General features: G+C 36.7%; 2 protein-coding genes across 2 annotated transcripts; both read right to left on the minus strand.

The window, feature by feature from the left end:
- Window positions 1-5,809: 5,809 nt before the first annotated feature.
- On the minus strand, window positions 5,810-27,482 carry LOC123540333 (ficolin-1-like). Its single transcript, XM_045325274.2, has 6 exons — window positions 27,401-27,482; window positions 26,339-26,509; window positions 24,713-24,843; window positions 13,799-13,895; window positions 9,935-10,093; window positions 5,810-8,196 (listed from the first exon to the last, which is right to left on the minus strand). The coding sequence occupies exons 1-6, from the start codon at window positions 27,480-27,482 to the stop codon at window positions 8,039-8,041; spliced, it is 798 nt and encodes a 265-aa protein (XP_045181209.2). The 3' UTR covers window positions 5,810-8,038.
- Window positions 27,483-36,673: 9,191 nt separating this feature from the next.
- On the minus strand, window positions 36,674-40,517 carry LOC123540336 (carboxylesterase 5A-like). The gene is made up of 2 exons (XM_045325286.2): window positions 38,945-40,517; window positions 36,674-37,656 (listed from the first exon to the last, which is right to left on the minus strand). Exons 1-2 carry the CDS (start codon window positions 40,249-40,251, stop codon window positions 37,395-37,397), a joined length of 1,569 nt encoding a protein of 522 aa, XP_045181221.2. The 5' UTR covers window positions 40,252-40,517; the 3' UTR covers window positions 36,674-37,394.
- Between the last annotated feature and the right edge of the window lie 18,816 nt (window positions 40,518-59,333).

Here is a 59,333-nt window from a genome sequence, read left to right on the forward strand (position 1 = left end):
AAAAAATCTCTAATATTAGAGATACACTAAAAATTATTACAAAAATGTGTGTCTTACCGACACATGTCATCACAAAAATATATTTACTTTTTACCTAGGACTAATAATAAAAAAGTTAGAAAAATACCTAAAATATTGAAAATCTAAAAATAGAATTTTTAAAAATAGACTAATTCTTGGAATTTAAGAGGAAGTAACTCTGTACAAAATTTAAGAAGAGAGACAACACCATTAATGAGTAATCTGCATTTTTTTCTTAATACGGAAACAGAGAATGCACATATAATTACTTATTTTATAAGTAATAATTAAACCCAAACCCTAAATAAGAGAGATGACATCATTAATGAGTTATATGCAATTTTTTTTCTTATTATGGAAACAAAGAATGCACATATAATTACTTACATTATAACTAAAAATTAAACCCAGAATTTGAGTACTAAACAAATTTATCACCAATCTACTACGGTAGTCTTTTCACTGCTGAGGTGTAATAGAAAAATAATAAATAATATTATATACCCTAATCAAATGCGCTCATTTGATTGGTCGAAAGGGGTGCACGCGCCGGTCCGCAAAAAGCGATATTGACCCGCAAAAGTGATAATGACTCTTGTGATATCACTTTTCTTATGTGTGTGACATATGGCCAGTCAAATAAGTGCATTTGAGAAGGGGATATAATGTAACAATTATTAAGTTATGTTTTGGTCAATATGTGTTTTTACGGACCTGTAAAACACATATTGACCGAAACATAACTCAATAACTGTACAATATAATTGTAATCAGATTCTAATTTATTACACTGTAGCACTTTAAGAATATCATTACTACAATGTAACATTATACATTTTGTACTTGTTAACTATATTCTAACAGCTTAATTTTTTATCATTAATAAGATCTTAATAGACACTGCTCAATTTCGATCACCTGAAAGGATGTAATGGAATTAAGATTGTGAGTATATGTCTTTAGTATTTTATAGATACGAAACCAAAGATCCTGTATCTAAACAACATATTCACATATTTACACGATAGGCGGCACATGATTGTTTTTACATGCCACTTTAACAGAAAAAAAGGTCACGTAAAGAAAGGAAAAAATGAAACGAAACTTGCAAACATGAATGAATATCAAATATTTACACGTATTAAGGTACGACCACAGCTTAAGTGAAGAAATTCTTTATACATTTTGTGTACCTTTCTTGAATTTGTAATTCATGATCACTTGGTTGATATCGTCAAATATAACAAATTTGATTCTATCACCATCTTTTGTTTGTCCATACACTGACTCGTTAAAAAGCTAAGCACTGCTTATTTCATCATGCCCTGCAAGTCTATTGATCAAACCAGTATTCATTCTAGTGACACCATTTACCAGCTTATGCCCAGCTGTTTCATCTTCCTTCTTTTTATCATTCTTCTAGTTTTCACATTATTGTTTATTTGCTTTTATGATCACTGGCTTTACACCTCCGTTTCTTGATGGCAATCTATGTATTGCTAATATTTTCTGTTCAGCTATAGTTACCCTAGCTTCCTTTTTCAACAGGTATGGCATGGTTGTACTCAGACTATCTATTGTCACATTTTCTTCCTCAGGCTTTGTCATTATGATCTCCACCTTTGTTATAATGATCTCAGACTTTGTCATTGTGATCTCTGGCTTTACCCTTGTGATCTCACGCTTTATTATTGTGATCCAAGACTTTGCTTGTGATCCAAGGCTTTGTCATTATAATCTTAGGCTTTACCATTGTGATGTTGGGTTTTGTCATTGTGATCCCAGGCTTTGTCAATGTGCTCTCTGGCTCAGCAATTGTGGTCTTAGGCTTTGTCATTGTGATCTCGGCTATAGTATTGTGATATCGGGCTTTGTCAATGTGATCTGTTTTGCCATCATGTTTTTATCTCACGCTGTGCATACTGCCAGAATGAGATGAGGTAGTGGCCCTTTCGAAATAATCTATAAAATAGCACTTTGTTTCCGAAACTTTCTAATATTACAGAAGCGTAAGCCACCGCAAACTGCAGTGTATGTCGAGTAAGACATAAAGCCGTACTGAAAAAAATGATTAAGTAGTTAAAAATGTGCGTGAGTGTTCGAGTTTAACGTCTTTTTAAACAATTTTAGCCATATTAACGACGGTGTCTACTTGTAGCAGTGAGCACAATGCCTAAGTTTATAGTGCTGCCTCACTGGAATATCACGCCGTAGACACGCGGCATGATACCCCAACCAGTCACATTATACTGACCAGTCTAGCAGTATCCTCTTAATGCTGAGCGCCAAGCGAGGATGCTACTAGTACTATTATTACGTCTTTGGTATGACGCGGCAAGGGATACAACCCACGACCTCCCGCACTCGAAGCGGACGCTCTACCACTAGGCTACCGAGGCGGTTAAAATGAAGTTAAAGCTGTCAAGATTAATAAGATAATATTCTTAAAATTGTAAAACATGCATAATTTATGTTGTAGATAAGACAAACAACTACTTCTATCAGAGCAGGCAGCGGCATCTTTAAGCGAATAGTTGCTTGAGCGTGTGTTGATAAATCTTAAGTTTAGTCTAATTGAAATGATTATTTAGTGGTGATGCTGATTTGTAATGAATATACATGCTGGAAACTGATTGGAATTAAGCAAATACAGACAGACATGACTTAAATGACTGATAAATACAATAAAATGATAAAAATAGAAATGAAAACAAAACATCTGTGTCAAAGTTATGCCACAAATACCAGGTTCTACAACATAGAAACAATGTAAGACTCATGAAACTGCAGAAATGCAGTATTTGCCGGTGTAACATTAAATATTGACCCCGTTGAAAATTGACCCCATTGATCAAAGTTTAATATTGAAATGTTGGCTGGGTCAAGTCTCAACGTTGAAAAAAGGACCTTTTGATCAAAATTTGATGTTGAAATGTTGGCAGGGTCAATTCTCAACGTTGGAAAAGGACCTTTGGATCAAAATTTAATGTTGAAATGTTGACGGTGTCAATTCTCAACGTTGAAAAAGGACCTGTGGGGTATATTTTCAACAGGGTCAATAATTAATGTTACAGGTATGTTACACCGGCATAACGTACATTGTCTCCCATTAAAAATAGTTCCTTGCAAGCATTTATAAAATAAAAGATTATTACAAATTGTTTACAGTTACTGACAGTTATTCCTTAGATAATGATAATCGAGCAGTAAGTCAGACAAAAATGCAGACTTCAGATCCGAAGTATTCTATGCATATACCATTCAGAAATGTTAACAACAACAACAAGATGAGAAGCAAAACTGAAGCGATTATTGAATATTTTAAAAAGACACATTATAAAATATACATGTATTCTTGCTATAAAGTAATCAGGAATGTCAATAATTAAGTTAAACACCATTTATCAGTAACAGCATGAAAAAAATAGCTACTCGCTAATTGCCTAATTGTTAGATTAACAGAAAATAGTACATCCAATCAAGCAAAATACATGACCATTAATTTCATAACAGTAAACAAAGCTAATTCTAATCCATGTTATCCAGTTATTATTCTTCTATCAATTTAAACAGGAAGTTGGCTTTTTTTTTAAAAAAAAAAATCAATTATATAAACAATGACACATTTTCTGGTGTTTTATTGTATTGTGTATTTGTTTCAAAACTGGATACCGGGTAAAACAAGGCAATTGGTAACACCGATGGATGCTCCCCGAAGCAAATATCAGAAATGGAGTGGGGGGGGGGGGGGGGGGTGCAAATCAAAAACACGGTCATATAGAGTTATGGTTCTTATTTTCTGCACTTTCTCTCAAAGGCCTTAATAAATGTGTTAAATATAAAGTCAATCCTTTATATAGTTTTCAAGTTATTCTCCGGATAATCTTTTATACATGAGGGAGATAATAAAAATAGGGTGATCTAGAGTTATTGTTTATACGTACTGCACTCCACCTTAATGTGCTAATGTGTTCTATAAGAATTTAAATGTCTTACAATTAAAGAGAGATGCCCCGAACAAACATTTTAACACAAAGGGAGATCATCAAAAATGATGCCAGCTAGAGTTATGGTTCTTGGTTACTGCACTTTCTGGCACAGACCTCTATGAATGTATGAGTCAATCATTTTAGTACTTTTCAAGTAATACACTTGAAAAGTTTTCATACATAAAGGAAAATGAGTCCAAAACAGGTTCAGCTAGACTTATTGTTCTTTGACATTGCACTCCTTCTCACTGATTTCTATGAATACTTAAAGTATTAAGTTAATATCTCATATAGATTTAAAGTAACGGTTTAGACAATCTATTTCACATTAGGGGGGTAATTCAAAAATTGGGTCATTATTAATACTAAATACTGTTGCCTGACTCAAGATTTAAACGATTGTCTGATATTGTCAACCAAACTGTAATCATTAAACACTCCGTGATAGCTCCAGCTTCCGCAATTGTGCCCTTTTTCACTATACAGCATTGAAATAGTCGAGAGCGCTGTCTCCTGTGACAGCTCATGATTGTCCTACTTTTTTTACAACGGAAATAGTAATAAATGAGTGAATTAGTTTCAATGGCGATTGTCAACGTAACATGTGTTCTATTTTGAGATTTATTCACAAGAAGAAGGGTTCTACTTGAATTAGAAAGTGTCTTCTGTATGTGGTTCGGTACATGTGCACAGATCTGTCTAGCCAAGCCCCAGCCCCAGCCCCAATCCCAGCCCCAGCCAAGACCTCTTTTGATTTATGAGCTTTTGATTTTAATGGAAAATGTGCAGAATCGTTATATTTAACCCTTATCATGCTGGACACTACTGATTCTGCCTTTGTGTCCAGTGTATTTCATGACCGGCCTGCATATCCGTGTAGTCTGATGAAGATCTGTACTGCTCGCCATTCACTCAGTATCGTTTTGGTAAACACTCCCTTTTTACAGTTAGTGGTAATGTCAAAATTCAAAGATGGACACGTTCATTATAGAAAATTAGCAGGGTAAGGGTTAAGGTCAGTAGTTAATTGGCATTAAACTTTCCATATCTATAGCTAAAATGTAGAGACATGTAGAACACAAGTTACATAACTCTACTTTAATTTCTTTTTCTTTTTACAAAATAATGCCCCCTTTTCCAACTCAGCAAATTTTTCATTGAATTGTTTTATGTAGCCTGGGATCTAAAGTACCAATTTATGAGAATGGACTGAAATTTCAAGCACTTGTTCACTGATGATCTGACAGATAATGCACATGATACCTGACTATTCTTTACAATTTTACAAAATTATGCCCCTTTTTCAACTCAGAAATTTTGGGTTAAGTTTTGGTTTGAAGCTGGTGTCTTAATATCCACGTAAACTTCACACACTTGTTTACTGTAATGATCTGACATGTATTGTTCAGGTTCCATAACTCCATTTTGATTTTATATGCCCATGTCTAACTGTTGTAACTTCGCACAATGGTATAGCTCATTGAGAGGAAGTGCGGGGATTATGAATCATAGCTTTAGGAGGTTCCATTTTTGTATTATCTCCATTTTTGTAAAAAAAACTTGTCCGGAGCCTTAATAGTCCAAAATTATGATTTGGTCAGTCAGAGAAAGAGCTGTGTCAAAGAACCATAACTATAGCTGACCCCATTTTTAAACTATCATCCCTATGTGAAAAAAGTTATTTTTCTCCATATCTCTGTTAATACTAAACTGATTTGTTTCAAACTGAAAATAGTTGTTCCAAATCACCATCCACATCATATGACAAAGGCTAAAATATTTCATAAATAAAGTGAAAATGTGTTTAAACATCTAAGTATAAAAGTAAGTATAAAAGGGATGTAATTCATGAACTATTACTGTAAGAGTAATGCACCATCTGTCATATCATGCAGCAACTAGTTACGTTAAAATCAAACCAGTTTAGTAATAACTGAAATAGAGCAAATCTGCATCAAAAAATCATCCTGAAATTCTTAGTAAAATATGGCATAATTTATGAAATATTTTAGCCTTTGTCATATGATGTGGATGGTGATTTGGAACAACTATTTTCAGTTTGAAACAAATCAGTTTAGTATTAACAGAGATATGGAGAAAAATAATCAAAATAAAACTGAAATTCTAAGTAAAAGGGGAATTATTCATGAAATATTTGTGCTACAGTTTTGAACATAGCATAAAATTAAATTTTTAATAACACTAACTTCTATGTAAAAAGGGGGAATAATTCTAGAAAAAATGGTTCCTGAATTATGGACCTTGTGTCATTTGATGTGGGTGATGATATTGAACAAATATTTTAATCTTGAATAAAATCTTTTCAGACATAACAGAGACACAGTGAAAGTGTACCAAAATTTGTACCTAAATTTTCAAATAAAAAGGGGGATAATTCATGACACATTTGTGCGAGAGTTAGTGCCCTTGTGTCATATGATATAGGTAATGATGAGATATAATTATTTAAAGTTTGAAGCAAATCCAACGAGTAACAACAGAGGTAAAGTGAAAGTGCATCAAAACTTTAACCAAATTTTTGATGCGTAAAGGACACCGTGTTGAGTAGGATAGCTCTTCATATTTTTCGTACGGTCCAACTTAAAAAAAATAGGAGCACTTTCAAGGAAGCGGGAAAACGTAGGAAAGCTGGAAAACTTCTTTAAGGTATGACCCGTGTAATAGTGTACCTCCTTTTGAAGAGTGTTCAATTAATATAGTAAACCTACTTTGACTTAAATTTTTCAGGGGGGGGGGGCATAGGTTCAAGCCCCACTGTGACCAATTTCTTCTCCTTTTTTTCTGGTATGTTTTTTTGTAAGACTATTGTTGATTTATTGTACAAAAGTGAAACATTTCCAATTGATAAGTAATTTCTTGCTGTTCAAAGTGAATTTACCTGTGAAACAGAACGGGACAGAGACAGACATCTTTAAAATATTGAGTTACATGCGGTAAAAGTTCTCTATTTTGCCTTTAGTCTTTAGAGTACATATAGTGGAAGAAATGTAGGTAGGTTTTACTTCTGCCCAAAGGTTATTTTTGAATGAAGTGAGTCAAATTTAAAACAGTCCCACAGGACTCGACCTTATTTTTCAATGTTGGAGTTAGAATTCTGTCTCATTAAATCCTTTTACTTGAGGTACCCTAGAAAAAAAGACATTCATAGTTTTATTTTGTGTTTTATAATTGTTAACCAATAGTTTGAAGTTTCTTTTATCAAAATTGATGGTATAATAAATTCTCTGCAAACGTTTTGGACATCGGCCATCACTTTGAAAGTCTTTATTTGTGTTTGAGGAAATATCATGAATTATACAATTTATAAAAAAAAACGGCATGGTAAAAGCTGTATAAATTTTGCAAACAAGTCTCTCACTGGATACATTATATTGCTGTAACATTGTTTTGAACAACATTGTAACATTGAAATATCCACCATTAGATGAGCCGTGCCATGAGAAAACCAACATAGAAAACCAGCATCCGCGCAGTCTGGTCAGGATCCATGCTGTTCGCTTTCAAATCCTATTGCTATTAGAGAAACTGTTAGCGAACAGCATGGATCCTGACCAGACTGCACGGATGCGCAGGCTGATCTGGATCCATGCTGGTCGCAAAGCAAAGCCACTATGTTGGTTTTCCCATGGCACGGCTCAGGTGGGTCATATCTTAAAGCAGACACCTCTTTTAAACAGTCAGTTGGCTTAAGCATTCACTTTATCTACTTTTCTATGCTTTGGAGATAGGTTTGACCATACATGTAATCTGCAGCAGCATACATAATACTAGTAAACTAGTTATCAACAAACCATCATTACTTGGGTCCTAATGGACTACAGTAGTAGGCTATTGGTTTGAATATTTTGAATAGTTTTAATTAAGTTCGTAGGAAAAGTTCATTCTTGGTCGGGATCTCAAACCCGCCGAAACATCATGTTTGTGGTTTTAAGTGATTCTCTACCCTTGAATAGATAGTAGATCATTCCAACCCAATAATCGCTTGGATGTTCTGTCCCAGGTGTTACTTAGTCTCCATTCAGATTGACATCACCGCAGTCATTGTACCACCAACCACCACGTTCAACGTTGGCGCAGTTAACAGTAAGATGCGAATCTCGGTCAACATCGTGAGTTGTAAAACGTTGGCCATTGTGATTCAAAAGACCATACAGGTCATTATCACCTGTAAAAAGGAAGAACAAAAGTGTTTAATAAAGAATAACCCATATACTAAATGGTATAGTCTAACTTGTATATAAAGGTTACCGAATTTCGAAGTTATCACAATAGACAGGTGACCACTATAGACAGGCGACCATTGTATCCATGTGACCACTATAGACATGCGACCATTATATCCATGTGACCAATATAGACAGGCGACCATTATATCCATGTGACCACTATATCCATGTGACCACTATAGACAGGCGACCATTATATCCATGCGACCACTATAGACAGATGACCACTATAGACAGGTAACCACTATAGACAGGCGACCATTATATCCATGTGACAACTATAGACAGATGACCATTATATCCATGTGATCACTATAGACAGGCGACCATTATATCCATGCGACCACTATAGACAGGTGACAACTATAGACAGATGACCACTATAGACAGGCGACCATTATATCCATGTGACCACTAGAGACAGGCGACCATTATATCCATGTGACCACACCACTATAGACAGGTGACCATTATATCCATGTGACCACTATAGACAGGTGACCATTATATCTATACGACCACTATAGACATGTAACCACTATAGACAGGCGATCATTATATCCATGTGACCACTATAGACAGGCGACAATCATATCCATGTGACCACTATAGACAGGCGACCATTATATGCATGTGACCACTATAGACAGGCGACCATTATATCCATGTGACCACTATAGACAGGCGACCATTATATCCATGTGACCACTTTAGACAGGTGACCATTATATCTATGCGACCACTATAGACAGTTGACCACTATAGAAAGGCGATCATTATATCCATGTGACCACTATAGAAAGGCGACCATTATATCCATGTGACCACTATAGACAGGCGACCATTATATCCATGTGACCACTATAGACAGGCGACCATTATATCCATGCGACCACTTTAGACAGGTGACCACTATAGACAGGCGACCATTATATCCATGTGACCACTATAGACAGGCGACCATTATATCCAAGTGGCCACTATAGACAGGTGACCACTGTAGACAGGCGACCATTATATCCATGCGCAGTATAGACAGGCGACCATTATATCCATGCGACCACTATAGACAGGCGACCATTATATCCATGCGACCACTATAAACAGGTGACCACTATAGTCAGGCGGCCATTATATCCATGTGACCATTATAGACAGGCGACTATTATATCCATGTGACCACTATAGACGGGTGACCAATATTGTCATATTGTTTTGCTAAGACTCTTATAACATCGGTGAGAGAGATGGAGTCTGTAGAATTCGCAAGGTATTTCTAAAATTTATGGTAGTGACCTAGAGTTTTACCAAAGAGTACCCAGTTACAATTGGGCCTCTGAAGTGTTAAGAAAAACGGCAATTTCTAACTAATTCTATAACTCTGTAAATGTTTGGTTAATTAAAAAATTGAAAGTGACTGGACTCAGATGCTTGACTGAAAATTCTGAATCCAATCTCGTCTATGTTCTGACATGCCAATCAAACAATTTTTGTTCACAGATCAAATGTTTGATATTAATTTAGCGCTGATTCTCCACTGTAAATTAATATTTTGCATAATTTTGCAAATCATCTTCCTAAACTAGTAAGTACCAGACATCCATTCACCAAGGCTTCAGTAAAAGTATGGTCTCATATAAAATCAAATGATTGGAATTTAGCTTAAATTGACATTACCTGCAGTACCAGTACCAGGATCAATATGAAGGGTGTAAACCGAGGAGTCAAGGTAAAAGTTCTGGAAGGTTTCATAAGCATCGGTGCCATCAGCTGCCGTGAGGTCGAGTCTTAACTCAGTTTGACCTTGGTACGCCATTTCCCGCACATACCTGAGACCTGCATATTGAAAACGTTGACTCTACACGCATGTAAAAACATTGCTAGTGGTAAAAGATGTGTTCACTGTATTTTGCACATACTATCCTCCAAAAGATAAAAGATAAGGATAGATTTCCCGGAAGCACAGAGCACCCCAAACACAGCCATACAGCCATGCATCGCAAAGTAGGCACATAACCAAAAGATGCTGTTACAAAAAAAAATATTGTATACGGGTTGCTTCAAAAATCCAACAAGCACATTTTAATTATAAGCAAAATACAGAAAGAGGGTGAGAAGGGATAAGGGGTAGATAAAAGGGACGGATGTTGGGAGAAATGCAGCAAGGATGTTTTTGTTTTTTGTTTGTTTTTGTTGGATTTAACGTCGCACCGACACATGATAGGTCATATGGCGACTTTCCAGCTTTAATGGTGGAGGAAGACCCCAGGTGCCCCTCCGTGCATTATTTCAACACGAGCGGGCACCTGGGTAGAACCACCGACCTTCCGTAAGCCAGCTGGATGGCTTCCTCACATGAAGAATTCAACGCCTCGAGTGAGGCTCGAACCCACATCGATGAGGGGCAAGTGATTTGAAGTCAGCGACCTTAACCACTCGGCCACGGAGGCCCCCGCAGCAAGGATGAATATTCAATAGGGAAAGCCATATTCCTTAAACGCAGTAACCCTACAACGTAAATCACAGCATCGCAGACATTCACGTACAAAAGACACACACACACACACACACATTTAACATACACACAAGTAAGAAAAGCACACTGTGGGGCACTGCGAAGTCATAAATGACTCAAGTCGTCCTATACTATCAACACAAACAAGTATTACTTGAGTGTTTATGGTCGTGCCAGAAATTAACAGGGTGGAATGGATTGTGGATGCCTTTCACACTTGTTTTAGCTCACGAACCTTGTTCACGCACCTGAACTTTGCTCAGCGTGAGCTATTAATGGAGGTGGATAGTCCCGCGTCAATCATCCTGCATCAACATCTTCTCTGAAACTACTGTGAAATCATTAATATTCTTGGGGGACTAATTTTCGTGGATTTCGTGGTTGAGTCCATCCACGAAATTTAATCCCAACGAACAAGTAAAATTCCCATTCATTTTATGTTCAAAAGTTGAAATCCACGAATTCATATCCCCACGAAATTGCCGTTTTGACCAAAACCACGAAATTTCATGACCACGAAATTTAATGATTTCACAGTATTAGTCTTGATCCGTAGTATCCTGACATGCATTTCTTTCAAGTTTTATTCAAATGGTTAATTTGGTCCCTTTTAATGGCTACCAGATTTGAAAATAGACAATCCTTTATATTACTTTTTCTCAAGAACCATTTGATGCATCTTAGACAAATGTGGTCGGTAGTATTCTTACATAATCTTCGATTAATTTGTTCAAACAGTTCCGTTTGGCCTATTTTAAAGATCGTCGGAGATAAAAAAAAAAAAAAAAAAAAGACACTTTTAATGACTTCTTCTCATAAACCACTATATGGACCAAACCCGATCTGCAGCAGCCTTGGTTGAACCTATCTCAAACTGGTTTAAATGGTCACGGAATTTAAGACCACCACAGTTGTTTTTTTTTTTTTTTTGAAAGTTTAAAATAACTTTTAATGAAACTGCTTAATGGTTGTTCATCAATTTTGTTCAGTGGCAAGGTCAAAAGGTCAAAGTCCTACTCAGCTGAGCAGCAAAGGCCCATTTGAGCCTCTTGCTGAATTCAATTGATTTAAGGGTCGGGTCGGCCCGACAGTCAGGCCGTAACTGACGAGACCACATCTCTCAAACTGTGCTCTTGATTAAACTTTTTATCTTCAGTGGTGAGATCCAGTGTATGCTGATAAATGTTGCATTTAGGTTGATTCTAAGAGTTTTACTTTTGTTACCAGCAAGGGTGACTTAAGTCACCATATTTGAAAGTTTCATGGTAGAATTTTCCAGATACACATTTGAGCCGCACCATAAGAAAACCAACATTGTGCATTTGCGACCAGCATCCGCGCAGACTGGTCAGGATCCATGCTGTTCGCTAACGATTTCTCTAATTGCAATAGGCTTTGAAAGCGAACAACATGCATCCTGACCAGAGTGCGCAGATGCGGATGCGCAGCCTGATCTGGATCCATGCTGGTCGCAAATGCACTGTTGGTTTTCTCATGATGGCCGGTGTAATAAAGTATTTCGACCCCCATAGAATAACGACCCCCCGGTCATTATTCTATAGAAAATGTGACTTCTTTCCTGTAAAATATTGACTCCCCTTATAAAAAACTGACTCTTTGAAAACTCTATAGAATAACGACCCCCGGTCATTATTCTATAGAAAAACTGACCCCTCCAAGTAAAATACTGACTCCCTAAAGATGACTCCCTTCGAATCTCATAGAATAACGACCCCGGTTATTATTCTATAGAAAAAGTGACTCCTTCCATGTAAAATACTCACTGCCGAAATTACTACATTCGAACTCTCATACAATATCGATTCCCGGACATAAAAAAGTTACTCTTTCCGTGTAAAACACCGGCTCCTAAAAAGACTTTCGACGATAATATCTATTAAAATGTTATCCCCACCAAACCTAACGGACAATTTTATTAGATCTAAAACTCTTATACCCTCCATTGCCAATAGTTAACATTTTGATTGTACTACTACTACTGGTGCCGCTACTTCTATTGCTATTACTACATGTACTTCTTCTTCTTCTACTTCTACTACTACTACTACTCCTACTACTACTACTACAACTGCTACTACTGATACTACTATACCTGCTTCCACTAATACGTCTTGTACATCTACCTCTTCTTCTCCTGCTGCTGTTGTTGCTGTCACTTATTCCTCTGCTGCTACTGCTGCTGCTGCTGCTGCTACTGCCACTACCACTGCCAATACTACTACTACTACTTCTTCTACTACTACTACTACTACTACTACTACTACTACTTTCTATTGTTGCCGCTACCGTACTTTACTGCCACTGCTAAGTATTGCAACTTCTATTAATACTAAGTTCTATGCTAGCAGTTTCTTGTGCAGTTTTCTTCTGAAGAATTACTTCATACCGAAGTTTGCAGGGATTATTGGCACTGGTGTGTTTTGTGAACGTATTGTGAATTGTTATTTTCCTGGGAGAAAAATGTATACACCAAGATACAGCGTCTAGAAATAGAATTCCTTTTCCCGTTGCGGAATGCTCTGATTTCTATGTCAAGTGATGGTATCTGGGGCTAATGGTCAAACGGAAGGACGGACGGACGGACAAGGGCAAATCTATATGCCCCCTTCCCCCGAGTGGGTGCATAAAATGCAGCAATTAGGCCTCAGATACATGAGTTATCACTAAATTTGACCAAATGGCCGGGGGTCGTTTTTTTATGGGAGTCAATATTCTTCATGAGGTTCAGTTTACTTCACGTGGGGAAGTCATAGTACTATGATCTGGAGGTCATAATACTATGACCGGGGGTCACTTTTTCTACAGAATAATGACCAGGGGATCATTATTCTATGGGGGTCGAAATACTTCATTACACCGGCTCATTTTAAAAATACTGACATTAAATTTGAATTTAAAGTATTGATTCAAAAGGTAAGATTATGAATAATCATTGAATGCTTTATTTAATTACCTACGATCTTCATTGTACAATATAACTTTTTTACCTCATACTAAATCCTTACCTAACCAAAACTCTGTCTCCAGATTCCCAAACCCATATTCATAATCTGAAAAGGTTTTGTAAAATTCTACAGAACCATCGAAGCGGGACTGAAAAACCTATAAAAGTAAAGAAGACATGTTGAGATTTAATACTTTGTACTTCTTAACACTAAAGCGTAACTTATACATCATTCTAAAGTTCTCTATGTGTGGTACTTGGCAACATTAATTTTACCCTGCTGAATTTCTAAAATAAACTGGTCCATCATTCAATGTGGGCAATAATGAAATGCTCCAGAAAGTTTACCTTTTATTTATCCTTCGTTCTTTCACTTGGGTTGTTTACTTTCGTTTTGCAGCTTTTGCTGGCGACAACGCATGAAGTTGACTGTTGTCTTAGGTCATATTCACAAGACAACAACCAGACATTACGTATTGTACCAGCATTTTTATCTATCCTTCACTTTTGAAACCGTTTTCCATGACAGAACTTTGTCAAAAGTTTGTAAATGTATCCGGTTTTCACGACTAATGTCAACAATTCCTTATTCCCTCATTTTAATTTCCAGATGTTAAGTTCCAATTTCATTTGGTGTAGCAACCTTCATAAAGTAATTCTGCCATGTAAATCCGTGTATCTTGATGTATAATAATGTAATTTTGACTTTTAATCTACAGCATTTATTGATTACAAGGTCATCCGCCATCTTGTTTTACACGGTGGTTAGCTGATAGTTGCTAAGAAGCTGTTTACATTTTGAGTCATCAATTTAATGTTAGAAAGCGCAAGTTTGAGGTTTATATTGTAGCCTTCTCTATGTCTCTTAAATACTTTAGATCATTTTTGTATTTTTCAGTCTGCTAGAGCCATTTTTAATCTTCACCACAATTTTTCTGTGGTCACAGTTTTTCTGTGGAGCGTTCCTGGTGAATTCACCATTTCTTCATTGAATCCACCGCTGTGCATTCACCGTTATTTCAGGGAATTCACTGTTCTTTTAGTGAATTCACCATTTCACCATTTTTTCTGTGGGGTGTTCGGTGACAGTATATAAGGGCTGTTCACCGTCATTCTGGAGCTCCAACACCAAAATTTCGGCTGCACACTGCATTTTGGCATTTTCTCAGAACTTTTTAAAACATTTTACCAGATTCGAAATTAGAAAGGTGTGCATTATTTTTTAACTTTAGATTTCTTAGAAAGTCATTTTTTTTTAAAGTTTATTAGATCTACTGTGTAAAATAAATTTTTGCAATATTCTAATTTATTGTATGTTTATCTTGGGAAACTGACAGTTCGCGGAATTCTTGTGGTAGCTTCGCGACTGTTACCTCCGTATCCGTGTTTTTTGTGTGTGATTACATGCATACAGTATACATTTTGTGAACTCTGCATTGAATCTGATGCTAGTTTTGTTTAATAAATTTTAGAAACGTTTAACAGACTTGCATTTCATTTTACATTTATAATTAAATTCCCAAGAATATCTTATGTTGGAGCATAAAGGTTAGAACCACTCGATCCTTCAGACACAAGCAGACTTCTGAGACCGTGTCACGTAGAGCAGACTACAGAAGTACAACCACGTTGAGCAGTCAGCTGAAGTCCTGTCATAACTAGCAGCCTATAGCAGTACAGTCACGTTGAGCAGTCAACTGAAGACCTATCACACCTAGCAGCCTATAGAAATACAGACACGTCGAGCAGTCAAAATAGTCCGGTCACGTTAAGCAGCCTATTGCGGTCTACAGGGGAAGTAGCACACTGTGGTCAACTCCAGAAGAACATTTGAACAGTCACACACACGTCTACCAGTTGTATACTTATATGCCCAAAACCTGACCCTGAGGTCCAATCCGGCCCAAGTCAGTGTAGTCCAGAACCATACCCAAGTTCACGCCCAAGGGCTACAGGCGACTGACCGCTGTCATAGCATATAGGCTATATATTCACATTAACACAGGAGTAATTCGAAAGCGACTCCAAGGGGTAGGAGCGTAACAATACCACTTATTAATCAAGGGGGTATTCACTGATATACATCATCTAGCCCAACATACTGCTTTAATATTACAGTTGTTAATAAAATGCCAATAATGATTTTGGTGTTATTTAAATGGTAATAACGAAAAACGTTCACCTAAACAAAGATCGTCATAATAAAACAGATATGAAACTCTCATAGAATATAGGCTATTTTTCACTAACAAAAGGGTCATGATGACCCTCGATCGCTCATCCGAGTTATATGAGCTACTTGCTTCAAAAGTCAAACTGATGCTAAGATATTAAGAAAGTAGGTCAGTAGGTCACATTTATGGTCACTGAAAGTCAGTTTTAAGATTGGTGTGCAAAACTGTACATGTCATCCAAATTTCAAGGCTGTATCTTCAAAAAACAAGAAAGTAGGTTTTGGACAAGAAGATTTTCAAAGATTTCCCTATACAAGTCTATATAAACAATGTGTCCCACAGGGAGGGTCCATATTTGACCTTTGGGGGATAATTTGAATAAACTTGGTAGAGGACCTCTAGATAATGCTACATACCAAAAATCAAAGCCCTAGGCCTTGTGGTTTTGGACAAGAAGATTTCCAAAAAAATTCCTATATAAGTCTATGTAAACCATGTGCCCCCAGGGCGGGCCCACATTTGACCCTAGGGGGATAATTTGAACAATCTTGGTAGAGGACCACTAGATTATAAGGATCTTACATGCCTGCCTGTGTAAGACGGGGTTTTCCCTACCCGAGGGACAGTTTGGAATGGAAAACCGAGCGTTAGCGAGGTTTTTTATCCATGCTGTCCCGAGGGTAGGGAAAACAGCTGTCTTACACAGGCAGACATGTTAGATCATTTTTCTTGCCTATCATGTTCAAAATAGATCGTGGAGACAAATAGGTATGGGTATTTCCTGACATTATTTATAAAATTTATGACGTCACAATGGTACCAGTACTATGTGACGTCACCTTAGTGCACGCTATTCTAGACAAGGCTTTTCCCTAGGGAAAGACAGGAATATCTATCCCCGGCGCGTGCTCGGATAAATGTATACTTTCCCCGCTAGGTAGGCAAGAATATGCAATCTTGCATACCAGACGGGGATTTCCGGTATTTTTACCGGAGCTGGAAAAATCCATCTTACACCCCGGGGTGTAAGATGACGTATTACAAACTACATATATGTAGAAGATTTATGTAGTAATTTATATTTTATTTCAATAACGGAATAAAAACACAATACCTTGACAGTTCCTCTTTGTTCCTGATAGTACATTTCTCGATTCAAAACACGTTATTTTATCAAATATTCATAACGTTACGCTGCAACTGATAAAACAAAACCGGAACTAAACATTGTTATTTGTCTTTGAAACGTCATGACGTCTTTCCTGTTTACAGACGTTGCTTTCCCGCGCTTTGTTTAAATACGCTGCTATAAGAAATAGTTCTAAAAAAGAAAGTCGTTCAATTGATTTTATTTTTATTATTATTTCTTGAAATCGGTATGCAAGAAAAAGATTCTGTCACTAGTTATAGGTGCAGATGGAAATATCCGGCTCTCGGGTAACTGTTTAGGCGGTAACTCGACAGGTAGCCTCGTTACCGCCTGAACAGTTACCCTCGAGGCCGGATATTCCCATCTGCACCTACAACCAGTGAAAGAATCTTATAATATACCAAATATCAAAGCCTTATGTCTTGTGGTTTTTGGACATTTTAAAGTTTTCCTTTCGGTTGCCATGGCAACCAGAGTTCTGTACGGAATTCAATTCTTTGAATAATTTTTAAAGAAGACCATCCAAGGATCATCCCTTCGAAGTTTCATCAAAATTGGCCAGGTGGTTTAGGAGGAGACGGTGTTTAAAGGAAAGGGTGGACGGACGGACGCCGAACGTTGGGCGATTACAATAGCTCACTCTGGGCACTTTGTGCTCAGGTGAGCTAAAAAGTAAAAGGTAAGCACGGAAGCACATACCACCCTAAACATTGCGAAAACCAAATGACAGAATTTGTTCTTCGCATTTTTACTTAATAATTGTCGAGGAATTTGATGAGAGAAAATGGGCTAAGTTACGATTATTTTGGGCCATTGCCATTATAAATAATAAAGCATATAATGTAGTAGTGAATATCACCCTGGTCTTGTAAATTAAATATCCGGTGGTGGCTTTAAACGCCACCATAATATGTTGATTCTGACTTCTTTACACCTTTGATCATTTATTTTAATTTCATTGTTTGGTGAAAGTATTTAAATACACCACGCAGACATTGCAGAATGTCACAACTTAAAAGGCTTAAAACCCCAGGGAAGGAGGAGCCACACTATAACTTTTTTTCAGAGCCCACGTTATTGACTAGTACCAACAAAAACTGGAAGATATTTCTGATTTAGATCTGTGTATATTTTTACGTTTAATGCATCATTGACGTTTCCATGACGTCGCAAACATGACCACTTCGCGCACTTTTGACGACAGATATACGGGGACAAAATCTGCCTTGAAATTATTGTACCGTCAATATTTTTTAACGTAAACCAATAAATTATACATGAAATGAAAGCTGACATGAAACTCCAGACGATGATTTAATCGGAATTGCTCTACGTTTTCGCGTAATAAAATGAGAGCCAAAAAACGAGTTTTGTTTTTACTTAAATTTTCCACAAAAAATAGCTTCGCTCAGCATAAAAAAAAATCCATCCGTAATTTTTTTACCAAAATTGAATATGTTTTACACTAATACGTCCTTTAAATATATAGTAAAAAATCAGAAAGTTTTACCGTGCCGTTTTGTGGCTATAAGAACTTTTTAAGCATCACTACAGTAACATTTTTTCGACGCTGAAAAAAATGACGTGAATGTGAAGATATGGCCCTTAAGGTTAAGCAAAAAAAGTTTGTTTCTGGTAACATGCTAAACAAATAGGGTAGGTAGCTAAAGTGCCGCCAGTTTTAATTTACACATTTACAATCAACTACGATAGATTTTTATTTAATGATGATTTAATCGGAATTGCTCTACGCTTTCGTTCAATAAAATGAGAGCCAAAAAACGAGTTTTGTTTTTACTTAAATTTTACACAAAAATAGCTTAGCTCGGCGTTAAAAAAATCCATCCGTATTTTTTTTACTAAAATTGATTATGTTTTACACTAACACGTACTGTAAATATATAGTAAAAAACAGAAAGTTTTACCGTGCCGTTTTGTGACTATAAGAAATTTTTAAGCATCACTACAGTAACATTTTTCGAAGCTGAAAAAAAAATGACGTGAATGTGAAGATATGGCCCTTAAGTTAGGCAGAAAACGTTTGTTTCTGGTAACATACTAAAAAAATATGGTAGCTAAGGTGCCGCCAGTTTTTATTTACACAGTTTAATATACATGTATTTATTATTAGGTATAAGGCCATGTCACGGCTACGAAGTAGGTTCGAAATGGCTTTTTTGACCATGTCTGGAAGGTTTTCGACCCAGTTGGGTCCCTTTTGACATAAACTTGTACCCTGTTAATACATGGTCGACTAGGTATGGGTCCTGGCTACGGATTAAGACCATGTTTGAAAACCTGGGTGAGCCATATGTGTCAGGGGAGGTAATGCATGGAGGAACGGTGATGTATTAAATTCTTACTGAATTTCAGCTGATAATGACACTATGTTAGATTCTGACCCTTGTTCGAGTCTCTACACCCCAGGTACCTACCTATACCATATATGAATATGTTTGTAGATGTTTTAGCTTTACATTTAAGCTACTTACAAGTCCATATGATGCCATCAGAGCTCAGGACAGGTATCAAAAAATGACCAAACTTGTTATTTGCAGTAGGGTGCTGGCCAAGACTAAGCTGGCCCGCCCCGGGGAGCCGTGAGAATTACTCCAATGGTGTCATTGGACTCAGTGAAGGTAGTGCTTGAGTTTTCAGGACTGCCTTGACTGCTCTGAAAAGTTCTTATTTTGAGAATATTACCGGAATTTGACCTATGACCTTGACCCCTAGTCCACCGGGTTCAAACCTGACGTGGCCTGTTTTCTCTAGGTACTTGCTTGCCCTTTGCAACAAGGTATCATTTATTAAAATCGGACATCAGGTTATGAAGATATGACTCCTCTGACAAGGCCAGCCCCTCTATTTAACATATGAAGAAGTATGCATATTTTCACGAAAAATGATACATTTTGAGACGGTCCTCCGACGAAACCGTCGGCGATAAAAATATACAAATTACACATATGCTTAGACAATGTTTAGATATAATTTATAAAAGTTATTTCATTAAAATATCTTGTGTTTGGAACATTCAACAATTATGTGAAATTAATGAAAAACACTGCCTTTTACCATACGGAAAGGTACGGAAATACAGCTTTTCTCCTAAATTACGTACAGACGGACGAAAAGATGTTGTCTTTTTTGTCACAAACTTTCAAATTTTGTCATTTTCTGTCAAAACAAGTTTTAATTTGCAGTTATTTCGCCAAAGTAAATATTTTATTAACACATTTTCCTTATTTTACGGCAAAAATTTTAAGCCAAAAATGGCAAAGTTCAGCAAATGTTCCCGACGGCGTGCTCATCGGGGAAGACAATTGTTTTTCATATTCGATTAGACAATATTTCCAACTACTTTGTAAAAGAAATTTCAGTTTGATATCTTAATCTCAACGCTTTTTATAATAAAAAGAAATGGATGTATTTTTCGAAAAAATGCGACCAAGATTAGCGTTATACGTTCCCTATAGCAAGTCTACAGATCGTACAGACAGACAAAACTTACCTAAAACTATTTACTTCCATAGAAATAATTGATATTCGCCAAAACGTCTTACTTAAGATCCTTAGTTGATGAAAACTTTTTTTCAGAAAAATAAAGTGTATTTTCGTAATGTTTTTTCTTTTTGACATAATAGCACCCATGTTCGAGCCCGGACGACCCTTGGGGTCGGTTTTGAGCCTCGCGCTATACCTTTATGAAATAGTTCTTGAATAGTTCTACAAATGAATGTAACTTTCATTAAGATATCTAGAGTAATATATCGTATACCTAGTAATAAAGAAGCGATAAAAATCGTAAAATATGCGTCGAGAAATCCGGGCAGAACTACGCGCTATTATCTGAGTCTACATGTCTTTTTGACCACACCAAGCACGTGATCACGATCGGCCAATTTGCTATGAACAAATGTGTAATATTTTATGCTATTAAAGACAAAGTCGGTCATTTCTGTAAAATTACTACATAAATATGGTACGCTTTATACAAAGTATATAAAATATGTTAACTATTTGCGTTGTTAAATAGGCTCAGGTCTATAACACTCTTTTGCGGAAAATTTATTAACAATAATTTTGTACAAGTTAGAAGAGTTTCAAATAATACATGTTTATTATCTTGCATAACTTCGAATATGACCATGCAGATAATGAGGTCACTGAAAGGAAATTTACACTAGTGTTTCCACTGATGTGATAATTATTCTTATCACTATAAACGAAAGCCATAGTCTCAGCCTATTCTTTAATTAGTACTTATCCTCGCAGAAACATAATATTTCCGTATTTCGGGTCTGAACGGTAGATATTCGGATCTGGCAGTATGTTAACAAATGATAGTGTAAACGTCTGTGTGATTACAAATTTCATAAAAGCTACCACAATTACTAAATAATGGGATAACTAATGTAATTTCACGTTTATCTGAACGTTGCGTAAATTGTCAATTCTTCAAAAACAATTTGAAACGGTGACGTCGAGAAAACGTAAATTTGTTGACCTAGTATCAATGCATAACAGCTAATTACCTAAAAACGACACCGCAGAACTTTCTAAATTTTGACTGTTATTCAGAAAACATACTAATGTAAAACATATTCAATTTTAATCAAAAATTACGAATGGATATTTTTTAATGCTGAGCGAAGCTATTTTTTGTGGAAATTTTAAGTAAAAAGAAAACTCGTTTTTTGGCTCTCATTTTATTAAGCGAAAACGTAGAGCAATTCTGATTAAATCATCGTCTGGAGTTTCATGTCAGCTTTCATTTCATGTATAAGTTATGGGTTTACGTTAAAAAATATTGACGGTACAATAATTTCAAGGCAGATTTTTTCCCCGTATATCTGACGTCAAAAGTGCGCGAAGTGGTCATGTTTGCGACGTCATGGAAACGTCAATGATGCATTAAACGTAAAAATATACACAGATCTAAATCAGAAATATCTTCCAGTTTTTGTAGGGATAATACACGTTTTTTTTTGTGTATTAACGTCTGCAGAAGCCCGCGGGATTGTTTGTGACCGAGACCGAAGGTCGAGCTATTCTTGCATAAAGATATATTCTTGCATAAAAACTACTTTTTTCACTGGATCCGCCCATGTATAAACGGGAGAAAAATCGTGTGCAAACAAGGCAATTCACGTGCTGTTAATACATGATTTTTATTTTTGAAATGCTTTGCCAGGGACGTATGTATGTATTTCTGCGCAGACTGATATTTGGCATCTGCATCTTTTTTCTTCCATAATAACCTCTTCTTGTAGCATTATAGATACAATGTAATCCATAGTATGTTTAGCTGTATCAGTTTCCAACCCCAAACGTACTGCCCCCATCAATGTACGCTCTAGCTTCTCTTAGAGTTTACTCCCTTTACAAAGCGTCTGTTCAGTTATTGTAAATAACTGTGAAAAAATAAGTATCGCGTGTAACTTGTGCTATTGCCCGTTTTTAGGTATTATATTAATGATTTTTGTTAGTATCAGTCGGTTTGTTTTTACCTGATTGTCCGCATAATTCATATAATAAACCTCGAAACCTAGTCACTAGCTTCGTAATCATCCGTACTCTGTTTGTTCGTACTCAAAATAATTCGAATGTAAAGTTGTTATTCTTAAAATAATTGTGTTCCTGTTTATCAAAATTTTTAGTTATATGCAAAATTAGGTGTAATGTAACGTTTGTAATAACTAAAAATAAAAGTAAGATGCTCAAAAACCTTCAAATCATGCTTTTAGTAGTGTTGTTGTTATGTGTGCCCCGGTTATGGATATTTAAAACATGTTTACCGTTTCCAAGAACAACAAGAATGGTAAATAAAAAATGTACCGGAATCGTCAAGTCATCACATATGAAAACAATGCATTTAGTCGTCGTGTAATGTTTTTTTATGCAAGAATAGCGACAATACACGTTTGTTTTGTGTATTAACGCCTGCAGAAGCCCTTGGGATACAAAAAAACGTGTATTATCCCTACATTTCACGACGATTTATGTATTGTTTTCATATGTGATGACTTGACGATTCCGGTACATTTTTTATTTACCATTCCAGTTGTTCTTGGAAACGGTAAACATGTTTTAAATATCCGTATCCAGGGCCCGGAAATAAACAACACTATCAAAAGCACATCCTGAAGGTTTTTAAGCGATTTTTGTATCTCTCATTATTACAAACATAAAATTACCAATAATTATTCATATCATTTAACAGTTTGGTGGACTCGATCACAATTTCAAGAATAATAACTTTACATTCGAGTTATATTGAGTACGGACACGCAGTTGGAGTACGGATGAGTACGAACGTAGTGTCAAGTTTCCAAGCTGTTTATATAAATTCTTCGAGAAATTAGATAAAAACATACTGACTGATACTTACCAAAATCATAAATATGATACCTAAAAACAAAGAATCGCACAGGTAAACACGCGATTCTTTAACATTCACGGTTGTCTACAAAATCTGAATTGACGCAGAGTTCTAAAAGGGGAGTAAACAAGGGAAGAAACGAGTACGAACAATGTTGGGGGCAGCGCATTTGGCGTTAGTTACTGATACAGTAAAACATTCTATGGTTTAGATTGAATCTTTAATGCTTCAAGAAGAGGTTTTTATGTAAGAAAAAAGACGCAGATACCAGATGTCAATCTGCGCAGAATTACATACACGTCCCTGGGAAAGCATTTCAAAAATAAAAATCGGGTATTAACAGCACGTGAATTGCCTTGTTTGCACACGATTTTTCTCCCGTTAATACATGGGCGGATCCAGTGAAAAAAAGTAGTTTTTATGCAAGAACGTTGGTACCAGTCAATAACGTGGGCTCTGAAAAAAAGTTATAGTGTGGTTCCTCCTTCCCTGGGGTTTTAAATTGAGTGGAGCAGTGGTAACTCCTGTGAAGTTTAGTGGAGCAGTGGTAACTCCTGTGAAGTTTAACGGAATTTCCACCAGTGCTATGGGAGAAGTAGCATAGGTCAAAAATTTTGACAAATCAAGGGTCATGACTCTGCTGAAAATCATTTAATCAGAACATGATGTTTATATGCACAACTACGGTTTGGTGAAATTTAGCCTACTTGTACACAGCAAGTAGTGTAAACAGAGTAAAATATAACAAATCGAGGACAAAAAATCTGCTGAAAATCAATGAACCAGATGATATGTATAACTAGACTTGGCACTGATAACTCCTGTAAGGTTTGAAGGAAATCTACTAAATGGTGTAAGACAAGTTGTCAAAACGTCATATACATGACAAATAAAGGGCCGTAACGCCCCTAAAATCAGTGAACCAGAAAATGCCGATAATATACATAATAAGTCTTGTCACTGATACTTCCTGTGAGGTGTGGTGGAAATCCGTCCAATAATGTCACAGAAGTGGTCAAAACATCTTGACATTTGATAAATCAAGGGCCTTAACTCTAGCTACTTCACTGCTGAAAATCATTGAACCAGAAAATACCGACGATATGCTCAATAAGGCTTGGCAATGGTCACTCTTTGGTGTAAATCCATGAGGTGGTGTCAGAGGAGTTGTTCAAAACCCATTTTCTATCATTCTTACACTAGAATAATGTCACGTTAACGTGCGGTGACCTCAATGTTGTTTTTTTAATTATGACGTATAATTCTTACTGTCCAACCCCCTCCTCCCGTGTCCATATCGCAGTATACAGGCAACGAACGAGATGACCGCCAGAGTTCTACTTCATACACACCGCTTGGCAATGAAGGAAAAGATCGATGCAAGTCTTTGCAGTCAGTTACTAAAATTAAACGATTATAGTCAACATGGGTTACATTTTTAACTAAGGTTTTATTTGTAAAATGATTAAATCCTTCATCTACAGTTGGATATGTTAAAACAGACTTTGTTGTTACTAAAAAAAATAAACAGATTTTCGCCTAATAAGTACTAAAACTTATTGAAATTGACATTTACCCGAGACAGTGTGGTATTTCCAAAAATGGCGTGGTCTTTCTGGGAAATGATGTTTGTCTTTATGTGATACCAAAAAAGTAAGATCATGCAGGCACCAAAATGATGTCAACATTAAAAACGCTGGATAAAACAAAATATACAAAATGTAAACTCAAAAAGGGGCGAACTCCTAACAATATCTGACATAAAATTCCCAACAATATGTGCATGTCTGCTTCATGCATATCAAGTTACATTACAATTTGACGACCTAGCTTGTGTCATATACTCATGACGGTGATGTGGAAGAATTGTTTTAAGTTTGAATCAAACTCATTAAATAATAACAAAGATATAGTGACAGTGCATTAGAATGAACCTGAAATTCTAAGTAAAAAGGGTCATAATTCATGAAATATTGGTGTAAGAGTTACAATCCTTGTGTTATATGAGGTGGGTGATGATGTGGAACAACTATCTTAAGTTTGAATCCAATTAATTTCGCAATAACAGAGACAGAGTGATACTGCATCAAAAGTTTAACCTGAAATTTAAAATTAAAAGAGGGATAATTCATAAATACTTGTGCCAGAGTTATGTTCATGTGTCATATGATGTGAGTGATGACGTGGAACAATTATTTTAAGTTTGAATCAAATCCCCTCTGTCATAACAGAAATAAAGTGAAAATGCCAGAGTTATGAATCTTATATCTTATGATGTGTGGAACAACTATTTTAAGTTTGAATCAAAACAGAGACAGAGTTAAAGTGCATCAAAACTTTAATCTGATATTCATGGTAAAAGATAAAATAACTCATGGAATATTGGTGCAAGAGTTATGGTCCTTGTGCCTTATTATGTCAGCGATGATAGGAACAACTATGCTAAGTTTGAGGCAAGTAATTACAGATGTAAAGAGAAAGTGCATTAAAACTTTAACCAAGGTGTGAACGAGGAATGACGCGGACACCGGGTCAAGTAAATTAGCTCTCCATGTACTTCGTAAAGGCGAGATAAAAAGTAGGTTTTGCCTTAATTAGGCATTTTAGATTACGATTTCAGGTACAAACACATTCATGAAAAGTATAACATTTCATCACATATATTTATCGTTTGATTTGTTACAGTGACTACAATTTGGTTGACTTTTCCTTGTAATTATTACTCGAGGTCCGGCCAATATTGTTTGAACTGACGGACAAAGCTCTAATTTTATACCATATACCAAGTCGTGCAGATATTTCAAACGTTTTTAAAATGATATATGTATTTATCTCCAGTTTTTGTTATTTACTCTCTGGTTCTTTTCTCTCAGTGTAACATAAAAAGAAGCATACTCTTTTCACAGGATACTGTTTCCCAAAGTCCAGAGGCCTGACATTTGATACTTGGCTTGTCAGGCCCGTACGTATCATGGCATTTAACAGTAGCTGTGTCCATGAACGACATTTTCCCAGCCTTGTCTAGTGCAACAAAACCATTATCTATTGTAGGGACACTTTCGCATACTGAAACCACAAAATTTAGTCAACAACGTTCATTGGTTTTAAAGTGTTACAAATATAAGGTCTTATTACCTACTTATAAATGTTTTGCTTCAAATACAAGTAAGACACAAGTAAGATGATATGAGCCGTGCCATGGGAAAACCAACATAGTGGCTTTGCGACCAGCATGGATCCAGACCAGCCTGCGCATCCGCGCAGTCTGGTCAGGATCCATGCTGTTCGCTTTCAAAGCCTACTGGAATTAGAGAAACTGTTAGCGAACAGCATGGATCCTGACCAGACTGCGCGGATGCCACTATGTTGGTTTTCTCATGGTGCGGCTCATATAACATCTTGCATCACCATAGACTCAGTGTTTTCTTAACCCATATCACTGTAGTACACCGATATGACAGACTATTTAATTTCAGGGGTTTCCATTACATTTACAACCAGGCTCATATACTGCATTATACAATATATAATAAAGTCACTTATATAATTGCAAAGGGCAACAAATCTTGTCTTCCTGAAACAATCTGAATGAAATTTACAAGGCCGTTATTCCCTATAGCGGTTAACATTTATACCATGTTTTACTGAAATCCTTCCATAAAAATGGAATAAAGCAATATATACATGTACAAAGGGTCATAAATCTTGTCATACTCGTGCAATCTCACCGGCATTTTCTGCAGCATTTTATATTTCTACCATGTTTTAAATACATACTCCATACAATGTCGTAGTTATGGTTTCGGACGGACGGAAAGACGGATCGACGGACAATGGCAAAACTAAATCCCTCCAACTTCGGAGGGGATAAGGAAAATACATCATGCGCTTGACTGATTAAGCGCTCACTTGGTCAAGTTATGTGACAAACATATCTTGTATAATATTATAACTTACCTGTACTACAGTGAAACCCGTCTTTGTCCGGAACACACTTTTCTGTTGCTAAACATGGTCGCTGGCCGCACACACCTGCCATTTCCTAAAATACAACTTTCTAGGTCAAGCAAATGTAAATAGTACTACTTTATTATTATAAGTGTGCTACTTAACCTTAAGCCTGCTGGCGGCAATTGGTTTTGCCTTTGCGTCCAGTGCAGACCAAGATCAGACTACACATCCGTGCAGTCTGATCATAGTCTGTACTGTTCGCTATTAAGTCAGTACATTTTCAGTGAAAACCCCTTCGAATAATAAATGGTATTGCCCAAAGTGAATGATCGACCAGTCCATTTAAGAGATTTAGCAGGCTAAGGATTAATATTCAAAATAAGGTGGTGGGACTTCCCTCTTTTGATCTTTATATAACTGAATTGTTTTGTTTGGCTAAATAATGATCAATTTAACAAACAAGTTAATAAGTTATTTTGAAATATGCATGTTTCATCATTCTGAAAAGAACTAAGATAAACTAGATGTGTCCATATGTGTGACATCCACTAAGTCTCCCTGTCACTGTTTCATAAATTTCTATAATGAACTTGGCCATTCTTAAATTTGGACAGTACCGTTAAATGTTAAAAGGGGTGCTTACCTAAAAGATAATGACTGAATGGCGAACAGTGCAGATCTCGATCAGACTGCACGGATGTGCAGGCTGATTATGATCTATACTAGTCGCAAAGGCAGAACCAATCGTGCCCAGCATCATAAGGGTTAATTTGGTTCCTTCTGTCCTTTCTTACTTTTATAGGGCTATATGATATTAATTTTTTTTCTCTTTAACTTCAATAATTTGGCTGTATGGAATAGAAAAATGATATGTAGAAAATCTAAAACACACCTCTTATATGAATCAATTAGTTATATTTAAGGTTATTTAACATTTTCTTCCTGTCTTAATCAGCATAGCTCCGGCACACGTTTCTTCACAGATTTCCAAGTGTTTTTAAAATTTTCGATAATTTTATTGAGTGTTGCCGTTTCTTTTTCTATATTAGAACTGAATAATCTCCTATTACTGTAGGCGAAGTATTGAGCATTTTGCATTGATAAATGTATATTTTGAAAAAAAAAATCAGTGCTAGGTATTTTGCTGTTGGCGAATCATCCTTTTTGCTGTATCCAAATATCATTATCGCTTCATTTAAGGAAGAAAATGGACGAATGTTCGACTGTTCCGTTTTCCTGTTTGCAAAAAGAGCAGAACGGACTATTTTTGTCTTTCATCTTGTACAATAGATCATTTGAGCCGTGCCATGAGAAAACCAACATAGTGGCTTTGCGACCAGCATGGATCCAGACCAGCCTGCGCATCCGCGCAGTCTGGTCAGGAACCATGCTGTTCGCTTTCAAAGCCTATTGCAATTAGAGAAACTGTTAGCGAACAGCATGGATCCTGACTAGACTGCGCGGATGCGCAGGCTGGTCTGGATCCATGCTGGTCGCAAAGCCACTATGTTGGTTTTCTCATGGCGTGGCTCATTTGTTCCCATAATTCTGTGTAGAATTCGAATTTGGAACCATTGTATCTTTGTGTTTTTCGTGATTTTAAAAGGTAATTTGTAGATAAGTTACCATTCGTTTTCAAGTCCACATTTAATTTTTCTGTCCATTTTCCTGACTTGTTGGCTTTGATGTGTTTGCGTTTAAAATGTCATACATTACTATGGGAAGATCCCCTGACCCCTCCCTCCATCCACAACACGGACACAGCTCCCTCCTGTACCTACCACATCTCGGCCTATATAAACTAATAAACTACTAGTAAACTGATGAATAGCATGTTCTTGTATGTCTTTATTGGCGGTTTTCTGATTTTATAGCCTTTTAGTTACAAAAATGATTGTATCCGACCATATAAATCCCCAAATATCCTTTTTATCAATATAATTTGTTCTTAAAATATGAAAGTAGAACTGTGATAAACAGGGCTAAAAGGACGATTTTTACTGTTATATAACACAGTTTGAGAGGGCTCCAGAACGCACCAGAGCCTTCCTGGGGACAAATATTCCAGGGGGGAGGGTATGCCCCCGAACTCCCTAGATTGCCTCGGTTAAAATTTGTGTCTGGCTACGGCACTGAATCATCGACATTTTTCAAAATATCTAAGAAACTCACACTTGGCCACTCTGTGATGTCGGAGTATATGGCTCCTAGCTTGTTCTCGAATTCCGTCGTCTCGGCAGATTTACTGTCGGCGTCATTCAGTTTACATTCACCACAGGAGTCTGAAATTCTATCAATAAGACCATAGAAGTCTATCTTTACAAAAAATACCCCCTATATATATAAAATAAACTTATATATTTAGGGGATATTTTTTGTAAAGATAGACTTCTATGGTCTTATTGATAGAATTTCAGACTCCTGTGCATTCACCTTTATAGTAATCGGTACTTTTGCACATAGACAGATAAAAACACTCACGAACGCATTCATGATGTCCTTTTACCATCAGTTCCGTTATTTTATGTCCTGTAAGACGTTTATTTAAGTGCTCCTGTTTTATTCGAAATGCTTTACATGATTCTGTACTAACGCATGCAAACAAACAAAACACAATACACATTTTTAGAATCATTTTTCCTCAACTGATCTTTGAAACGTTATGTCTAAGAATAGATAAATTTTAGAACTATTTGCTGAGATTGCACACAAATGCTTGCAAACACACGAAACAATTAGATTTCAAACCTGTCTCTGTTACCTCAGTTAAATATATGCCATACTGTCCAAGTTTTACTGATTAACAAATTCACTGACAAAAGGTCCTTCTTTTCTTGCAAAACTTTGTACCTACAAGGCCACTGTTAGCTTGAATGCAGTTTACTAGATTTCAGACATGAGTTGATTTAAAGAATGAGAAGCTGTTTGTCCAAGATATCCAAATTTAATTATGATGCCATTTCAACCTACCAGTTAAAAACTCTAAATGTTATATGTGGTTTGTGCTAAATAGGAATATAATGATTTTAGCCAAGTCTAGCTGTTTACGAATTTTTATAAAATAAATGTTTGTGGGTTTGATTTTTTTTTTTTTTTGTTCATTGAGGCAAATATATCAACATTTTATAGAAAAGGGAAATATATTGTTTTCTGCAGAACAAACCATTTGAATGCCGTAAAAGTCAGATATGCAGAACAATATAATAATGATGATGATTATAATAAAAGTAACTATATTTAACCCTTAGCCTGCTGGCGGCAAGTTATTCTGCCTTTGCGACCAGTGCAGACCAAGATCAGCCTGCACTGTTCGCTATTCAGTCAGCAAATTTTCAGTGAACACCCCTTGGAATAATAAATGATATTGCCCAAATTGAATGATGGACCAGTCCATTTTAGAAATTTAGCAGGCTAAGGGTTAAGCAGGGTAACATAATTAGCTACAGCCAGGTTAACACACTTATGGTCCTATTACATAATGATTTTAAATTTCTATTCTTAGTATACGTAACATACTGTGTGGTAAAAGACATGAATTATACAGGAATTGTGGAAAACCAGATCTTCGAACTTTGTGGGGGCATAATGTGCGTGCGTGCGTGCGTTTGTGTGCATGCGTGTGTGTACGTGTGTACGTGTGTGTACAGGAGAGGGGGATCGTGTCTTGACTGCTCCCGGCTGTTTTTTTTTACGTGGGCTAATACCAATTTAATTTCACTTTATATGACAGATACTTATGACTATTTACCTCGGGTATGCAAATTTATTCTGGGTAGTACAGCGTGACACCTGGACACAAGTTATTTTCCAAACTAAACAAATTTATGAAATCCTACGACTTTCGTATCCATAAAGATCTTATTAGCACGACATTTATCAGCTCTATTTCACCACTTTTCTTCATAGAATTTATGTAATCTAAGGTATAATTATTTAATGATTCATTTAGCACGTGATCTGACAGGTTTTTTCGTTCCTTATCAGAAAAATCGGATCTATGCATTTAACAGTTAAAATGCAATTAATCTGACTACAGTAAAAAGTAAATTAAGTGAGATTGTTGCCCCCTACAGGAATACATTTTAGTTGCTATGGTACCCAAAATTGTAGATGTAGCCAAAACATTGAATTGGCCTGCATATTCTTCAAACATTGCAACCGAAGAAAAGGACCTGTTAATTCTTCAAATTGTTCACCATCTGTAAACAAAGTTCCATGAACATATCTCTCGTAAAGTTTTAGAAGGAACAAACTTTTTGACAAAATTAATGAGTTGCATACAGTCTATAGACGGATTTACAATACTATTGGTTGCCATGATGTTTTACATGATGTTTTGATTTTAATGCGCATGCGCTCTTTACGTGTGGCAAAAATACAATGTACTGCTTTAGGTCAAAGGGGATTATTATTTTCCCATAGACTTACATTGTAATGTTTGGGTTATGGCCCTTTTCTAACATTTAAACTTTTGATGCCACCTACCCAGGAGTCGGTAACCCTCAGTCCGGCAGTTAATTTTTGTTACTTTTCATGAAAATACTATATCTCTAAAACAAGCATATTTCTCAAACAAAATGCACCTTTCAATATTTTTTCCTCCATTAATCATGGATTAGAACTTCAATTCAAGAAATAAGACAGTTTTAAATCATATTCAACAGATATTTCTTTGTTGCCAAAAATCATATTTCTCAATATAAAGGTAGATTTCATTCACTTATTTACACTCAAAAACATGCTGAACCTACCAAAACCAAAAATGCTTATTTACCATTCTGTCAACATTTTATAAATTTCCAATGGTGTTTTGATAATTTTTCTTGGTTTTAAATGACTTGAGAAGCACTGTGTGCATTTCAGTACAATCCAGGGGAGACAACTGCAACAATGCATTCACTTTATAATTTCAGTTAAACAGTCTTAAGGCCCAGTACACTATCTGACCATTCTAACACATCATTTAAGCAGTACAGCAGAGTGTTTATCATGTATTTTAGCACCACCACTGACTGCAACAAGCTATTTCATGTTGGAAAACTTTGGGAAATGATCAATTGTGTGACCCAGCAGCATCGCGAGAGTTGCCCAAGTTGTCGTGGTGACTTGGCCTTTGATTCGCATAGAGAGAAGCAATGGGGCATCGTTTTTGAGAGAATCTGTGTTCTGTGACAGTTGCCAGTATAAATCAGACATGTTAAACCTATATAAGGAGGTTAACACTGGGTATACCACGAGTCATAAAGCTGCTACAGCCAATGTAGGTATTAATGTTACCCTTACACAGACCCCTATAGCAGCATCAAGCCTCACAAAAACTCTAGCTGGTGGGAATATAAAGCCACCATCAGCCAGAGAAATTATCAATAGGAACAAAAAACACTGAGAAATACAATAATTAGTGAAAATAGAAGCGACATGTCAGAACGTTTACAACAGCTTAAGAAGCTACTAGTAAACAAGTGGAAAGGGTGCCCAGAGACCCATATTGCAGCAGAAGTGGATGCTGTTTACAACAACTCCCTCTATTCAGGCGTTGGACAAACTCCCTTTCAGTCAGCCACACAATGTACGCTGACCATTTGCGAAAACCTGACCTCAAAAAAGCAAATTGTTGCTGTAGAGACTATATACAAGTTATGTTCAAAAAGTGGGTTTCATACAAAAGACGATAAGGAATGCAACATTAAGTCCGATAGTTGCTCGGCAACAGCCAGCATGGAGACAAATATCGGTGATGAGGCAAAGTGGGCCGAATGATGCTTTGAAGACCTTAATAGTGAAGGAACAGAGATTAAATATCTTTTTAAAGTTAGCATCGGGAACTGTAGGGGACGTTATAGGTGTGCATGTAGGGATGGGGGTGCGGGGCGGGTACATCAGTTGGAATAAATCTATAACCCCGTCGAAAATCTTTAGTTTTCAAATTTTTACAACCCATACTCCAACGTCTTTTAACTAAACTTTTACTTTTTAAGATCGATTTTTTAATGGTATTATTATGTAAGCTAATTGCGACAGGTTGTAAGTTCTGTCAGATCATGTTAAGAAATGTCCATATAAACTTTTTAAATTGATGGAAAATATCAATTTCTCATTATTCTTAAACCTGAATTTGTCGAGATGAAAGATCAAAATAATAGTTTGTTGCCTGCTCATTATGAATCCCTAATGATCATTTAAAATGCGCATTAGTTGAAGTATCTCGTTTTGATCAAGGCAATTGTGGATGTGCAACGACTTACATATATTTTCCTTTGTCCTGCAGTTTTAATTTATCATAATAAAGATTCATTTTGATTGAATAGATTGTAATGTGATAGTTCAATCGCATATATCCTGGATTTTGTACAGTATAAATTTCAGAACGAAATTCGGCAAAGAAATTTGGGGCACATTCAACCTTAAACATAATTTAGTGATATTAGCTCAAAGAATACAGAGGCAGCTTTAACCCTTAGCCTGCTAAATTTCTATAATGGACTGTTCCATCATTCAGTTTGGGCAGTACCATTTAGTATTCGAAGGGGTGTTTACTGAAAATTTACTGACTGAATAGCGAACAGTGCAGACCATGATCAGCCTGCACGGATGTGCAGGCTGATCTTGGTCTGCACTGGTCGCAAAGGCAAAACCAATCGCCGCCAGCAGGCTAAGGGTTTTAAATACGTTAGTGATCTGACAATGTCACCGTCACCGTGCAGGATATCATGACTTTTACACAAAATTTAACAATAAGTTTTCCGATAAATTACACAATAAATATACATTATTATGATATATATCATTTTATTACGAATAGTCAATAAAAATGTTATTAGCAGCGCACGTATAAACTTTAACAGACGACAAAAATTAAAACAGCGCATAAGATTAAACATTCTTAGACAAAAATGAAAGTGCGCTCAGATAAACGCAAGAGGAAGATTCACACAAGGTGTATTGTTCTACGTAAATTTTCGAAAATGACGTAAAGCAAAACAATTTTCGGATGATGAAATGAAAAAGAGTTAAATAGATTTACCACACCCTCTGTTTTACAATATACTCAGTGACTTCACATTAAAAAGGATCATCGGGTTGATGTTCCAATTTATAAAAAAAAGTCTTTATGTGTTTAAGAAAATACATAGCTTCTACGGGGGGGGGGGGGGGGGGGGGGGGGGGGGGGGGGGGGGGGGGAGAGTATTCAACTGGAGCCTGATTACCTAGTAAATAGAGATTTGCGGTTTACAGAAATGACCCCAATGGCAGTGATAATATAGTGGTACATACACAGCAGCTTTTCGTTCTAAAATAACTTATACATGCTGCATATGAAATGATTAATTCCTGAAGGTATGCAGAAACATTCTTAGCAATGGTAAGCTGATTTTAGGGCGAGGGTATCAACGTATCCCGAGGGATTCTGCAGATGTTATAACACGAAACGAACATGCGTTAACGCTATTCTAGCATAAAACGCGTACAAACTGAAAAATGAATAGAATCTCACTCAACGTCATTAAATTTCTACGAAATGCGCGGGAATGTCTAAGTTGTTGTTTTACGTTGACGTCATTTTGTTTTGAATTATCCGTTTTGGGGCCGAATGACGTTTAACTTTGCCTAAGATCGCGCATATATAAAAAGGTGTTATAACAGCACGCGAGCGCGAGAATCTCTCTGTTAACACACGTTTTCTCTCCTGTTAAAACACCCCCGAAAAGTGGCAAGAACAGCAGTTTTATGCTAGAATATGTGTTTACGCCATATAAACCACACATACTTAATTAAAGGCGTACAAGCTTTTTTTCTGAATTATTTTTTTCACACTTATATAAGAGAACATGTAACAAAAGAAGGAATGCCATATCCGTTTTAAATGAACTGGAAAAAAAAGATATGTTTTATTGTTACAGTACATCTCTGCCATCTACTTGGCTCAGCGGGAAAAAAACAAAATACTTAAAATCAGGAAGCTATAGGTTGACCTTCTGGTTATAATACGTATCTGCCATCTACTTAGCGCAACAGGAAAAAACAAAATAAGTTGTATGTTGACATCCTAGTCGAGACATATTCTCTACATGGTGATTTATTTATCACGTCTAAGCACATTCGTCGTCCACCTCCCATTCATGCGGGAAACTTCTTTCAGTCACTTGCAAAGAATATAAGAATTACATGTACAGTAGCTGCTATACATGTATGTTAATACTGGTAGGATTCGAGTAAGGAATCCAGCAACACTGCATATGTTAACTTAACACCGTGTGTATATATATATATATATATATATGATTAAACCTATTAAATCATCAAAATATTTTTCATTGCACCGTATGCTCAATGCAACTTCTAGAGCGAACACGACTGGGAAGACGGAAATGTATTTGTTGTACAGAGGCTGTTCCTCTTGAGAAGTTGATTTAACCGCCTCGATAGCTTAGTGGTAGAGCGTCCGCTTTGAGTGCGCGAAGTCGTGTGTTCGATCCCCGGCCGCGTCGTACCAAAGACGTAAAAAATTGTACTAGTAGCTCCCTTGCTTGGCGCTCAGCATTAAATTGGAAACTGGCTTCTCTTCTCTCATATCTTCGTGACGTGGATTCCATCAGGAATGAGTTGTCGAGAGTTGTCGAGAGTGATTAGTATAAGTTTTAGAACTTGCTTCACAATTGACCAAAAATAAATTAGTACTTTCTTTATAGAGAGGTATCCGCTCCTCTGAGATGTCTTTATCAGAGATTATACTTTAACTTAAATGTTCTTGTGAAATAGCGTTAAACCCCATTAAAGATAAAATGTTTTCTTGCAGTTTTACACAGGCTAAAAGTAACTCTACTGTTTTGATACATTTAGCTAAGTAAATCATCTTTAATATTGAAGCAGTTGTTGTATGTTGAGTGTCACATCTATTATTTTACATATATTTTAAAATGTCATTTCAATTAGGAAACATAAGGGTTATTTTCTGTCTGCTATTATATGAACTAGCCCGGATATGCTATTTTATTACTGGTAGTTCTTTACTTTTACGCATTCAACAATATTAAATGAAATAATATTTATGTCTGGTACTCAATGTTTTACAAATGTTTTACTACCAGTCTTATTTTCTTATTTCATAGTGTAAGTCAGGAAAAATATCTCTTTAAGCCGTAGTCAAATAGTTTGAATATGATTAATATAATTTTTCACACGTTCTATGAAGCGGATGGGGGGGGGGGGGGGGGGGGTGTAACGTAGTATAGTGGCCTGGCCGGTGTACCTGAAGTTTGTCTTTAAAACACAACACCATTATGACAGTTCTAACATTTTTATTTCCTACGAAGAGCAATGCACAGTTACTTATAAATGTTCAGTCGAATTTCAAAGATATAATCAATGTTCAATTAGCCTTTTAAAACCGTTCTGTTTACAACTCTATAAACACAATTTCTTAGTTATAAATGTACTTCAGGCTAGCTTTTAACAATGATTATTAAGTTTCAGCTCATGAGTGCGGGACCATGTCCCCTAGCCCGTCACCTGAGCTGCTCCCTTGATCACAGTGTATACTGAGTTTATAAAGGATTATACAGGAAACACACAGCAGACACATTATTTAACTTCCTGTTCATTTAGATACATGTTCAACTCTCAAACTACTGAAAATGTGACAATCTCGTAATGTACAGTTTTTCTTCTATAATTTTTGAAATCTTAAACTTCTGATAGAAATACCGGAAATAAAATACAAAACCTAGCCATTACATTACATGTGTACAAAATGAAAAACATTACATTAAAGCTATACATGCATATATGTCATGAGTAATTTGCATATTTTTTGTGGATTTTTCAATGTCTCTCTTGAATGTTTTTTTCTGTTCTGTTCTGTTCTGTTCTGTTATCGATATTTATTCAATATCATTCCTTTTTTTTTTAATTGAAAAGATAAAAAAGAGGGATGCAGTTCAACACTTCAACACGTAATAATCAACTGAATGCAGTGTTCAACATGTTTGACATCACAGCTTTAAAGAAAGGTTGCAGACGATGAAATCAGCGCCAAAACCAACGAAACAGCACTTGTGAAGGTTTCATTCCCACAATCTTTCTTGTCGTGTACAACATCAACAATATCCGGAAATACTTCCAGCCAGAAGTTAGCCTCTTCCGCATAGAAATGTTGTTTGGTAGATTCATTAGACATGGATTTGTCCAGCACAAGATAATCTCCGTTGTCCGTACTGTACTGCGGCCAGGACGGGTAAACGAATTCAGGCTTGTTAGGGTCGCTGCAATATTGAAAGCAGAAAAAAATACTAATTTGACTGGTTTAACTAAAAAAGGTTTAACTAGATTAAAATAAAACAAATAGCACAAAAAGTGACATCACGCAGATTATAGAGTTAAACAAATTAATGAAAGAACTTCTTTCTGTATCATTTTGAATCGAATTTCACCAAAAAAAATCAGTGAAGTTCTATTGTCGATAATAGATACCGTATTAAGGATGACTACCCGTAATAGGCCTCAATTTCACCTAAAGTGTAATTACAACTGGATCATGTAAGATTGAAAATGCCAAACGACAAAAATAAGGTGCGTATTGACAAGTTATATAGAGACAGAAGTTCTCAAAAATTTCCTTTAGATTACCTCCCCTGATAATTTTGGTTTTTCATGAGTTATCTCCCCTGAAAACTAGAAACAAATCAATTTCTCCTTTTCCCTACGGAGAACTTTAGATTTCTTTTTGATATTTGTATTAGAACCATATAATACAGCTTTCTACCGCAAAATTTTCTCGAAACTCAAGCTCAGATTCTCATAATCAAAGAAATTATATATTTCCCATAGGCATCAATGTTAACTTCAATACCGATTATCTCCCCCAAAAATGATAAACTTCGATAAATCTCTCGGTGAAATGTCTTTAATTTTGAATGTCTTTAAAGTGACCAAATTTCATTTAAATATTACTATCCAGTCACAAGATATGAAATATGGCTATTACACCATGTTATCCTTAAATCTGTTTCCCTGAGATTGAAATGGTATATATTCAAATAAGGATTGAGTGTTGTTATAATAATGAGCTTAGAGAGGTATAAACCGCTTCAGTAAGTACACTGACAAGGCAAAATTTTAACACCATCTTGCTTGAAAGTTAGTTTCTTTCAATGAGTGTCAGAAAATTACAATAGATGCCAGACTGTCAATATTTCTAACCTGTAACAACGATAGAAAGACGGCCCAATAAAATTGAAATTCGCCTTCCGAAAAAAAATGTAATAGTGTCGATTCATTTTTAGTGTTCCTTCTGTCTGAAAAAAAAATGAAGTATTTCTAAAGGTATAGAGTTATTCGGATGGCCTGTTTTAATATAAAATTCGTTGCAGGTTTTGACTTTCTTAAATGAAGTCATTTTGTTTATATTTTTGTGAATGACTCAAGTGCGATCTCAAGGAAATGATATTATAAAACCAAATATGTTTATACGAAAATAAAGGTTGTTGTATCTTTCAGCACAAAATACATACAACATGTTAATATTGTAAAAAAAAAACCCGTAACATTTACCCAGATTTGACGAAATTTGACCAATATGTCATCATTTTGATGATAAGTTCGTTCTCCCAAGCATTCTCGTTACCAACACCAAGTAAACCAAATGCTCCCATAACAAATGGAATCTCATCAGCATGACCTGCTCCTTGTAACCAGCTTGGTGAAGGTAAAGGCTGGTAAGATGGTCTTGGCGCGAAGTGGTACATGAAGTTTCTCGAAACAGACGACACATTATGAAGACGGGCCATCTCTACGGCCGGCACACCGAAAGTCGCATCACCTATAAGTTTTTCAATCTGTAAGCGAATGGATTTGTAGTCTTTAGGATTTGTCCAGTCCGTGTATTGAGCTTCTACTAGCTGCATGAGTACGTCTGCAAAAACTTTCTCATAAATAAATTTCATCAGTTGTGGCAAGAGCTCATTTCTCAATTGTTCACGCGTAGGCTGCATGGTTTCTAATTCAGTTTTATCCGTCATATAATGCCACATAGATGCCCCTTCGTTTGCGTTAAAACCACTCAAAATATCCAATGTGCGGAAAAATTCGACTTCATCTAAATGTCGACTTTCAGACATCTTTGCAATTTTCCGAGGGTTGATTTTTATAAGCTTCTCATCTACTCTTGGACCGAAGAAAACTTTATTCCCAAGTTCTTTCAATACACTTAGGTAATCTTCTACACTTTTCTCCCTTAAGCACTGCATTGAAACATCTATTGGGGCAGTTTTACATCCCAAGTCGTGAGCTACGGCTTGTACATCTTTGAATCCATCTCTGTCCATGTCCATAAAAGGCGAAGACGTACTTCCACTTTGGGCAATGATCCTCTTGAAATATCCCCGATTACCAAGAATAAGACCATGTTGAATAACACTCATAGCACCCGCAGATTCACCAGCTATTGTAACTCTTTGATTATCTCCTCCAAAGTCCACAATGTTGTCATGGACCCATTTGAAAGCCAAGTGTTGGTCCCAAAGACCATAATTACCATGCGCATTTTCATCTCCAGTGCTGAGAAACCCAAATACGCCGACCCTATAGTTGATAGTAACTACAATTATATTACTCGCTACAGAGAGGGTAGAAAAATCATACATGTTTGCACACCCCTGTTGAAACCCACCTCCGTATACCCAAATCATTACAGCATGTCCAGATGTGCTATCAGCTGGTCTGTCTGGCACATATACGTTAAGATATAAACAGTCCTCGCTTTTGTGGTCTGTTATAAATGGAATCTCCACGGAAGGAATCTGCTGGCATATGGCACTATGCCTCTTGGCATAAAACGGCGAACTTGGTAAAGATTCCATCGGTTCTGGATTGCGAAATCGCAGCTCCCCAACTGGCGGTTTGGCAAAGGGAATGCCGAGAAATTCCTTTACATTTGTATAGTTTAATCCTGAGAGAGATATATTTTTTAGGTTTCCAACAATTACACCTAGTTTGCCATTAATTTGTGGATCCTAGGAATTCGCGAAAAATACTCCGGAGAAAAATAATATCATGTAAAAGCACAAGTGATTCATTTTTCTACTCCGATCAGGTCACTAGCAATGGTTGGACTGACTTGAATACATTTGCTCAATCGATATTTTCTTTACTTTTCCGCGTTACGTAGTATAGCGGAAAAATTATGTCTGCACGTTACGGTTCATTAAACCGCTTCAGTGAGAGCTTTCGAAAAAGTAGTCAATTGTTCATTGTTTAGTCTCAAATTCGTCCAATAGAAATTAGTTGAATCGAGTATTAGGTAAATCGATGTAAATTGGTCAGTTCTAGAGTGCACCTCAATAGTAGCAAACGTTTAAGTTCAAAATGGCTACGATAGACGAAATGGCGATGGACCTTAGGAACACGCCATGATGGATCGTTTAGCGGAATTCATGTCCTCTAAATTCGAGGAAAAGTTACTGAGCCATCAAAAATCTATTGCGGACAATCAGTTGTGCAAAATTCAACAGGATATTTTGAATAATGATAGTTACGTTTTTAAAATGAAAAGCTGTGAAGACCAGTTTAAATTTAACGCAAAATTAACAAACACGCTGAAGGACGCAGACACGAAAGTTATGGAGATGGATTTGAACGGAGCGTCAGCAAGCATTTCAGGTTTGAGCTTAATTCATAATCGCCAATAAGGAATAACGATTCTTCGGATTTAGGTGGGTAGGTTGTCAAGGAGTATCAAAGCAACCCGCTCGCAGCAAATTTCAAGGAGGAAAAGAAGATCGCCCGTGCAGAAGCCAGGGCAGAGCAAACCTCGTTATTCTGGTTTCAAGAGATTTTCACAGTTGCACGTGTCACGCAAACAGAGGCGCATTCACCAAAGCCAGCGGTGAATAAAGACAAAAAGTTAAGTTACACCAGACCAAGGGAATGTACTGTATCGCTTTCTAAGTCTGTAGCCCCAGACCTGAATTTTTGTCTTCATTCTTTCAGATCAGGTGGCGCGTCCGTAGCAACAAACAATAATGAAAATGACCGGTGTCTATAAAGGCACGGATCGTGGAAATCTGATTTTGCAAAGGACATGTAAGTCGCAGATTCATTAGAAAAAAAGATTAAATATTTCTAGATCTAAATACAAAACTTTGAATGTTTTGTTGTTTTCTGTCGTATAAAATACTTTTTTTAACGGCGTTGATGATTTGAGGCTATTTTATTCTATACATAGATTCCTTGTCGTTACAACATGTTTATCGCATCTGTACGCAAATGGGATCATTTTTCTCATTTTTCTATTTTTCTGACTTTGACAGGTTCTATCCAGGGTGCATCGCTATAAAGTGAAAGGTACATTTTTGTTGAGTTTATTTGTAGAGTAAAGAGAAGACTATTTACTTTTCCGCGTTACGGTTCAATAAACCGCTTTGAACAGTAAGAGGTATCAAAAAAGTAGCCAATTGTTCATTGTTTAGTCTCAAATTCGGAAATTTATTCAATCGGGTATTAGGTAAATCGATGTAAAATTGGTCAGTTCTAGCGTGCACCTCAATATATAGTAGCATACATACATGAAGTTTTCAAACGTTTAAAATTTTAAGATTAGAATTTCATCTAACTGCGATATGAAGAAACCTCTAAATATCAAAATTCGCATGTTAATATCTGTTTAAAACTGCATAATATTTCTAAATACTATCATATGTATATACATATATATTTGTGTGAAGTCCACACACACCACTGAGGAAGGCACAGAACTTCTTGTTGTTGTTTTTTTGGACACAGGTTTTCAGAGCTAAATGCTCTGCTTTTTCCTGAAGGTTTTCCAGTGAGGTGGAAAATTTAGAGAGCAATAATGAGAAATTTTGTCACATTTGGTGCAGAAGTTACAGTATAATTTGTATGTTGTATTGACATATTCATATAATGTGTATCACAATAAACGGCTATCAGCTGGTCTGTCTGGCACATATACGTCAAGATATAAACAGTCCTCGCTTTTGTGGTCTGTTATAAATGGAATCTCCACGGAAGGAATCTGCTGGCATATGGCACTATGCCTCTTGGCATAAAACGGCGAACTTGGTAAAGATTCCATCGGTTCTGGATTGCGGAATCGCAGCTCCCCAACTGGCGGTTTGGAAAAGGGAATGCCGAGAAATTCCTTTACATTTGTATAGTTTAATCCCGAGAGAGATATATTTTTAGGTTTCCAACAATTACACCTAGTTTGCCATTAATTTGTGGATCCTGGGAATTCGTGAAAAATACTCCGGAGGAAAATAATATCATGTAAAAGCATAAGTGATTCATTTTGCTACTCCGATCAGGTCACTAGCAATGGTTGGACTGACTTGAATACATTTGCTCAATCGATATTTTCTTTACTTTTCCGCGTTACGTAGTATAGCGGAAAAGTTATGTCTGCACGTTACGGTTCATTAAACCGCTTCAGTGAGAGCTTTCGAAAAAGTAGTCAATTGTTCATTGTTTAGTCTCAAAATCGTCCAATAGAAATTAGTTGAATCGAGTATTAGGTAAATCGATGTAAATTGGTCAGTTCTAGAGTGCACCTCAATAGTAGCAAACGTTTTAAGTTCAAAATGGCTACGATAGACGAAATGGCGATGGACCTTGGGAACACGCCATGATGGATCGTTTAGCGGAATTCATGTCCTCTAAATTCGAGGAAAAGTTACTGAGCCATCAAAAATCTATTGCGGACAATCAGTTGTGCAAAATTCAACAGGATATTTTGAATAATGATAGTTACGTTTTCAAAATGAAAAGCTGTGAAGACCAGTTTAAATTTAACGCAAAATTAACAAACACGCTGAAGGAACGAAAGTTATGGAGATGGATTTGAACGGAGCGTCAGCAAGCATTTCAGGTTTGAGCTTAATTCATAATCGCCAATAAGGAATAACGATTCTTTGGATTTAGGTGTGTAGGTTGTCAAGGAGTATCAAAGCAACCCGCTCGCAGCAGATTTCAAGGAGGAAAAGAAGATCGCCCGTGCAGAAGCCAGGGCAGAGCAAACCTCGATATTCTGGTTTCAAGAGATTTTCACAGTTGCACGTGTCACGCAAACAGAGGCGCATTCACCAAGGCCAGCGGTGAATAAAGACAAAAAGTTAAGTTACACCAGAGCAAGGGAATGTACTGTATCGCTTTTTAAGTCTGTAGCCCCAGACCTGAATGTTGGTCTTCATTCTTTAAGATCAGGTGGCGCGTCCGTAGCAACAAACAATAATGAAAATGACCGGTGTCTATAAAGGCACGGATCGTGGAAATCAGATTTTGCAAAGGACATGTAAGTCGCAGATTCATTAGAAAAAAAGATTAAATATTTCTAGATCTAAATACAAAACTTTGAATGTTTTGTTGTTTTCTGTCGTATAAAAATACTTTTTTTAACGGCGTTGATGATTTGAGGCTATTTTATTCTATACATAGATTCCTTGTCGTTACAACATGTTTATCGCATCTGTACGCAAATGGGATCATTTTTCTCATTTTTCTATTTTTCTGACTTTGAAAGGTTCTATCCAGGGTGCATCGCTACAAAGTGAAAGGTATATTTTTGTTGAGTTTATTTGTAGAGTAAAGAGAAGACTATTTACTTTTCCGCGTTACGGTTCAATAAACCGCTTTGAACAGTAAGAGGTATCAAAAAAGTAGCCAATTGTTCATTGTTTAGTCTCAAATTCGGAAATTTATTCAATCGGGTATTAGGTAAATCGATGTAAAATTGGTCAGTTCTAGCGTGCACCTCAATATATAGTAGCATACATACATGAAGTTTTCAAACGTTTAAAATTTTAAGATTAGAATTTCATCTAACTGCGATATGAAGAAACCTCTAAATATCAATATTCGCATATTAATATCTGTTTAAAACTGCATAATATTTCTAAATACTATCATATGTATATACATATATATTTGTGTGAAGTCCACACACACCACAGAGGAAGGCACATAACTTCTTGTTTTTTTTTTTGGACACGGGTTTTCAAAGCTAAATTCTCTGCTTTTTCCTGAAGGTTTTCCGGTGAGGTGGAAAATTTAGAGAGCCATAATGAGAAATTTTGTCACATTTGGTGCAGAAGTTACAGTATAATTTGTATAATGTATTGACATATTCATATAATGTGTATCACAATAAACGGCCTCTCGTGGCCAGGGTGTATCGCTACAAGGCGAACGGTATATTTTTGTTGAGTTTATTTGTAGTAAAGAGAAGACTTATATAGCCTAGTGCGTTTTAAAAAATGATAAATAGCAGGTATAACATTGCTCATAACCGCGTCAGTTATTGAGCCGGGACATTACACTCCCCGCAAACTGCTGATAGTTTTTGTATTAAATCTAGTGCCGCTAACAGGACCTGCTGCTACAAATCTTGCCATGGATGATTGAGTATGACTTTCTTTTCTAAATTTAAAGTTATAAAGTGCGAAGACCTATTACGGAATGTCAGGAATATAAATAGATTAGACATTTCTTAAGTTTTTACTCATCAAAGTGTAGCAGCTTGTTTCTAAATAAGTAAAATCAAAATTCGTGAAAAAATCTCTTCTAAATACAAGTTGATAGAAAAGTTATCACCTCTTGGAAGAGATGACTAAATAGAACACATACTTAGAAAAAAAATGACAAGTTACAAAAATGGTACATTTAAATCTGTTTATAGTCATGTTTGTAAAAATCACGTTATCGTTGGGGCACAGTACATACGTTAAATAACTTGCGCGTATTCACTAATTTTTCTTTAAGATATAAAAATAGTTCATTTGTATTAAAACCAGAAAAGATCTGTTGTGCTTTAAAAAAATACCAAAAGAACAAAAAAGATAAAGCATGTACATTGTAATTTAAACTACTGGTAGCATTTTTAATGCAGATTTTGATGTACAGCAATGAATTAACAAATAAATATTATTTCTTTGGGTATATCAAATGAGATGTCAAACCTTAATTTCATATGAAAGGGAGGTAATTTCAAAAGTTAAAATTTCAAAATGATCTATTTAAATAACAAGTAGCGTAACAGTTAAATGTTTTTTTGTTGTTTTTTTTTAATTAAAAGGTGTAAGGAAAATTCGTCCCAATTTAAAAAGTAAATCCGCATGGAAAGGTTTTAGTCATATTAAAGGTAATGCTACTAGAGAACGTCGGCATAGTGTGCCCAAAAACCTTGTTCCGTTCCGCTAAATACCAATAGCCCAGAAAGTCGTATTGGAGAAAAAATCCCCAATTTATTCTTTATGCTAAATTCAAATTTTTTATCTTTTGAAAATTAATACGGTGGAGTGTTTAGGACATGCAAATATTTTTTTTTAATAAATGATGTCGTGCGCATGACATCTTATCTCGAGCGCTCGACATCTTGTCTCGTGCGCACGACATCTTTTCTCGTGGACACAACATCTTATCTCGTGCGCACGACATCTGATCTCTTTTAATTTTGAAGATAGGATGACCAATTATGTGCACTCCTCTTCCAAATGATGTGATAAACTTGTACTTGTGGGAAGTTTAAAAAAACATTTAAATAGGTGGGACCCTAATTATCTACTTGTCCGTATGTTTCTACTGATGACCTAAATTCACACAAAGGGCCCTAATATATGTAGATAAGATGTGAGCGCTCGAAATAAGATGTCGTGCGCTCGAGATTAGATGTCGAGCGCTCGAGATTATATGTTCAAAACAGGACTTCGGACTTAATTTTTGGTGTCCGAACCTAAATAGCGATATAAATATGTTATATTTATTTTATTATTGACATAATGTCGTATGTGCAGGTAGCTGTGCGGACAAAGCGTTTAGCTACCAATCACGGAGTTGTGTGTTCGAGTCCAGCGTCAGACCCTATTTCTGCAAACTTGACAGGCAGGAAAATTGTTTACATTTATCTGCTCACACTTGACATGATTTTATTGTTCATTTATTGAAAGAAATACACTTGTATTTAAGTTAACCGTTGTAGGGGAATCTCGGAAAAAATCTTTAAAGTACCTTAAAATAAAAGACAAATTACTTGTCACCAGCGTTCCAAAAAACAAATGAAAACTTCTAGAAAATAAAACAGTTAAAATTCGCGAAATAAGTTACAAAAAGTAATGTAAGAATAAAAGTAAATCTATAAAATTATATTACATTGAATCTGTAAGAAAATGATCTGAGTTGTTTAAGGATTATTCTGGACAATTCCTTGTCAGAGGAAGCCAAGAAGGGAGATTCAGCAATGATCGCTGACAAAGAGTTCCCCACTTATATCTTCTTATATTGTTTCGAGAAAGAGAGTGTTTGAATTGGTCAGTTGCTCAGTGTTTTTTGTGTATGTTTTTCTCTTCTTTGTGTGTGTTTGTGTGTGTGGGGGGGGGGGGGGGGGGGGGGGGGGGGGGGGGGGGGGGGGTGGTGGGGGGGGGGGGGGTCCTTATAAAAAAAATCAGATCTATGTATTTAACTTACAACAATAAAAATGCAATTAATCTGACTACAATAAAAACTTAAAAAGTAAGTTAAATAAAGTTGTTGCCAAGCAATCGAAGTCCTCTACAGGAATACATTTTAGTTGCTATAGAGCCCAAAATTGTAGATGTAGCCAAAACATTGAACTGGCCTGCATAATTTATTCTTCGAACATTGCAACCAAAGAAAAGGACCTATTAACTCTTCAAATTGCACACCATCTATAAACCAGTTTCTTGAATATATCTCTAGTAAAGTTTTAGAAGGAACAAACTTTTTTGAAGAAAAAAAATGAGTTGCATATTCTCTATAATGCATTCTATACATGTACATGTACCAGGTTTTAGGAATAAATAAGCAGTATGAAATATAACAATTCCACATTAATAATGGGGGCAATACATTAATTAGCACAATAGAAAATGTCAATAAATTTAGTTTAAGTGATTTCTGCAATATGAACATTGAAACAATTGAAATGTGTACTAGGACGGCATACACTTGCTGGTTTTATGTAACAAACTCAATTATCACAGGACAGGAAATAAATAAATAAACGATTAACATTGTTTGTATTTTATGCATTTTTTATTTTTGGAAAGAAATATAGGAAGACAATTCTAACTTTTGAACACTTTCTTCACTATCTGTATTGGTGCCTATACCTGGAAATATAAAAGGCTTTAATGACATACAGTTTACAAAAAAGAAAATACATAATTTGTGATTCTAACAGAATTGAAGCAATCTTGATGAAGATAATTCAAGATATGATCATAATGTGGCCTCTAAAATAATCCATCTTCAAATACAAATCGGATACAGCTTTTTCAAGAAAACTCAGGACGATTCCATAATTTTCAGCCCTTTCTTATCACTTTTGTCCATTTTTCTTCCATCGATGAACATCACATCTTCCTTTAAAACAATCCCCCCCCCCTTTCCCTCTGCATATATTATTTATTTCATTTCAGTCTCATCCATTTACATATAGTAAAACATATAAACAGTAAAAATCACACAATGAAAATGACCACTCTCTAAGAGTTACAGCAGACTATAGATAATTACTCATATGAAATTATTACATTATAAAAATACAACAATTATAGTCTGTCTATAGTATGTTGTATAAGGTCAAAAGAGGCGCTTCTTGTCAACTGACTGTGACTAAGTATGGATGAGTGGACAAATGAGAGGGTGGGCAGGAATGAGTGAGTGAGTGAGTGAGTGAGTGAGAGTGGGTAATTGAGTGAGTGAAACAGCAGATTGATGGGTGCACGAGTGGATGAATGAACAAGTTAGCAGAGTTGTTTTAACAGAAATGCCTCTTATGACTCTAATAACTATATTTACATTTATACAGGTAAAAGTAAAATGTATTTGCTAATCCGTATACTAATAACTGCCATTAGAAAATGAAAATAAGACACTGATTTTGTATAATGGTAATAATGCACAACAGTTAAAAATGGTCTTAAGATAAAGAATCTACATATGTTCAGATCATCTGTAGTTTGATTAGCAAACATATTTTACGGGTGTTATAAAAAACAAAGTTTATTACCAGATAAGAATACTAAGAACATTATCTACAGATATGTCTAAAATTACTTTTGACCACAATAATAATTATATTTCAATGCCATAAAAATAATGCTTTTTAACCCGAAAATACACCTATAGACCATATGACATAATTTAGTACAAAGTTTACATCTTTATACCATTTGTGTATCTTGACAAGTTGACATATATATATATATACTCATTTAAAAAAAAAACAAACAAATAAAATGTTTGTTTAGTGGTATAAACAATCTCTTCTTATTCTAAGTATATCTGAGCAGGATTTTGCAGTATATTTAACAATATTTTCATTTGATAATAGGAAGCATAATTTTTCAGTATCACTATATGTGTTAATTAATTAAACAGTGGACAAACATCAGTAGCTTTGTCAAACAAGGTCTGACGAATATCTTTATACACAGAACAGTGAAGCAATACGTGCCTTTCATCTTCTATTCCCGATTTACAAGTAGGACAGATTCTTTCATTTATATCCAATCTTTCATACATTCCGGTCTCTAAACGAATTGGGGCCATCCCCATTCGAAACTTTGCTAGTGCTGACCTATGACCATAAGGCATTACCATATTTACATATTGTTCGTGCTCATAGTCAAATTTAAACTTCTGATATAAAAGTAGCTTGTTTTTACTTTTACCATCTTTACTTACTAAACTATGTACAGACTGTACCCATTCATCAATACAACAGTCCATGGCAGAACTCATTACTTTCGGAACAAGTATATTTTTATTCAAAGGTACACTAAAATCACAAAATTCTGCACATCCAAATATTAAAAACAATGTTTTCACTCTAAAATACCAATTTCTACAATTTCTATTAGTTTAAACATATTTATTCCCAAGAGTACAAAACATAGATTTGTATATTTACAACAACAAGTTAACATGATACTAAGGAAAGGATAAGAATGAAAGACATGTCTTATAGAATTCTTCTCCTTAGGCGGACAATAAAGTTTGTATGTAAACACAAAAGAGCATTATGTCATATTATACTCGTAGTGGGAATAGGTCGTGATACATGTTAAATACTAAAGACTAAAGTAATCAGAAAGAGGAAAGGCAGAGAAAGATGGGGGGAGTATTGTCTCGGAATGAAAGGAAAGGCATCACGAAAATCTCTTACTCTCAGATATGTAATTCTGAACATGCGTGAATATTATAGTATTATCCTGGTCTGAAAGGAATAGGTTTCCAAAGAGCAATGTGTTGAGATCAATCTCATAGTTTTGTAGATTAAGTAGTAAGACGTTACGGCAAGCACTGTATAATCTACATTCGAAAAGGAAATGGAAGTTTGATTCATTTTTTCCACACGTGCATAAAGGAGACGGAGAAATGTTTTTCATAAAGAGGTGATGGTTGAGGGAACTGCATTTAGTGCGAAGTCGTGTGTGAAGAATTTGGAGTTTTCTACTACCAACGTAATAATACTGTGGCGTATTCGTTTTGTTCTTGTAAATTTGACTTTTAAAGGCTGACAAAGTTGAGCAGTTGCGAACGTCTGCTGGTAGTTGGTTCTAATCACGAATGACTGAAGGTAAAAAGGAACTGTAATATAAAGCAGATTTGGCATGTATATTATGTATGTCATCAGAGTTTCTTAGTGAGTATCGTGGGTTACCAGCGTCGGGAATCAAAGATGAGAGATAATCGGGTGTTTGATTTGTCTGCATTTTATAGAATATAACGAGTTTGTGCTTATATCTTCTTTCCGATAGGGGTTCCCAATTGATTTCCTGGTGTAGATTTTCCAAAGAGTTTTGTTGTCCCAAAAGCAATACGTGCACACTCGTTTTGAATTTTGTCAAGTTGATTGAATTCGTACTGGGCACAATTGCTCCAAACAACGTCAGCATACTCTAATATCGGCCGAATAAAAGATGTATAAATAACTTCTAGGGATTTACGGTCTAGTGAGTACTTTAATTTACACATGATGTTAACACGTTTCCATGCTTTGTCTGTGATGTAGTCGATATGTTTATGCCATGTACAATCACTAGAAAGAAAAACACCAAGGTGTTTATGCTCAAGGACCCCGGGTATTTCTTGATTGAACATATGTAGAGGCGGATGTTGCGGACGGTTACGTTTTCTGGTTACAAGAAGAGATTCAGATTTAGATGGATTGAATGTTACTAACCATTTGTTGGCCCACGACGAGATTGTCTGGATATCTGACTGGAGAAGAGTTGCGGCTGAATCAGGCTGTTCTACTATTACATAGAGGCTAGTGTCATCTGCGAAGAGATTTATACAAGATCGTATTTCTTGTACAATATCATTAATAAAGATAAGAAATAGCAGAGGACCCAAGATTGACCCCTGGGGAACTCCTGCTTTAGTGTGAGCCCATGATGACTGAGTGCCAGGAAGTATAACCCGTTGACGCCTATCTGATAGATAACTTTGAAACCAAGAGAGCAAGGGTCAGTAATACCTGCATATTCTAGTTTGGATAAAAGACCTTTGTGCCATACTTTGTCAAAGGCTTTACTTATGTCAAAGAAAACGACACGAACTTCCAGCCCATCATCAAGAGCTTTGCAAAGTGTTTCGTAAATGAGGACCAATTGATTGACAGTAGAGTCACCAGGAATGAAACCGGACTGAGCTGTAGTTAGAAAGTTGATATCTTGAAGATGATTAAAGACGTGCTTAAAAACCAGACGTTCGAACACCTTTTCAGTTGTGTTTAAAAGAGAAATTGGCCAATAATTGCTTGGAAGTGATGCATCGCCTTTCTTGTGAATAGCAGTTACATGGGCCTCTTTCCAAGCTGACGGCAGTGTACAAGATTGTAAAGATGCATTGAATAATTTACAAAGAGGGAAGGAGAGCTCATGTGAAATTTCTCGTAGGAGTCTGTTACTGATACCATCTGGTCCAGCTGCTTTTTCAACTTGTAATGATTTGAGGACATCTTCAACTTCGACTGGGCGTAGAATTAGATCAGATAGAAAGGACAAGGAGTTGGGAGGGCCAAGGTCAGGTGCTTCTCTATTGTCATCGTCAATATTTGTTTGCTGAACAAAGTAGTCGTTAAGAAGATTAGCCTTATCAAGGTCAGAGTATGTTGTTTGGGTGGTGTTAAGGTCTTGAAGAGGGGGAATGTTTATCTTTTTTGATTTAGAAGTAAAGGATTTAAGAGTTTTCCACCAATCCTTGGACAATAGAGAACAGCGTTTGAGTTTGTCAGAAAGTTTAAGAAAATAATTTGATTTGGCCTCGCGTATCATTAGGATTGTTTCGTTTCGAACTGTTCTAAATTTTTGCCAGTAGTGTTGTGTTGATGTTATTCTGGCATTTCTGTATAAACGTTTGCGTTAACGTATATTTCTTCGAATGTCATTTGTCATCCAAGGTACATCAAGGGGTCTTACTTTAATAGTCTTGTTAGGAATGTTTTGTTTTGCAAGGTCAGATATAGTTGTTATTACTTTATTGGCATATGTGTTGATATCTACATCAATGTAGTTATCCCATGGATGATTTTTGACAGCATCTCTCAAACTATCATAGTCACCGCGGTCGTATTCCCAAATAAGTCTATCAAAGCAGTGGCGTTTTGGTTTTTGAAATTTAAGAAGTCCAAATACAGGAGTGTGATATCTTTGTTCTAGGTCAAGAAAGTGTTCACCAACACCAGAATAGATATTATAACAATATTTTGCCACTCTGTAGCTGAGCCTAGTCTGGTTTATGACACAGGCACCAGTATCGGACCTGGGACAAAGAATATGGCCTTGTTTTTCATCCTAAATGAGTTCAAAATGAAAAATATGTAATGAAATATGCCCCCCCCCCCCAACAAATGATACATATGTCTACTACATATGACCCCCCAACAAATGATACATATGTCTACTGTACAGTAGACATATGTATCATTTGTTAGGGGTCATATTTCATTACATATTTTTCATTTTGAACTCATTTAGGATGAAAAACAAGGCCATGTTCTTTGTCCCAGGTCCGATACTGGTGCCTGTGGTTTATGACTGAAATTCTAACCCAATAATTTGCAAGACATTTTAGCTGTTTAACGTAAACTGGATCCCAGCCCATATCTCCCGCCACAGCAGAGCCAAGAGTGTATTTGCCTATTCCAAGAAAGAAGCGCATGGCTCGGTTCTCCACAACCTCAATACATGAAAACCTTGTTGTCCCCCAATATGCATACAGAATCAATGCTAATATACATGTATGATCACTTTGATAGTGTCTATGCTGAGCCTCTGCAAACAAAATAGGACACATCAAAGAGAGTAATATGACGTAATATTAATCAAAATACCGTGTGTTTATACTTTTTGGAAAGCATTTATCCGACCTAAGTCCATTTCTGAAGTTAAATTCGAGAAATTCGAAACTTTTTTCGATATTTTATATAACGTCTACTGAATGACTTAATTGATTTAACGTCCGCTGAGGTGAAAGTGTCTTATATGACTTAATATTAATCAAAATACCATGTGTTTATACGTTTTGGAAGCATTTATCCGACCTAAGTCCATTTTTGAAGTTAAAATCGAGAAATTAGAAACTTTTTTTTCGATATTTCATATTAATTTCATATAATGCCCTCTAATTAATGAGGTTTGAAAGACGAGTGTCCAGTTCTTAGGAACTACATACATTACATTGCTTCCATCAAATTTTTGAAGATTTCTAACAAAGAAAGGGTCATGCATAGTTCACCAAATTATCAGGATTTCTGTAGCGTCATTTTGATAAATTTATACACGTAAAGAATGGATGTTCTTGAAATAAAAGGCTTGTTTTACAATGACGTGACAAATATTATATTACAGGTATCTGATGCTGTAGTGACAGGAAGTGGAATTGGATCTTTAACATTTTCTCAGGTTAAAGTAAAACTGACTTCTTTCGATAAAGCTAACATACAGAAATTGTTACCTCAGACGATGTTTCTTACTGGACATTAAGTGAAACGAGAATAGTGACATTTCAGAGGATAAATTATGCTGAGATATCAGGCAATGTTGATAATGATTCTTGTATAACATTGACCAAGTTTCTACTTCAACATATTTTCTCGTATTTTCCAGAAAAAAAACTGTTGTAAAATCATTAGAAATCATCAGTGTACTAAATAGAAATGATCGACCAGACAAATGTGGTGAGACAGTAAGTGGTGAAAATCTAACAATAAATATTTATATTCAAAATCATATATCTTTAACGCACGTTTTAGTAACAGTTCTACTTGAAATACCAGTAAGCCAAATTGTCCATACTGACTATTGGATAACAACATTTGCGTGTTTATGTGCTATTTATATATATATATAAGTGAGCAGTTTTTAAAACTGGATGAATTACACAAAATACATACTGCAGAAATTGGACCTAACTTTAAACCAAAGTATTTCTAATATCAAAGGTAAGTTTGGAATTCGTTATCTGTGGTGCACATAATTATGTACTAAAGATATAGGTAAGGGTAATTTTTTCGGAAGCACAGAGCACCAAAAAAAACACACCCTCAGAGCCACGCATAGTAGTCCCACAACAAAAAGAACCCGTAATGGAAAAATATTACAGACGGGTTATTTCATAAATCTAACAAGTACATATAAATTTTTGCCAAATATAGATAGAGGGGAGGAAGTGGTAAGGGGTAAAAAGTGGGATGGGTGGGGCTGGGGTGGAGCAGGAAGTTGAAGGGGAAGGTAGAACAAGGATGAATATACAAAGGCAATGCGCCGTTCCTAAATCAAAGTGACACCACAACATACATGCTTGTTTTTTCTCATCTCTTATTCTAAGACATTTTACGGTACCTTACAGCTTTCCTCTATTTTTTCTACCTTTCCAGTCCATTTTTAAATAGGTTAGGCAGTGATTAGTATCCTCTATTTCTTTTCACACAAATAACTCTTATTTTACAGCTTAGTTTTGCTGTTTATTGCAAACTACCCAGAAAAAAAGTCAAATTCTTTTTCTAACCGAATTCTATTTCCACATGTAAAGACTTCGTCTGGTTGTTCCAAACATCGTTGAATACATTAAATTTTCAACATAACCTTTCAACAACAAAAGCAAGATGCATTTATGTTTCAAGTATTTAAAATGCTTTTCAAAGGCGTGATCAGACACACAGAACCTCATTGTGCTTAATTCACACCTACTCACACGTACAGGGTTTACTTTGGAACGGAACGGTTATAATTGGTTCGTTTCGAACACCTTTAACTGGTGTACGCAAGTTACCAAACGTCCAAGACAGCCATTTCATTCGCTAGTTGAAAATAGAAAATCCTATTTACGCATTCGAATCATATTTTAAATAACCTTTGCCCCAACCAAGAGAATTATTACGCTTGAGTTCGAAGTCAGTCCCATACTTACCCCGAAAGGCATCGCGTACTTTCTCACGCCTGAGTTCCAAGTCGGTGAAAGATAACGAGTTTTCCATAGGACCTACTTGCTCCGATAGGCATCGAGTCCATTGTCACGCCATCGGAATTCCAAGTCAGGAAACTAAATGTGTTTTCCGTTCGGTTATTATTGAGCGCGATATAACGCTCGAGCGCAATTCCGGGAGAGATAATGTTTTCTCCAGAACATAGATTAAAAGTAAGTTCTAAGTTTATTTTATTAAAAGTAGACTATCAGCTCCATATACTTCAGGGAGACCCCTGAAAGTGTCTTGATATTCAAAAATATCCAAATTCACAAAAGTACACTAGAAGCATCATTGTATCATTGTACCAGCAGAGACATTCGCATGACTTGTTTATGGTAGCTCCCAGATAAGACATAGCAACTCGTTCGTACGATTCCCCATCAACAGGGAACGGACGGCAAAGGGAAGCCCGAAGCGAAAAAAGGGAAAAGCAGACAAGCCAAGTGACACCAGAATGCATGAAGCAGGGTCTTAAACTGCATGAGCTACAGACAGCTCTTAGGCAGTTGAAGACAAAGAAGTCTCCTGGACCAGATGGAGTCACAAATGAAATGCTGACCCATCTAGGCACTGAAGCAATTTGCAAACTCCTGGAAATTTACAACTACAGCTGGACACAAGGACTGCTTCCACAGATATGGAAAGAGGCGGTCATGATCCCCATCCACAAGAAAGGGAAGGATCCAAAGAAGGCTGCAAGCTACCGCCCAATCAGCCTAACCAGCTGTGTTGGAAAGACCATGGAGAGGATTGTGAATGCACGCCTGAAGTGGTACATGGAGACTAAAAACCTATTCGCAACGCAACAAGCTGGCTTCAGACAATTCCGCTCCACTGTGGACCAGACCATCTATCTATCGCAAAAGATAGAGGACGCCTTCCAAGAGCAGAAAGTCGTGCTTACAGCATGGATTGATCTGCAGAGGGCGTTTGACAAAGTCTGGACTGATGGACTCCTCGTCAAGTTGATGAGGACTGGAGACTTAGTATGAATCATCAGTGTCATCTTTAAACAAAAGAAAGGAAAGCACTTTCACAACATGGTAGGCATTACTTAAAGAACAAGGCAGTCTGAAAGACAGCTAAATCCCCCGCCACTGCTATGGATAGTGAAAGGGTAAACCTTTGATTTTAGCTGTGACCTTGACCTTGAACTGACATGGCTGACTCATGAATTCTGCACAACGTCTTGATGAGGTGATCATTTGACCAAAGTTTCATGAAAATCCTTCAAGGGGTTTAGGAGATACAGAGCTGAAACCTTTGACCTTCAGTTGTGACCTTGACCTTGAGTTGACATGGCTGACTCATGAGTTCTTGATGAGGTGATCATTTGACCCAAGTTTGATGAAAATCCTTCAAGGGGTTAATGAGATACAGAGTGGACACCAAATGGAAGGCTCAAACCTTCGACCCTTAGTTGTGACCTTGACCTTAAGCTGGCATGGTTGACTCATAATTTCTGCACATCGTTCTGAAGAGGTAATCATTTGCCCAAGTTTTATAAAATTCCTTCAAGGGGTTTAGGAGATATAGAGCGGACACGAAATGGAAGGCTCAAACATTTGACCTTCAGTTGTGACCTTGACCTTGAGCCGACATGGCTGACTCATAAGTTCTGCACATCGCCTTGATGAGGTGATCGTTTGACCCAAGTTTGATGAAAATCCTTCAAGGGGTTTAGGAGATATAGAGCGGACACAAAATGGAAGGCTCAAACCTTTGACCCTAAGTTGTGACCTTGACCTTGAGCCGGCATGACTGAATCATGGGTTCTGCACATCGTCTTGATGAGGTGATCATTTGACCCAAGTTTTATAAAATTCCTTCCGTGGGTTTAAGAGATATAGAGCGGACACAAAATGGAAGGCTCAAACATTTGACCTTGAGTTGTGACCTTGACCTTGAGCCGGCATGGCTGACTCATGGGTTCTGCACATTGTCTTGATGAGGTGATCATTTGACCCAAGTTTTATAAAATTCCTTCAAGGGGTTTAGGAGATATAGAGCGGACACAAAATGGCAGGCTCAAACCTTTGACCTTGAGTTGTGACCTTGACCTTGAACCGACAAGGCTGACTCATGGGTTCTGCACATCGTCTTGATGAGGTGATCATTTGACCCAAGTTTCATGAAAATCCTTCAAGGGGTTTAGGAGATATGGACCGGACACGATTTTGTTACGGACGGAAGGACGGACGCAGATCATTCCTATAATCCCTCCGCCACGGCGGGGGATTAATAATACAAAATATCTATCCCATTTCTGAGATATGAAAAATTCTCAAATTCAATGAGGAAATAGTATGTAAAATGATAGATATGCATATATGTAAATTGACGCCGGCAAGCGTTCTTGGGCAAATGCCCTTTCAATGCCAAACCGCGCGTTAAAAGTGCCCTTTTTCAAGGGAAGCACCATGCCCCTTAAAGAGTCTGCAGGAACCACTACGGAGTAGGAGGTCACATGCTGAGGTGGATTAAGTCATACCTCCACAACAGGAGAGCAAGAGTCAGTTTAGAACATGCCAGCAGTAGGAAGTTCCTGTTGCGTCATGGTGTCCCACAAGGCGGAGTCTTATCCCCTACACCCTTCTTGCTTTTCATCAATGATCTGGTGTCTGAACTACCGGAAGGAGTTAAGGCTGCTCTCTACGCTAACGATCTGGTGTTATGGTGTAAGGAAGAACATGCCACTACAGCCACATACAGGATGCCAGAAGCCATCAACAAGCTTTCAGCTTGGGCTGAAGATTGGTGTGTATCGATCAATACAGAGAAATCGTCCACCACACTATTCTCCCTGTCGTCAAAGCAGAGGGCGGGTAAAATCAAGATGGGAAATATTTCGCTGATTGAAGCAGACGAGGCAAAATACCTCGGAGTGACCTTTGACAAACGGCTAACCTGGAAGCCCCACATTAGTCAAGCAGAAGGGAAGGCCCGTAGCAAGCTTGCCATGATGCGCAAATTGCTGGAACAACGTGGGGAGCAAATGAGCAAATACTCAAGACAGTATATCAGGGAACAGTGAGACCCCATTTAGAGTATAGCTCAACTGCCTGGTCCACTACTGCCAAAACTAACCAACATGCTTTAAGACAAGGTTCAGAACCAAGCATTGCGGATCATGACAGGTGCTACAAAGTATACACCAATCTCCTTCATGGAGAATTTAACAGGCACACAGCCGTTACAAGACAGAAGACATGCAAAGGTTCTGCTTCAAGCAGAGAAGTTCAGGTCTTTTCAAGACCATCCCATGAAAGCCAAGCTAGACGGCTACACAAAGAATCGGCTCAAACGTAGCAGCTTCGTACATGAGGCAAAGAAACTCAACCGAGAGTTCAAAACTGAGCTGAGCATACCAACGAATCCCCTAGGTAGTGAAGACATTATAAACCCACTAGCGAATGATCTGTCCTCAGTGACTGTGAGACTTGCTGTTCCTCGTCTTGACCGCGGGAAGCAAGAGGATGAAGGCATTCGGAAGAGCCTCACACTTGCTATGATCAATGAAGACTATCCTCCGGAATCATGGATTTATGTCTATACAGACGGATCAGCCGCATCCGTCAAAGATGGAGGAGCAGGAGTTTTCATTCAATACCCATCTGGCAAGAGAGAAACACTACATGCAGCCACAGGAAAACACTGCAGCAATTACAAGGCAGAGATTGAAGCACTCATGAAGGCCGTCTCAATGGTTGAAGACTCGGCAGAAGAAAGCTCCTCAGTCGTCTTTCTCACAGATGCACTGTCTGTCATGGAAGCTCTGATTAACAATAAAGCTCCGCAGCTAGCCAGGAGAATGCAGAGCCTGAGTATAACCTGCAAAGTAGCACTTCAATGGATTCCATCCCACTGTGGACTTGCAAGCAATGAAGAGGCAGACAGTCTGGCTAAGCTAGGAGCTCAGTCAGAACAACCAACAGAACCTGTGAGTTACAAGGAGAAAGTCACCATCATCAAGGCACTAACGAGACCAAGGATGGAGGAAGATGCTTTTCATCTCCTTGATCGGTCTGAACAAGTGATGACGGTCAGGCTCCGCTCAGGGCACAACAAGCTCAATGCTCACATGTACAAGAAATACAGACTGACATCATCGCCAACTTGTCAGACTGCGGAGCATATACTTCCGAGATGTAAAAGGCATGACCAGGAGCGAACTGCGACTTGGCCAATAGATACCTCAATCCACCAGAAACTGTACGGAGGCATTGGGGATCTGCGGCAAACCACAAGTTTCATCGAGGCTACTGGTCTGACAGTGTAGTCGCGAACGAAAAGAAGATGAAGAAGAAGAAGTTCGTACGACTTACTAACTCGTATGAATGACTTACATATGGTAACTCCCAAGTAACTCGTTCGTACGACTTACTATCTTCTATGTATGTCTTATATTTAGTAACTCCCACGTACGACACA

Source organism: Mercenaria mercenaria, chromosome 1 (genome assembly GCF_021730395.1).
Source record: "Mercenaria mercenaria strain notata chromosome 1, MADL_Memer_1, whole genome shotgun sequence".
Taxonomy (NCBI): Eukaryota; Metazoa; Mollusca; class Bivalvia; order Venerida; family Veneridae; genus Mercenaria; species Mercenaria mercenaria.

Excerpts from the sequence above, each read along its gene's own strand:
- LOC123540333 (XM_045325274.2), bottom strand. The coding sequence starts at position 27,482 with ATGGCAGGTGTGTGCGGCCAGCGACCATGTTTAGCAACAGAAAAGTGT. Across the intron at positions 13,896-24,712 it reads CGGGAGGAGGGGGTTGGACA|GTTTTTCAGTCCCGCTTCGA; the intron begins GTAAGAATTATA and ends TTACTTTTATAG. Across the intron at positions 8,197-9,934 it reads TCCTGGTACTGGTACTGCAG|GTGATAATGACCTGTATGGT; the intron begins GTAATGTCAATT and ends TCCTTTTTACAG.
- LOC123540336 (XM_045325286.2), bottom strand. The coding sequence starts at position 40,251 with ATGGAATCTTTACCAAGTTCGCCGTTTTATGCCAAGAGGCATAGTGCC. Across the intron at positions 37,657-38,944 it reads TCAAATTTCGTCAAATCTGG|CGACCCTAACAAGCCTGAAT; the intron begins GTAAATGTTACG and ends TCAATATTGCAG.